General features: G+C 41.5%; 1 protein-coding gene and 3 long non-coding RNA genes across 9 annotated transcripts in view; 2 read left to right on the top strand and 2 right to left on the bottom strand.

Moving 5' to 3' along the window:
- The window catches only part of LOC147168910 (uncharacterized), a 31,291-nt gene extending 18,403 nt beyond the window's left edge, over positions 1-12,888 (top strand). For 2 of the 3 annotated variants that reach the window (XR_015096042.1, XR_015096044.1), the window contains 2 exons: positions 471-540; positions 10,454-11,016. This is a non-coding gene — a long non-coding RNA (uncharacterized LOC147168910). Of the gene's footprint in view, positions 1-470; positions 541-10,453; positions 11,017-12,541 lie in introns of those variants that run through there. The other variant, XR_015096043.1, reaches the window with a different exon arrangement.
- A 15,718-nt stretch (positions 12,889-28,606) lies between these two features.
- LOC147168909 (uncharacterized) lies at positions 28,607-55,132 on the bottom strand. Of its 2 annotated transcripts, none has more exons than XR_015096040.1 (6): positions 54,927-55,132; positions 51,541-51,731; positions 49,552-49,688; positions 49,347-49,465; positions 35,194-35,253; positions 28,607-28,836 (listed from the first exon to the last, which is right to left on the bottom strand). It is a non-coding gene; the product is annotated as an uncharacterized LOC147168909 (long non-coding RNA). The 2 variants fall into 2 exon arrangements; XR_015096041.1 differs by having other exon boundaries at positions 51,541-51,697.
- Positions 31,098-61,422, top strand: LOC147168908 (uncharacterized). Its single transcript, XR_015096045.1, has 4 exons — positions 31,098-31,365; positions 43,542-43,608; positions 50,349-50,436; positions 60,626-61,422. It is a non-coding gene; the product is annotated as an uncharacterized LOC147168908 (long non-coding RNA).
- A 3,520-nt stretch (positions 61,423-64,942) lies between these two features.
- Positions 64,943-72,089, bottom strand: part of zic6 (zic family member 6) — a 106,191-nt gene continuing 99,044 nt past the window's right edge. The window contains exons 3-4 of one of the 3 annotated variants that reach the window (XR_015096046.1): positions 67,060-67,384; positions 64,943-65,932 (exon numbers count right to left, since the gene is read on the bottom strand). The gene's annotated coding sequence lies outside the window, so the exon portion shown is untranslated. Of the gene's footprint in view, positions 65,933-67,059; positions 67,385-72,089 lie in introns of those variants that run through there. The other 2 variants (XR_015096048.1, XR_015096047.1) reach the window with 2 other exon arrangements.

The following is a 72,089-nucleotide window of genomic DNA, read 5'->3' as shown; positions in this document are numbered from 1 at the left end:
TTGGATAATGCAGAAAGTACATTTAATTTAAAAACAATTCAGTTTAAATTTTACATATGGTACATTTGCATTTAATCTTTTAAAACTGATAAAAAAAATTAAAAAAAGGTCATATTTAACGTAAAAAGTTTGAGAAGCAATAATCCCGCGTCTTCATGGCTGTGCGCACGATGGCCAACAGAGGGCAGCACAGAGCCTCTGTCAGCTTGTAAGTGCACAAGAGGCTTTTTTTCGTTGTGCAAGTAAAGCAGTGTGTGCGTGCTTAGTCTCTTCCAAGGTATCATTTGAGTGTGACGGCCGTGAGTCATTCCCATCTCACCTCACTTTGTTTGCTCAATGGGGAGATGCTTAAAAGGGGGGGGGGGCATAAGTGGTCATTTGGTGGTTTTTGCACCTAAAACTTGGGAGGCGAGCACAAACCAAGTGCGCTGAGCTTTTTGTTGTGCTAAACAATCGTTTTCTTTTTTTAGGGCTGTAATGAGCAAGAAGGAAAACTTGACGAAGGAGGAAGAATAAAGACACAATGAGATGACATTCAAGGTAAACCAGTGCCAGATTTTTACTTCCACGGGAGGAAAAAAAGAGGGAGCCAATCTTAACGCCCCCCCCCCCCCCCCAACGCCCAGTTGAAACAGATGCTGTTTTTAACCCCAACCCTTAATGGGAATCTCTCTGGCCTATGATCACGTTCCAGTCAGGCCACAGCGGCCAGCTTCTTTCCCTTTTCTTTTTTTTTCCTTTTCCACAGGAGTATATAAAAATTAAAAAAAAAAAAAGTGAAAAGCGACCGGCAGCTCCTCTGTGAAGTCCTCGATCGGGCCAATCAGACCTGCCGCTGTGTGCTCACTTCAAATAGCCCCCACCCCACCCACGCGCGCCCTCCTCCATATCTATAAGGAGCCCTCATCTTCCCTCTGACCGCACAGCAAACGCGCTTATTATTTTATGGACTGTCATCTTTGAACTCCCAACCAAAAGTGTGAATTTTGCGGGTCACGTGGGCGCCTTTCAAACGAGAACACGGGCAGCGAGGTTGCGAGCATGTGAGATCAGCCCCGATGCTTTGCATCAAACTAGTTTACCCCCCCCCCCCCCCCCCATGTGTATAAAAGCATTCCAACATATATTTTGCCTCATCCTGGCAAGGGAGCGAGATCAAAGTGCGAGCCGGCCACATCTCATCGCGGCGGAAATAACAGACCTTCTATTCCATTACTGAAATATAACGACACGTGATTAGTCATGTATGCGCTCCTTCCAGGCGCCAAATGATCTCGTATTTACTTTTGCCCACTGGTCATAGAGAGGTGGTGAAAGTTGTGGCAACAAAAAAAAAAAAAAAATGCACATGTGGCTTTTGCTAGTTGGAGCGCGTGCTGGAATATGTTTAAAATAAAAATACAAATTTGTTTTGGGGGGAAAAGAAAATGTGATCAAATAAAAAGGACAGATATTATTGTTATTTAAGGTCAAAATGAGAAAAAAAAGAAGGTTTTTTTTTATAAGTGCCCTTTGGGGTCAGATTAGAATTCATACAGACATAACACCCCTGTGGGGCGGAAAATGTTCATGTCCAAATATGGTAAAGTTTATATTTTTCCCGAATCGATGCTATTGTTCTGTCCCATTGTCTTTTTTTATTTTTATGCATTATAAACAAATTCAAAGAGCTTAACTCATTCACTCGCAGCCATTTCCACTGAAGCAACCCCCTTCGCTCCCGGCTGTTTTACTGGATTTTGACTGATTTTGCAAGGCCCACAGAATATTGCGTTGTTTTACTATAAAAACATGGAACCGACCAAAAGAAAGATTTGATAGTCTCTTCTTTCATCAGGATAAAAAAGTATATTTCTATCTGTTTCCGTTTGGCAGCAATTAGCATTAGAATATAGCTAAGTTTCATCCTTATTCACAAATCCGTTTAAAACAGTCGGGAAAGAAGCTTTTTTTTTGCAATATCGCCCTGGTTGATCTCTTATACTCTGCTGCCACCTGCTGGCCGTTTTTTGTAATAACTACCATTGCTTCAAGCATTCTTCAGTTCAGAGGCTGCATCAAAGCCTTCTGTACTCTGCTCTAGCATCAAACAACATAAAAAACGTATAAATAAATCTTTGGGACACATTTAATATTTAAAATAGAACATATTTATACGTTTTTGGGATCAAATGAGTTCAGAACAAATCTATTAACTTTCGAGTTGTCTGAAAAGTGTCGTAAAACTCGCTTTCCTCGCTCTGCGGGAGCCGTGCAGTATTCGGTCACCTCAAGATGGAAAGACAATAACGAGCGAACGTTGTTAGGCTGGACACGTTTGAGTAAACTTGTTAAAAATGGCTTTCTTTAATGCTTTGACGCAGAACCGCCTGGTCAGCCACAACGTTGTGTTTTGCTGCCAACGCTTAGTCAGCGCATCGTTTTATTTACGACACGATTCGCGTATCGAAGGCCTTTGTGACGAAAACGCGACCGCAGTCGTTGGCTTTTGCGAAGTATTTTTTTTTTCCGCTTGCTGGACGGACAATCGCTGTTCGCTCTTCAGTGTCGACACAAAAACACAAGTTTGCAATCTCCTCAGCGTTCCAATGAGATTTCGGGGGGGAATTCGTCAGTTGAAGGTCAAGACAGACAGAAGTTAAGATGGAGTTTGAGCGGTCGTCCTCGTCTCGCTCGGCGTAAATGCTGCGAACGGAGCCCGAGGGCACGTTCGCTTTGATTGAAAGCAAACATGAAGGAAACGATGGGAAAACTTTGTGATGAGCGAACGCTCCAATAAAGTTCATGGCGATGGACCGTGCGCCACTTATTCATCTGTCTTGGCGGGGATTTAAAATATTGGGTTTTGCTGTACACAGGTTACAAATTTATGAAGTTATAAGCCGTCTTTTTTTTTTTTTTTGCTTCGACTTGTGAGTAGCAGTTTTGCTGATAGTGAGCAATTCTTCAAAAAGAGGCTCCAAACTCTTTATTGGCGTTCCCAAATGAAATGATTTACGTCAAACGAAACCTAAAATAAGGGAAAGTACGAGTCAACAGTCTGAGGAAAAGCCTGCAAGCTTAATGCTAACGCTCAATGCAAAACGCCATTGACAAGCTAACGAAAGTAGCAAAATAAGAATCTTCACAGGCATTATATTCTTTATCTTCTTATATTGAGTCACTTTCTGCAGTTGAGTGAAATTCTTCTTTGTTTGTGTCAGCGTGACTGTATTGTACTGCCCCCCACTGGCCAAGTTTTGAACACCTAATTCTTTATATTTATTTAGAATTTTCACTATTTTAGTACAGGGGTTTGTTTCCTTTATAAGTGCAGTAGTAATGTTTCAATGGTTTACAATAATAATAATTTTATTTTTGATTGATTTATTATTTACTTATTTTGGTTGAATTTAAGTATTTTTTTCTAAGAGGCAAAGAATTTGTTGTTCACTGGATTCGCCTGCACGTGTACCTAATGAAGCGGCCGTTGATTCCGCACCATTGGAGCATCGTCGGGGAATTTCTGTCTTGCTGTAGTTAAAAAGATCCCCCAAATGTTTATTTCCATATTTTTGTGTGTTGGGCAGCAAAGTTCAGTCATCGCGACATCCTCCTCCATAGCGGACAAAATAATTGACTGTTTTCACCCGAGCATCCGACGGCGATCACACGCCGCCCGCACATCAAGTAGAAGCGGCCGACCGACACGTTGGACGCCCTCGTAAAGAAAATTGGCCCCATGAATATGGATTATCATCACCGGCCACTCTTTATGTTTTCTTCCCCAACTCGTCTTTTTTTTTTTTTTTTCTCTTCTTTTTTTTATAAAGAAACTCGTCTTTTTGATGTTTTCCACCTTCAAATGTGATCAGGACACGGGAAACAATTCTATTAATTGGACTTCCTTTAATTGTTGCCTCACCGGCGTCATCTTTAATGTAAACACGAAATTTGGACCCGAGCGCTTGATTCATACCGGAGGCCACGAAGGGAAGTGAATAGCCAAGCACAAGCTAGCTAGCGACGAGTGTGCGTGATTGACTTTTCTCATAAAGCCACAACGCGGACAAAGACTCAAAAGGGGGTCCGAGTGGAAAGAGGCTGAAAAAATGTGCCCAGCGAGCTCCTTGGCTATTTTGCAGCTGCCTTTTGTGGGCCGGGCCACATTTCTCGACTTGTCGCGGACTCTCCCGGCACCGTCTACGCACATCCGTCACGTGGGCTGTCTTATTTATTTTATCTGTTGTTCGCCCCCTCTCTCTCTTTGTTTTGTGTTTCCTTTCGCCCTGTCAGGTATTTAAGCGGCCTGCCGGTTTTATAGAGTCCCCTCAATGGTGTTGATGGACCCGCGGCTCAATGGGCAGCATGTGACCCATCTGACCCAAAGCGCCTTTTATGTAGCGCCGCTCTTTTGTTGTTTTTGTTTTTGTGTGTCTGGGAGGGAAGCGACGAAAAGGAGCACTTCATTGGGTAGGAGGTTACCGACTTGCTCTGTTGAGACGTTCAGGGCAGATTTCATCAGGCGGGAGTCGAAACACGGCAATAAATAATCACTCGTGACCCCCCCTCGCGACTGAAAAGTGGGACGGGTTCAAGTGTTGATCGGGAGAGCGTCGGCCGTCCAAACTTTGGCCCGGGGGCCGTTTGCGGTCTGGCCTGCGGCTTACATGAAAATTTGGCATTTGACATGGCCCAAGTCGTGCGTGTATTTTGCTACACATTTACTTTTGAAGAATTTTAATAGACATTTGTGGATTTTTATTTTTTTAACTCGTTCACTGACAGTCGTCATTAAAGCAAAATTGCTCAAATGAGCAATCACACAACAATAAGTGGGGTTTCCATCCACCCATTTTTATTCCAATTTTAAAGTCATGCAAAATAAAACTGAATGGAAACGCTAGAAATTCGAATAAAAATAAAAGAGCAATGATGATGACATTTCCGAATGAACAATACTGAGCTCTTAGAAAGAAAAAAAAAAGGAAATTCGAGAAATGGCTCAAAATTTGCACAAAAAAAAGGAGGGGGGGGGGGTTGAAAAAACAAAAATGCAAATTTTGGTTTTGTGAATAAACACTGACAAGACCGGATTCACGTCACACATGCGTTCTTTTTGTCACAAAGCAATGGCGGACGATAAAGCAAAGGTATGTTTGGGGGGGGTGCGATGACAGATAAATCTTTTGGGAATTAATTAACTCATTCACTGCCATAAATTCATAAAAAATATATATAAAAAATTAGGGGCAACGGGCAATTATTATTTTTTTTATTGTAATTAATCGTATGACTTCACTAGTTAACTCACGATTAATCGCAACTTTTATATCTGTTCTAAATGTACAATGACAACAATTCAAGGTTTTCATACTCTTTGTTAACAAAAGTGGGGAAAAAAATGTTAAACTAATAGAAATAGTTCAAATGAATTTTTGACGTTTTTAGCCGTCAATGGCAGTGAATGAGTTAAGGAAGTAAATATTGATGCAATTTTAGATGGAAAACAGCAAAAGAAACGCTACGGTTGATCAAGAATTACAAAAGCAAACTCATACGGTCTTCTTTTAAATGACTGGTGGGTCACATCTCTATGGCGTATAGCGCCACCTACAGCGGCGGAGTCGCCTCTCAATATTCGCAAAGAAGAAGAACCAGACGGAAACTGGCACAAGTCGCATGTCTGTTTTGCGCATTTTCAGTAAATTCGCTTAAAAAATGTAAAACAATTGGATGCAAACCCCACTAATGATGTTTGGCAGATTTTTCAAAGCAAATCCATCCGATAACGCCATTTTTCAATAGTGACCGCCCTATTTGCATGCTTTGCTTTTCTTTATGCATCCCTTGGAAGAAAAGTTAAGACACAACTTTTCCAGCGCTTGAAACGCAAAAGGTCAAACCTCGCCGTCCTTTTTACTTGAAATTCTGATTCTTGCAATGAAGAATGGACTTCTGTTTCAGTTCAAGCAAAACTCGACCCCTCACGAAATGTAGCAAGAAGCGCCACTTTCACGCTCGGTTGCACATGTTGGCTCGGGGCCGAAGACGCGCCCCCTCCAACGGGAAACGCCGCCCCGCTCGATCGGCGGTGCTTCCGAGCGGGGAGCGCCGTCAAAGAAGAGGTCCGACTCGGCGCGTTTTATTCACCGGTGACAAAAGAGCCCGTGTTTCGCCACCCCTGTGCGCGTGTTTACCTTAGAAAGACGACCGGCGCCGTTTGTCCTCTGGGACGAATCTTAACCTTACAGCAATGAGAAAAAAAAACTTAAAGGGATACTTGACTCATTGACCCATTTTCAGCAGTAAGTTCATATTTTGTATATAATGAACTCATTCACTCCCAGCCATTTTGACTTAAGCAATCCCCTTCGCTCCCGGCCGTTTTACTGGATTTTGACTGGTTTTGCAAGGCCCACAGAATATTCTATTTTATTTGGAGTCTCTTCTTTCATTAGAAAAAAAAAGTAGATTTGCATCTGTTTGCAGCAATTAGCATTTCATGGATATTCACATTCAAAAAGAGCTTGTTGCAACATGGCCCTGGCTGATCTCTTATACTCTGCTGCCACCTGCTGGCCGTTTTTTTGTAATAACTACCATTGCTTTTAAGCCTTCTGTATGTTCTTGAATACTATAATAAAAATGTGTAAATATGTTTTTGGGAGTAAAGGACAAAGTATTTAAAACGCGTTCACACATTTTTGGGTGTAATAACTTCATTAATACCTTTAAAAAGTAATTTCAACGCTTGCTGTCGACTGAAGATGACAACACACGTGCAGAGGATCGAAGTAGGTAACGGCCAATCAAGGCTCACCTGTTTGCTGGGTTTGGTCAGTAAACTGAGCCATGATTGGTCGTTACCTACTTCTTCAGCACAGGTCATCACCTGTCATCATCATCGTCATCATCGTCATCATCATCATCATCATCATCATCATCTTCATCATCATCATCATCATCATCTTCATTCGACAGCAAGTGGAACATTTTGTTTTTAAATTGTACATGAAAAATAATAAAGTTATCACTTTAATTCTGGACAAATTATTAACTTTTCACTATACGAGTCAAGTATCCTTTTAATGTTATTCTTCCTTTCTGAAATTTGACGACTTTTCCAAAAGTGACCCAGAATAAACAAATGTCAAAAAAAATTCTAAATGTCATTCAAAGATACCGAAAGAGTGACAACACGTCCGTGTATCAATCTGGGGGGGAAAAAATGGTTTCCCTCAAAATTGGCCTGGAACGTACTGTGAGCATGGAAAAAGAACAGTTTGCAAAGTTAAAGATTAAGTCGCAAGCGCACCCCCCCCCCCCCCCCCCCAGCCCCCGCAACACAGACATCTCATTGGCTCGTAAATTTGCGTGACCTGGCCAGGATGAGGATTTTGCTGAGTTGTCCCACAACAATAGCCCCTGGGAATTCTCTGTGCCCAACTGTATCCCAATCAACCCCCCCTCCCCGCCCCCCCCAATTCAGTCCCGGGCTCCCCTGCTACTCGGCACCACTTCCTGTAATCATCCCCACATGTGGTGGTGGCATTTAGCTCCTCTACCGTGGCACACATCATTAGGCTCAGCTTTAAGCATGTCTACCATGCTCCAGGCCAAAGTGGGTGGGTGGAGAGGAGGGGGGGGGCTTTCTCGATGGAGGTGGGCGGTTGTAGGTGGGCCTTTAATGAACCGGCGACTGAATCGTACCACCTAGAGAGGTTTTGACACGCTGAGGCGTCCGCGGCCGCCCGACGCGGCGGCGGCGGCCCCGACTCGGCAGCGCCTTGTCCGGCGTTCACATGGAGGGAGTGCCTGTAGGCGTGTCGGTTGGGGGGGGCGGGCGCCGGGGCAAGGGTCAATCCAGTGAAAGCTGTAAATCCCAGAAAAGGGGACCAGCCTAAAGGTCAGCCAGTCATGGTGATTAGAAGAGCCATCGACGAGGTGCGGGAGAGGCGGGAGTGGCACAAAAGAGTCCCCCATGCAAGCGGCGGCGGCCATTGTTTTGGGCAAATGCCACTTTTGACGACATGACTCGTATATTTGCACATAATGGAGAGAACTTCCGAGGAGGAGAAAAGGAGCATTTAAGCTAACGTAGGACAAACATGCAACACGGCGGCGGCTTGCCGATAAGAGCGACTGCGAGTGCTATTGTTATTCCAGCCGTCCGCTTTCTACGGAGCAGCGTCGGGTTCGTTTCGTCAACAAAAAACTCAATTCGACATCATTTCGTCAACACATTTTTCAGCGGACTAAAACTAGACGAGACTAAAACCCTCATTGATAAACAATAACTGGAACTAAATCGTAATATGCATTTTCGTCGACTAACGAAGACGAGGCGAAAATGTTCATGAACAAAAACGAGATGAAAATGATATCATTTTGTCAAATTATCATATTGATATTGAACTTTTTTTTTTTCATATAAAACAAGCAGACACAAAAAACAAGACCCGACCCTATCTTTGCTCTCTGGTCACCAGACATACCACCACCCCCCCCCCCCACTCTCCATTTCAGCAGTTTCATCAACATCGTCGTTTCTAAAAATCTTTTCAATTTTCTGCACCGAATGAATCTGAGAAATGACAAAACTCACTTAATTCATCCCAATATCATCATTTAATAACTCAGAAAGATAAAAACTAATCATATATTTGTTAAAAAAATTTTTTTTAATGATGAAGCATCATACACCCCCCCCCCATTCCTATAAAAGTACTAATCCAATTCCTTCATTTGAGTAAAATTAACAAAGTACAGCCTCATAAATGTTTTTTTTTTTTTTATATATACAATGTCCGTTTTGATAACTTGGTCAACAAAAAAGATTTCTCTGCACACAAGACTCGTTTAAAAAAAATAAAAAAAATAAAAATAAAAAATAAAAAAATTCGGTGGCGCTCGTACTGGGAAGAACAAAAAGCTACTTCAGTGCAGTAACCAAGTATTTGTACTTTGTTACTTCCCACCAGTGATTGGTGTCGTGAGTCAAAAGCTTTAAATGATGGTCCTAATATTGAGGTGCATGTCGAGGGGGGGGGGGGGGCGGTTGTCAGTGCATTGAATCGTATTTGCCATACGTTGGTGATTTCCGTTATTTTCCCCATCACGATGTGGAAAACGGGGTTGTTATTGATGAATGATTCATGCGTTGTGGCTGATTCATCACTAATTCCTTTTAATAAGGACGGCGCCACGCGCGCTATTCTTGCCATCAACACTGAAAGCGCGATCAATCGCGTTACCCTCAAAGGCCGACGCAAGCGTTCATTGCAAATGCGCTCATGTTGCATTTTTTTGCACTCAAATGAATCACCATTAAAGATGTGTGATAAATTGATTTTACGATGAAATAATTGCTGTGGGGTACTTAAAAAAGCATTTGGGGAGATTTTTCTGAAATTGATTGCGATTCGTGGCTCGTCTTTCATTCGACTCGATTCTCATGAGCGGGATTTCGTCGGGAAAGTTTTCAGTTGAAAACGTGCGGGAGCTGTGCAAAAAAGTTTGAAGTCACCTCAAGTTTTTTTTTTTTTTCACAGCAGTTGAGATTGAAATCGTTGTGTTATGAATGTGTTTTTGGATTGGGTCATATGTTGGGTTGAGTCATGTCGTTATGACGACGATGATGATGATGATGATGAAGTCCGTTGCTATGCAGTTGCTAGGGTTCTTGTATTAGCCACTCGCCATAAAGGCCTTTTTTTTTTTCCCGTCATATAGAATTTGGCCTTGCCCCATCTTGAGTGACTGAGTGACAATTTGTCAGCACGCCAAGGTTTCCTCCCCCTAAGAACACGCAAGGCGCGATTGAGGTGACTTCCATGTCGTGTTCATTTTGTCAGCTATTTTTTAAATATTGCCTCAGTTTGAGTCTCGTTAAAAATCACGCTTGTTAGTTTTTTTTATCATAGTTAGTCAACCTCATCCCGTTTTTTTATTCAGCCCATTGTTATATAAATCTCGCATTTTTGTGTCTCAGTCGAGGTTTTCTTGGAGCCCCCCCTCCTTGCAATAACTCATTCCAATGATGCTTTTAGACCCGAATTCCAACATGAAACCCGCCCCTGGTCAGTTTCCAGCGCGTGATTGCCGCGCTCGGCCACTTGGGGGACACGCGAGCGACGCGCCGCTTAAAAGGAGCCGGCGCAAAAAAACGGAGGCGTCGCCGTCACCTCCCCCGCGTTCACGTAACTCGCCGCAAATGAGGGCGAAGTCACTTTGCCTTCCTCGTCCTTTCCTCGATATTGCAGAGGAAGGCAGAAAAAGGCCAATTTGAACCCGGGCCTAAAGCCGAGGGAGGCCCTTCAAGTCGGTCGGCGTGTGCGTCGTGAACAACTTTTCACATTTGGTCAATTTGAGTCACCAGCGCTTAGAAAATTCGCATTGAAGATTTCTGGCGCGCAAATAAATGAATTGATGAAGACGATGAACAATTCTGGTTGTTTTTTTTTTATCTCAGGCAGGCAAGCGGAGAGACGGCGTCCATCTTTCATGCCGCGCTTGAAAAGCGACGCGATTGGAGGCGTCCACGGGGCTGAGAAGGACCGCCCCTGTTTGGTAATGGGTCCTCTCTCTCTTCTCTTTTCATATGAGCCGACCTTTCATTCCTTCCTTTCCAGCACAAAAGAAGAAGAAGAAAAAGTTTGTCGGTCCCCTGTTCCTTCCGTTGTGTGCTTTCTTCTCGGCGCTCTTTCGAGCCGCTGCCTAATCCCGGCCATGCATGAGCGATCCGTTGTGTCCTGTTGTTTCGCTGTTCTGCTCGTTTTCTATCAGTAGGGTTCCTCCTTTGTTCCTTTTCTATGCCAGACACAGAAAAGGTAAGGAGAGGAACGCGTAATGAAATCTCCTCCGCAGACTTCGGCCTTTTGTGTCCCCCTTCGTCGGGATTTTCAGATGTAACTTTGACTGTAATTAAGGCGGATTGTTGCCGCGATGCGCCCGGCGGCCGTCTTTCCTGTTTGCCCTCTTTGGAGACTTCCAGGAAGGCGGCATCAAAAAAAACTTGAAAACGGTTCCGCTATATCTGGAGCCCGGCGTTTGCGGAAGCTGCGCTTGTTTTCATGTCGGGGGGGGGGGGGGCGCCATAAAGCAGACGCAAAAAACGAGGCCTGACACGGGGCCGAGACGGCACAAAGTAGTTCCAGAGGTTGTGGGATGGGGCGTCGTCCGAAATCGCTGTCGGGCTTTTCTCGCACTTCAGACAAAACAGTGACATCGTTATGATAAGATACACGTTAGCATCACATTTGATCATAATATTATAATAATATTTAGTGCCATCAGCCCCAGGTTTGCCTTCCAACAGCTGATTTCATTTTTTTTTTTTATATGAACGGGCTGCTTTCTAAATAGCGCTTTTAACGACACCGTGTGGCGCCCAAAAGCGCTTTGCAATTTAAGCCTGACATTCACGCGCACACGCTCGTACCAGTGGTCGGCCGCTGGGAGCAAATCGGGGTTCCGGGTCTTGCTCAAGGACACTTCGGCATGGTCACCGGGGGGGTTGAGGATCAAACCCGCAACCTCGCGGATGGGAGACGGCCACTCAAACCACTGAGCCATGCCGCCCCGAACCTTAACCTTTTATCCAAGTGAAGCAATCGAGAGCAGATTCTCCGTTGGGTTTCCGTTCACCCATTTTTATTAGAATTTTCAAAAAATGTGAAAATAAAACTGAATGGAAACGCTAGAAATTCGAATAAAGGCCCAAAATTCGCAAAAAAAAGTGTTTACGCTTGAAGGGGGTGGATTTTGAAGAGTATCAAAAATAGGAAAATGCAAATTATGGCTTTGGAAACAGGTTTTGCGAATAAATGCTGACAAGACCGGATAAAAGTACGTTTGTAGTCACAAAGCAATGGCGGACGATAAAGTAAGGTATGCTTGGGGGGGGGGGATCGAAACAGAATATTTTGGGAATTAATTAAAGAAGCGAATATATTAATGCTATTTTAGAAGGAAAACAGCAAAAAGAAACACTACGGGTTATTATTAAAAAATTATAAAAGCAAACTCATACGACGTCGCTTCCTGGTCTTCTTCTTTTAAATGACGAGTGGATCACATCTCTATGGTGTATAGCGCCACCTACAGCGGCGGAGTCCCCTCTCAATATTCGGAAAAGAACAACAGATAGAAATGTCGCATGTCCGTTTTGCGCATTTGCAGCAAATTTGCTTAAACATTTTGAAACCATTGAATGGAAACCATTATCACATTTTATAGTGTAATGTAACTTTATAATGACATCATACCTTCCATTAGAATCATAGCGCATGTGAATAAAAGGTTCAAAACAAGCGCAGCTAGCTATTTTGTTGCTAACTAGTTGAGCTGGTATACAAAAAATAAATAAATAAATAATTATCTTCATGTGTTTATGCATTGTAATAAGTGAACATTTTCAATGACGTACGTTATGACCGAGCCGCCAGAAGGTGCGCGCTTACTTCCGCCGTAGGGACAAGTGAAGCCACAGGCAGCCATCTTATGTTGCCACTCACGAAGCGCGCCGAGCTTGAATGCGTCTTCTGTCTCTATGCCGCAGTGTGTTGACGTGCAGTCGCACCGATACGTTTGAGAAAAGCTCTGCCAAACGGTTCGAGGACGAAAATTGCTCTTAACACCAGAGGATCATCTTTTAGAGACATTCGGGCCTGAAAGTGGAAGTGGGGGAGAAACGCTCAAATTTGCCCAGAGATTTGGTACGTGTGGACCTCGCATGTACTGTATTTTGCTGCATCTTCTACTTTTTATTATTATTATTTTTATGCTCTTTGCTATCGGTGTGATACAGACCATTCCTCAGTACTGTAGATTTCCCAATGTTTTCTTGTTTCATGTTCAGATCCAACATTAAATAGTCAGAAAATAAAAATGAGGTCTGACCAAGCAGAGACAGAATTTTTTTTTTTTGACATCTCGGCACAAAGCAGCTCACAGAAGTTTGGACGCGGTATCGTCGTCAACAACTCGAGGCCAAGCATTCAAAAAAAAAAAAAAAAAAAATCCTTTATAGTCCTTAAGATGAAAAAATGAAACATAACAGTAACAGACTTGTGTTTTAGGGGTGTGGGAGGAGAGTTCGGGTCAGTGGCCTGCGAGATGACTCTTTCTTCAGATGGCTTTTATATTTAATACAGAGCATTTTTCAGTCCGATTTCGGCCCGACGCAAGTGATTTATGATAAATATTAAACAAAGTGTCATTATAATATAAGTATACATTCAAAGTCATGATTTCAGTGCGGTTTGCAGGTTGATGGAGCAGTTCTGAGAAAGTCCCGTGAACTTTCTCTGCCTAGCAACAAGTGGTAGGAGCAACATGATTGGACCACAGGGAGAGACCGAAATCTCGTCTCTGTAGGCCTACAGACTTTTTTTTTTTTCTTCCCCAGCCTTAAAGCAACACTAAGGAATTTTCAGTTTACGCGACACCATATGGACAAAAGCGGTATTGTTATGTCTGAAGGAAGACCACATTTCCTATGAGGACAAGAACATTGCGTCGTTTTTTTTTTTTTAGCTCACTCCAGCGAGTGAAATCCGGGCCAATGTTGATCCTCGACTGCCCTTTCATCCGGAATAGCTCTGCCATAAAGCAGTCAGCACATTTGTAGTTTTTTTGTGTGGCAGTGTTCCTACCATCCTCCTCAACGTTGCTTAGTGCCAGTAAAAATGATACAGACCCGCTCAGGCCGTGATTTATCATTCAACTCGTTGATGTTTCATCAGAAGAGTTATGGAAATGTTTAATAAGGTTGAAAAGTTCCTTAGTGCTACTTTAAAATACACATCTTGACTCCAGTCCAGAATAGTGCACATGGTAATATGGCAGTTCAGATTGGGCCCTATGAACTCTGCCTAGCAACAGGTGATGGGCACAAATAAAATGACCAATTAAAACCTGCGAAAATGTGGGATTTTTTTTAAAATGAGGAATTTCAAATTATTGCGTTACTGTATGGTTGAGTAATTTATTTGTTTCTTAAAACATTTTCTTTTTGTGTGTGTGTGTGTGTGTGTGTTGCCATCCATTAAGGGGCGTGTTGTGCTTGGGGGAGATGCTTATTAGCGTGATCACGGCACCAGTGCCACCATATGGGCTCAGTGGGGACAGCGGCCGAGGCGCGTTCAAAGGGACGCTTCATTGTCACAGGCTGATCTGTAATCTCTGTGGTTGTCCGTCCTAATTAAAAGTGTTTTGCGGGCGCGCGGGGGGCGGTCCGGGCCGCCGCTCGGCAGGAAATTATGATCGCAAACGTCTTCCTGTCGAGTCCCGCGCTCGGCACTACAAAGTGAGGCGGGCCGCCCGTTACCTGAATGGGCTGGAATCGGAGCAGACAGCCGCATCATCCCGGCTCTTAGTCTATCGGGGGCCGTGCACAAGTGGCCATTGTTGACGCCAAAAACAGGATTAAGGAGGGTCTTCAAGGGAATTGATTTTCATGCGGGAACAATGGCGGGGCCGCAGAACACTGGGGCCCGGGTCTGAATCACACGGCCAAAGAGCTTCATGAAAAGGGCTGCGCTGCGAGCACAGAGATTAAAGCAATCAGGTTCTTTACCCCCACTCTTTTTTTTAATTTTTTTTTTAGGGGTTACCCCCTCTCGCACCAACAACTCCCTCCACCCTTGTCCCACACAGTCATTTAAACCTACAGAATAAAGTGGGAGGAGGGTGGAAAAAGGCACAAGTTGTTTACTTTTCTTGCACTTAACAAAGGTTCAAGAGCAATCAGCGGCGTGATGTAGAACGTTGTGGACAGCCAAATGATCTCGCTGGGGGGGGGGGGGGGGGGCTTTTCGGGATGGGGAGGGGTAAGGACGCGCTTCTCGGGGGCGAACATGACGTGTCACCGCGAGGGGATCAAGGGTTAAGGATGAAAGGGGCGGCCGCCTTGTCCTCCGTCTTTGGCCGCCTGCGTGCAGCTGTGGGCGCCATTGTGGCCGCGCTCATTTGCATACGTTTGGCAGGAGCTCCGGAAGGCGGCGCAGGGGGCCGAGAATGAGCAGCCCGCTTTAGAAAATGGAAGCAAAAAAAGGGCGGGCAAGTAAACAACCAGCGCACGCAGATACATAGTCACGCATTATCTGCATTTACGACGCAGCAGTAAGCCGAGAGAGCAAACAAAACAAAACAAAAAAATATATATATATACTTTTTTTTAAGTGTTGGGATTGGAGGAAAGTGTAAATAATGATAAATATTAAACAGGCTCGTTTGTTCAGGCCTTGTTGGATTTTATTACCTTCCAGCTCGCTTGTGGCCAGACAGTAATTTTTGCATCTTTTACTGATGTAAACTTTGAACAGACATCCCATCCATTCTTGACATTCAAGTTTTTTTTTTTTAACCCTTCAAATTTTATTAGTTTTTTTGCCCAATGGGCTGCTTCAAATACAAACTCAAAAATTCATATTTTTTTCCTTTTTTTGATTTTTTTTTTATTAGTTTCCACATTAGTTTTAGTTTTTAAAATAGAGGTTATTTATCAGATGCAAGATGCAGATACAAGATTAGAAAAGGTCAAAATAAACATTGTTAAATTAAAAACGCAGCAAAAGATATAATTTTAAAAACATCCATTTACAAAAGTACAGGACATACAGTGATGCTGCTTCTCACGTATGCCTTAGTACATTTTGCTTTGTTTTTATATCTTTAACTAACATTTAATTCATTTTGTAAACGCCCAGCATTGCTTCAGCAAGTCAACAGATTTTTTGTTTCCATTTTTTTTTTCCCAATTTTTTTTTCCATTATTTTGTTTATTTTTGTTAACTAGAATAAACTTGGCAGGAATGCTTCTGTTTCTAAAATGAATGTGTAGCTAATTCTCCTCTATCGACACCTTCTCAAATCCAAATTGCATCATTCATTTGCTCCACTGGACTCAAGTGAGCCATTAAATGTCTTTTTTGGAAATTAAGTAGGAGCAAAGTTGCAATATTTTGCTTGTGCAAAAAAAAAAAAAGAAGCAATTTATAATGAACCGGTATATATCAAAGGGCAATACTGTAAGGCATGATCAAACAACAACATTCATATAGACAGGATAAAATAATAGAGACAATAACAATGATGACATGATTAACCCCCAAATTGTTTGATCAAATTTGTTATTCCAGAACTGATATCACTTTGCACTTTCAACACGTTGATCGCCACATTTTTGGCAGCCACAATTACATTAACCTGATAGTTGACAATGTTTATATCTATAATGTGGGTTCCGCTGCATGCCTGATCAAGAACTTTCTCAGCCAGCAGTCATCCAACCACCAGGGGGCGAACACACGGACAAGACTTCATAAAGCTGCCTCGATAGCAAGCAAGTGATGGGATCAAAATGTGTTGTCCGGACTTGCATGGGATTTTAGACGGTAATAAAATGTTGCATGGTGAATAATTGCAATTAATGATCGTGATTACAATTTTAATCAAACTAATTGTGATTATCATTGTTGCCCTAATCGTGCAGTCCTGAACCCTGGTCAAGAATGAGAACCGTTTTATCCAAAATGAATGGTTCAATCCACCAAATAACAAGGAATACTAAAAAAATTAAAATAAAATATAATTATGGATTTCAATAGGACAAAAGTGCCCGGACAGAGCCAAATTTATAAATCAAAATTAAATTAAAAAAATACATGGAATTTGAATTAATTAAATTACTTATTATAGTATTATTAATGAATAAAATGTAATTATAATTAATGAATAAATTAAATCAAAATTAAATTAAAAACCTGAATTTGGGAATGTCCAAATCAGACAAATTTACAAAATTACATTTGCGTTACTGCAGCTAAAATGCTCGCCGCCCCCCCCCCCCCCCCCAAAAAAAGGAGACAAGATGGACACAAATGGGCAGCAAACAAGGAATAATAATTTTTTTTTAAATAAAACATAATTATGGATTTCAATAGGACAAAAGTGCCCAGACAGAGCCAAATTTATAAATCAAAATTAAATTAAAAAAATACATGGAATTTGAATTAATTAAATTACTTATTATAGTATTATTAATGAATAAAATGTAATTATAATTAATGAATAAATTAAATCAAAATTAAATTAAAAATCTGAATTTGGGAATGTCCAAATCAGACAAATTTACAAAATTACATTTGCGTTACTGCAGCTAAAATGCTCGCCGCCCCCCCCCCCCCCAAAAAAAGGAGACAAGATGGACACAAATGGGCAGCAAACAAGGAATAATAATTTTTTTTTAAATAAAACATAATTATGGATTTCAATAGGACAAAAGTGCCCAGACAGAGCCAAATTTATAAATCAAAATTAAATTAAAAAAATACATGGAATTTGAATTAATTTAATTACTTATTATAGTATTATTAATGAATAAAATGTAATTATAATTAATGAATAAATTAAATCAAAATTAAATTAAAAACCTGAATTTGGGAATGTCCAAATCAGACAAATTTACAAAATTACATTTGCGTTACTGCAGCTAAAATGCTCGCCCCCCCCCCCCCCAAAAAAAAAGGAGACAAGATGGACACAAATGGGCAGCAAAGAGCGCAGACCGTTAAGGCCGCGTCAGCCTGATGTCATAATGACAGAGTGACGCGGCGAGGGCGGGGTCGGATGGGTGCGGGCGGCGGGGTTTCACCGCCACGGGCTCTTCGCCGGCTGCGTACGAGGGGCGTGTCCCTCCCAGACTAGAGACAGGTTTATTGGGCCTGATGAGTGTTAAGCTGCTGCGCCGAGCCACAATGGAGCCTGTGATCTCCCTTTGTGGCTCATTGGGAAGCGCTGGTGCGCTCGGCGGCTCCCGCTCTGTCATTAGACAGATTGTGAACAGGCTGCGCAAGGCCCGGCCAGGGATGATGGAGCCGCCAGGCACTTGATTAAGCGGCATTATGAGGAAATCCAGAATTCTCGCGTCTGTATCGCGGGGCCTTGCCAAACCCGGGCAGTCACCTGACATTTTTTCCGAAACGCAAACCGTCATTTGGCCAATTTTATTTTATTATATTTTTTTGCATTGACTTGCAATTGCAAACTTGAGATGCGCACTACGTGTATCGGGGCCAGAGAACTCAATTCAACTCACTGTACAATAAGTACCAGTTGTTGGTTAGCGTTTCATCCAAAAAAAGAATCTTTGAGTCGTTTACTGTCAAACTTAACCATAAAACAAAAGAGAATTGCACGTTTATTCAAAACAATGAAATGGCCTTGCCCGTCCCATCCTCGATATAAACTGACTAACATTACAGAAACTTACTGAGTAGTAATAGAAGAAGAAAAAGAAGTTGTCTTCTTGATTTGTGTCTGCACAACTACTGCCTCCTGGTGGCCAAGGAACACAAAGTAGAAGGAGCATCACACGTAATTGTATTGCAGCATTAAATATTGATGCATTAACGGTTTAATGTAAAGTTGTCATGGGATACATTTTTTTTTAATCAGATTAATCACATCGTAGAATTTTGATTAATCACGACTAATCGCTTGATTAAACAGGCTTTTTTTTATCAACATTTTTTGACCGCCAAATTTAAAGAGCATTTGTTACGTGTTAATTCTTTCAACATTGAATGTTATGAGGACGTTATTAAAATGTTTTGATCCACTGCACACGCTCATCCTCCTTTTTCTATTCAGTTAAGCCCAATATTTTGACTTGAACAAATATTCTGAATGTCATAAACATTTATTTAATGCTTTACTTCTTTAATGCATGTAGTTATGCTTATTGCTCAAATACAACCTAACGTAACTGCGCTCACAATTAATATTGTGATTAATCTGTATACATGATGAATGCGATTTTTTAAAATTTATTTCGTTAATGCCTTAACTTTGACAGCACTAGTTTAATACTTTAAATTATGTGTATGTTATTACTCAGTTTTTATGAAGTACGATTTCATAGAGTGCTTTTTTTTCATAAATAATAAACACAAATGCAAACATTTTATTTTTAGGCAAGGGCTGGAACGGATTAAAGGCATTTCCATTCATTTCAATGGGGAAAGGTGATTTCTGGAACGGATTAAAGGCATTTCCATTCATTTCAATGGGGAAAGGTGATTTCTGGAACGGATTAAAGGCATTTCCATTCATTTCAATGGGGAAAGGTTATTTCTGGAACGGATTAAAGGCATTTCCATTCATTTCAATGGGGAAAGGTGATTTCTGGAACGGATTAAAGGCATTTCCATTCATTCCGATGGGGAAAGGTGATTTAAACATCCGCTGTGTAATCCTCCTGGAGTGGCAGAAGGATGTGGCAAGCATGAATTGATTCCCTTCATATTCCTGCAAAATGAGAAGATATTGGATATTGGCTCATATGTGTTTTGACCCCTCCCCCTTTCTCTCTGTCGTCTTCATCCGAGCCCCATCTTTGATGTCCTCTTGTTATTTTAAGGCCCGTCCGTCTGTGCAGCCCTCCGCTCTCGGCGCTTTGATTCGCTCCGGCGGGGGGTTCGAGGGTTAGCGTCCAGAGGTCCGAGGGCCAGGCCATCGCCACTTGTGTCTCGGAGAGGGTCTGACCTCTGGACCCGAGGCTTGGTCAGGAGGAACTCCAACTCCCGCCCTCCCCCCTTTTGATGCGCCCCCCTTTTCAAAGCGGTTAATTAGCCGGGGTGGCTAAACGTTTAGCCCGGCCGTGAAAGAGTCTGGGTTAGCGTGTGTGTGGAAGACATTGCCCACTTTTTTTGTTGTGCGTTGTCACAAAGGTCTTTTGAAACAATGCGCCACTTGGACAACTTGTTTGCATAGGACGGCGAGTGAATGGCGCGGCCCATTCACGCCGGCTCATTCACCGGCAAGAGTTTGGAGGAGGCCATTCTGCTAATGAAGAGAAGTCCTTGACATGCGGCGCTTTCCGCTAATCAACTCTGTGATTTGCCTTCTCGCTCTCCCGGCTTTGTGTGTGATATGTTACAAGCGACTCCGGAGGGGGAAAGAGAAGAAGCTCTCATCTGACAGGCAGCGGTTCGGAGCCAGCGGATAACGCACGGCTCCTCGGCCACATTCGGCATCTTCCTCTAATCTTGCCGCCGTCTTTATCATGGGGGGGGGGGGGGGGGGGGGGGGGGGGGGCATTAATTCACATTTGCCAGAATGCGGCTTTTCATCACGTATCCAGCCAGTGGTCAGGGATTTCATCTGGGATCCAATTTTCTCCTCATTCTCCTGGAAAAAATCCGCTGGAAGTCATGATGAGCCTGACTGTTCGCCTCAGCTGCGTCGCGCCGGATTCATCAGCAGCTAAACATCACATCTCACGTCTGCCGTAATCACTTCGCGGCTCGTTCCCGCGGCAAAGTGCAAATAAAGCCTGTTTGCAGGATTTTTTTTTCTCTCTCTCTCTCTTCCTTTTCACAGAGGCATTAACGCCTTGGTTTGCGCGCTGCCTTCGAGCGCGCTGGAACGGCCGCGAAGTCGAGGCCGCCTGTCATTGGCCTCAATTAAGTTGCTGCAAGTCAGACAAAATGGGAAAAGCCGACCAAACGATTGCATCAAACCCTCGACTGCGGGGGGTTTTTAGCGCTTTTCTACTTTACGTACTCAAAGTGCTTTAACAGTTTTTTTTTCATTTCCCTACTGATGACTGATGTTTACTTTGCAGAAATGATCATTTAAATGATTACATTTCAAAACCACATCGCACACTACTATTAAAGGAAGTAATAATATGACATTATTTCAACACGATGCAGCATCAGGAGGTTTCAGCATCTTGCTCAAGGACATTTTGACGTAGCCGCAAGTGTTGGGGATCGAACCCACAACCTCTAGGTTGGGTGACAATCACTCTACCGCTGCACCATGCCATCCCCAGGTTGGCTTAAAAATAAATATTTTGTTTTATTTTTATTTTTTACGTGTAGCCAGAGAATGAAAACATTTTACTTGTATTTGCAGGTGGACTTTGACTTTTTTAAGATAAAAGCTCTGGAAAAACTTCCAAGAAAAAAAAGACACTACAAAAAGACACTTCACCTTTTAAACATTCATTTTGTGTGGACCATTTTCCATTTTCTGTAAATATTTAAATTTGGACTTTTGGAGCAGTTTATTACGGAAGAGGATTAGGGCCAGTGAAGAGAATTTGTTTTTGTCAGGATTCTGACTTTATTCTCACAATTCTGACTTTAAAGTGAGAATTCTCACTTAATTCTCAAAATCAGAATTCTCACTTTAAAGTCAGAATTGTGAGAATAAAGTCAGAATCCTGCCAACCTTTTTTTTCCCTCCAAAATTCTGACTTTAAAATGAGAATGCTAAGAATAAAGTCAGAATTCTCATTTTAAAATGAGAATGCTGAGAATAAAGTGAGAATTCCGAGAAAACATTTAAAATTCTCACTTGAAAGGCAAAATTCTGACTTTTCAATTGAGAATTCTCATTTAAAGTCAGAGAATAAAGTGAGAATCCTGCTCACCTTTTTTTTTTTCCTCTTCACTGGCCTTAATCCTCTTCCGTAGTTTGAGACTAAAACATCAATGTTCACTTTACTTCAAGATGACAAAATCCGTAAATAATTACGGACCTTGACTGTACTTACAGTCGACCGATTTCTTCCCTTCCTTCTTTCCTAAGTCAAAGTTTAAGTTTTGAAACACGACTATATCGCTGGTTACCCGAAGACTCTAAATTGTCCTCCAAGTTGCATATTGGCAAAAGTTTGAACCCTGAAACGGATTCATTCCATTCTTTTATTTCATGAGTACTTATTTGAAAGTGAATTCCAAATATGAACTCGTAAAAGGTGAAGTTGCGTTCCACTTCTCTTATTGATTTCATCATCTTGTATTTTATTTCCCGTCATCCTTTTGTGTTGAACATAAGTGAGTCCATGCCGGGTCCATTTGATATCAAATGGATATCGATCCGCTATTAGGCCCCCACCAGGAACACAAAATCATTATTTTTATTCAAAGCCGTATATGCGTTTTGTCTCACTCTCAACACTTTAAAGGGGGAAATTCCTTCTTTTATTCTTATAGCGTCTTCTTTTTTTTGCGCGCGCCTTGTTTTTGCACCGTCCCTTGATTCCAACATCACCTTAACGCAACGTTTCCAACAAGCGCCTTTTTGTCCTAACAAGCATGAAAGGATTTCAGGAGATTTACACTCTGCCTGTGATTTAAACATCAAGGCTTAACCTATTTCTTTCTAAAGAACGCCGAGCGCGGGAACGCTGGCTGGGGCTGCGCTTTGCCATAGAAAAAGTCATGATTCATTGCGTAGTGGATCAATGAGAAGAAATATCCTCCCCCCGTGTTTGTTATTTATCGCACTCATTTGATGACTTGTCAGCGCAAATTAAGCGACTTGGACCTGCTGAGAGAGGAATTTGACATTCCATTTCTATTTTTTTTAATCGCATCACATGGTACAGAAAGCTATTTTGATTGTAGCTCATGTTTTTTTTTTACGCTTGCATGATACTTTTTTTTTTTTTTTTTTTTCCTTCTTTTCTTTAAGAGCTCAGTATTGTTCATTCGGAAATGTCATCATCATTGCTCTTTTTTTTTTTTTTTTTTTTTAAATATATATATATATATATATACACATATATACACATACATATATATATATATATATATACATACATACATACATATATATATATATTTTTTTTTTGTGTGTGTGGGTGAGTATGTGTATGTGCGTGCGTGCGTGCGTGCGTGCGTGCATGATACTTTTCCATGTATGCGCCCGTGCCTGCATTTTTGCTCACCAGTCTTTCCAAACTGGGCCTCCTGCAGTCAGAGATCGATCCACTCTCCATCACCACCAGATTCCCCAATCCGGAGCCCCCGCTGCCCCCCCCCCCCCACCTGCCAACAAACCCCCATGCCCTTCTGGAGCCATCCCATCAGCGGATATATCAACAGGGGTCCGCATGCTTCTTAATTTCTGATGTTGGCGTGCTTACGTTAATTTGACGCTTCCTTCCAAACCGCACGGATGCCCCCGTGTCCGCAAATGGGACATCGGGATCTCCTCGTTTCAAAAAAAGAAAGAAATACAGTTCAGCACTACGACACGTGTGCAGCGGACGCTATTGGTAATTATCCTTAAAGTGGGCTTAGAAATTGGACTCAATTCAGTCAGTGAATGCTTAAAAAAAAAAAAAAAAAAAAAAAATGCAAACATATGCTGCAATTGTACAGAAGTTAAGTGGAAGGAAAAAAACTGACAATAGTGTTGTTTTTTGTTCTTCATATGAGGCATCATTCAGCTGTGTGTTTTTTTTTTTAAAGTTAAAATCCCATTTTAGTAAAAAGTGCTGACATTAAGCCATTTATTGCCCTCTCACTTTGCAACTTGTGCATTTTGGTGACCCCGTGGTCTCGCTATGATGCCAACGATGTAAAGTGACAGGCAGAATAATTAACTCGTTCACTCACAGCCGTGTTCACTGAAGCAACCCCCTTCGCTCCCAGCTGGTTTACTGGATTTTGACTTATTTTGCAATGCCCACAGAATATTCTGCTCTCTTGCTATACAAACAAAAGAAAGATTAAAGTCTCTTCTTTCATCAGGAAAAAAAAAAAGTTAATTTGCATTTGTTTCCGTTTTCAGCAATTAGCATTAGCATATAGCTAAGTTTCATCATTATTCAAAAACCTGTTGAAAACACTGGCAAAAAGAGCTTGTTGCAACATAGCCCTGGTTGATCTCTCATACTCTGCTGCCACCTGCTGGCCGTTTTTTTTTTGTAATAGCTACCATTGCTTTAGGCCACCTCTTCATGTCAGAAGCTGTATCAAAGCCTTCTGTATGCTCTAGCATAAAAAACATTTTTTTTTTTTTTTTTTTAAAGAAATACGTTTTTGGGAGTGCAGGACAAAGTATTAAAAATGTATTTTTTTTTTTTTTTTTTTTTTTTTTAAATGTATTTATACGTTTTGGGGTTTGAATGAGTTAAATGCTCTTCCACCAATGATAAATAAATTACAGTACATGGCCCGTTAATGAACTTGCATACATTTTGACTCCAAATATTTGAGGATGCCTGAAAGTCTTATTTTACTGCTTGAGCCTGCGTTGTCTACTCGTTTTTTTCCCTTCAATCTTCTTCAACCTGAGGGACAAGTGGCATTTATGTTGGCCTTTTTTTTTCCCTTTCTTTCTTTCTTTCTTTCTTCCAGCTTGTTGCTGCACACCCCCGAGGTGGTGAAATGTTCCATTATCGAGGACGCTCCCTTAATGATGAAAGTAAACAACACACAGGGCACTAATGTTACTATGTTTCCTGTTTCCTGGCCCACCCAAGGGTGCCAACGGCTTGTGGCATGTGGGGAATAACACATGCGTGTGCGGCTACAGTATACTGGGACGCCATTTGCCAAAGGTGAATGCATTTACAGTGCGAGTGTAAGAATGATCTACTTGCTGCCTCAGTCTTTTTTTTTTTTTTTTTCTCGTCCCCTCCCCAAGCGACCGGCCTCCGTGGTGATATGTGGAACATATGGGAAATGATTGTGGGGTTATAAAGGGCTGTTGCCTTCAGCAGGCATGCAATAAATTAAGCAGTTTGCGCAGGGGAGGAAAAAACGGCAGCTATTTAGAAACACTTAGTGCAGATTCCCTATAAAGAGCTGCTCTCTGCTGCCGTCGTGACACAAGCCACAACACAATCTTTGCCTGTTCTCCGCGTTGGTGGCAGCTCGGTGGGACGTAGACACACAAATCACACACATGAACCTTGCAACAACCAAAAATACAAATGTTTTGATAGTTTCTGATGCACAGCGAGCGTGTGTGGGGGCTGCTGAGCAGCAATGTTGGTCCAATTAAACGTATAAAGACAAAAAAGTGAACAAGGAAAGGAAAGGGGGGGGGGGGGTGACGGAGGCCCAAAACGGCTGTAAACAAGCCGAAAATAAAACGGCACATGACAAGTTGCTGTTTATGGATGGCGAAGGAAGAGGAGGGGCGAGCAGGAAAGGAAGGATGCGGCGGGCATGAGAGCAACTGTTCGCAGCGAATCAAAAGACACCAAAATGGGAGACGTGAGGCACTTCAAAGTCGCGGCGTGGTGAGCGCCGCAGCAAGGAGAGAGACAGGAAGCGTGTGCGTGTTTGAGAAAGACAGTGCAGGGCGATGTTAGCAAAAGAAAGCCGTGAATACGTTGAAGGGGCACGCGTCTTCAGGTTCGATAATGCCACGTCACACTCGACACACTCGGACATGAAAAACAACAACAAATCGTTTTTGAAAAATGTGTCACAAAATCAAGGCAAAATTGCACTACAACATGAAACAGCCAAATTGATGGAACTCATTCACTGGCAGACATTTTTTTTCTTATTATTTTTTTCTTAAGAAAGAAAAATAAGAAAAAACAAGAAAAGAAAAAAACACTGGCAGCCATTTTCACTGAAGCAACCCCCTTCGCTCCCAGCTGGTTTACTGGATTTTGATTTCTTTTGCAAAGCCCACAGAATATTCTGTTCCATTGCCATAAAAACATGGAACCTACCAAAAGAAAGATTAGAGTCTCTTCTTTCATCAGGAAAAAAAAAAAAAAAGTATATTTTTACGTTTTGCCGAAATTAGCATTAGAATATAGCTAAGTTTCATCATTATTCACAAATCTGTTTAAAACACTGTGGAAAGAGCTTGTTTGCAACATGGCCCTGGCTGATCTCTTATACTCTGCTGCCACCTGCTGGCCGTTTATTTTATAATAACTACCATTGCTTTAAGCGCCCTCTTCAGGTCAGAGGCTGCGTCAAAGCCTTCTGTACGCTCTAGCATAAAAAACAACAACATTTTTTAAAACGTATAAATACGTTTTGGGGATCATGGCAATATTTTAAATAGAAAGTTTTTATAAGTTTTCGAGCGCAAATGAGTTAATGAAAGTTGAAACGTTCAATTTAAATGTACTAAACAACCAAGTTACAATACTTAGTTTAGGGTGATCAGATGTCCCGTTTTGATGGGATGTAATGTCCCTAAGAACTTCAGCAAAATATAATAAAACGTGTTCATTTGAGGCGAGTGTCGGGTTTGAAATGTCACGTTGAGAAAAGTCAACCAAAAAAAAATCTTAGATGCGCACTCAAAACATTGACTGTTGACTTAAAGGACAATTTTAGCATGAAGATGTCATATACCTGGGACATTTAGGACATGTTTAAATAAATAAAAAATAATTATATTTATATGTACTGAATCGATTTGAGAATTGCACGCTGTATCGCAATATATTGCCGAATCGATTCTTTTGAACGCCCCTCATAAATAATAACAATAATGCCATTTCAGTGACTCCATCATGCTTGTGAAATTTCAAAACGTCACTGTCATTTGAAATATAAAAAAAAAAAAAACGATCATTGTTATCATCCAACTACCCAAAATCCAGCAATAAGAAAGAAAATCGGGGAAAGCGCGGTCGTCTTCTTCAAAGTTGTCGGAGCTGCCAAAAGCCGCTGAGCGGCGAAAACACTCAATTGGGCAAAATGGTTGAGTGGAAAGCGCTGCTGCTTTCCCTTCACTGTGGGCAACTCGGCTTCTGCCAACAGGCCCCAGGAAGTCGCAACACATCTACAATTATTCTCCAGACGGACTCATTGAGAAGAACACAGGGGTGTCCACACTGCGGCCTGCGGGCCATTTGCAGACCACCACCATCTTTTTTTTTGTTTGTTTTATATTTGTGCGGTCATCGACCGACGCACGAGCGCTCTTGATTTACCGTCTAATTTACCGTGTTTAGGAATTTGGCAGACCAGCTTGCGCAATGCTGGGGGTCACAGCCAGGTTGCGCAATGCTGGGGGTCACAGCGCCTGGTGGCAATTTGGTGACAGAAGGGAGACGAGACCTTAACAGCTGCACCATAAGAGAAAATATGCAGCATCCAATACTTTCACATTCATCTCATTCTTCCATTTTTTGGGTTTATTTTTATTTTTTGGTAAAAAAAATTCAGAGATCCATTTCCATATATTTTTTAGACTTTTCTTTCTGTCAAATTTCTGACATTTTTGCTAATTTATGAACATATTAGGGTAAATTTTCTGCCTCTCGTTCCCTTTTATGTTTTATTTTATGTCTATTTTTTGACATTTTTCTGCCTTTTTGTATACATTTACTGACATTTTTGACAATTTTGTGAACATTCTATAGTCATTTTTGGGATGTCTTATGTTTTTGGACATTTTAATTTTGAACATTTTCTTTTCTGCCTTTATTTTATAAAACACATTTTCTGACTTTTTTGGCAATTTAAAAAAATATATTTTAAGGTGATTTGATTTCCTCTTTTGTTTTGGGACATTACGTTACTTTTTAAACATTTTATTTTCTTCAATTTTTTGTGCATGTTATCATTTTCTGCCTTTAGTTTTTTGACATTTTATGGTTGTGTTTTCAACGTTTTTTAAATTAAATTCTCTGACATTTTTGGCAATTTCATGGACATTTTCTGGCAATTTTCAGCTTTTCCTCTTTCCTTTTGGACATTATGTGGCCACTTTTTGGATGTTTTTAGGTCATTTTAAAAACCTTTTTAAATACCTTTCATCTATTTGCTAACTTACAAATTTGGACTGTGACATTTTTGATGATTTAATTATTAATTTTTTCATCTAAATTATTTTGAAGAATATTTTATGTATATCTAAATATGTAAAAAAAAAAAAAAAAATTCTATACAGTTTTAACTTAACTTAACTTAAGAGCCACATGTTGAAGACCCCTGCCTTAGACCAACGAATAGCAAGTCTAAATTGTGGCGCAGGTGGTATAACACGATTTTGGATTTGATCGAAGTGCAACAGCATGAATCAAACCCTCTGATCAGAAATCAATTTATTAAATGCATTATTATTATTATTATCATGATCCTTAATATATACGTTTAAAAGCAGCCTCCTCATCATGACACAACTGGTGGGTGCGTGTGTGGAAATCTCCTGCATGAAATCCAGCGAGCGAGTCCGTTTATGCTTCCGCCATGCAGACTGCATGCCTCGCCTTTGTTAAATTTAAAGGCAATGAAAGGAGCGGCTTCGATTGGCCGGGAATCAAGTCGGCCGTGTTCACTCCCACAACGGTGCAAGTCATTCCAACCGGGCCCCGTCGACGAAAACATGGAAAGAATGAAAACGGTTAGGCTGCCCTTTGCGCTGGCGCCCCACAGGTCTCACTCGGGTCCTCACGGTTTCCCTCCTCCAACACACCTGAATCAAATGATGAGGGTTGCTGTCAGGTTTCTGCAGAGTTTGCCGACGAGTGCCTTGATTTGGGCTGAAATGTGAACGATTCCGTGGCTATGGTAACATGGCAACAGCCGCAGCCCACTTCCCAGCTGTTGGTGGGTTCTGCGCGTGTGCGTGTTGCTTGTGCGTGCACGCGTGCATTGATGCCGCCTCCGTGCTGTGCGCGGCCTTTCAGTCTTCAGAATAGCGTCTCGACTAATCCGTGAAAGTTGCGGCGCTCTGAACCGTCCGCCAAGCCTTTTCCCACTGAAGCGGCGGCCCGGGCTCGGCGTCCGGGCTTCACACTTGATTGGTCCCTCCCGTGGCAGGACTCCCCTCCCTGCTGGGCGTGGGCCCCGCCGCCCCCCCCCCCCCCCGAACCCTCCGCCTAATCAGCTTTCCCTTGCACCGTAATTACCAACGCTGACTGAGCCCGGCGAGTGCGAATCCCGGAAGCGGGCCCTCGCACAAGCGCCATGGCGGTGACGAGTACACCTGTGGACGTAAAGTCAACTGTTGCGCGGTCCCGCACCCGCCGGTAGGTGACGTGTTGATTTGGATGACGCCATGAGAAGAAGCTGTGAGTGGTAACTGTCTTCTTGTTGGACTTCAACACTCAAATCCACCCTGCAGGGACACAAGCCTTTGATATGTGACCATTTCAAACACACAATGAGACCAGTGTGTGTGTGTGTGTATATGTGTGTGTGTGTGTGTGTGTGTGTGTGTGGGCGGCTTTATGCTACAAAGCGGGGACATCATTCTGACTTTTCACAGACAAATGGGGACATTTCGGAGGTCCCCATTTTGCTCAGACATCTTTTTGAGGGTCAAGACTTGGTTTTAGAGTTTAGTTTGAATTGGTTTAAGGTTAAGGTTAGGGTAAGGAATGGGGGTAGGCGATCGTTTGTGACGGTTGGGGTTCGGGGGAGGGGCTCGGAAATGCATTATGTCAAGGAGATGTCATTATTTTTCCAAAACTGGACACAATATTAGGTACAGCAGAAGACTCTGAGATCCAACAGACAAGTTTTGTCTTGACAAAAAAGATGCACGAGATCGGATCCAACCGATTTTGACACGCATTAAAGTGCGAAACCTTATTTTGGAACCCTACTTTGAAACCTAACCCTAGTTTGAAATCCTACTTTAAAACCCGAACCCTCGTTTAAACCCCAATCATAGTTTGAACCCCAAACACTAGTTTGTAACCCCAAAGATGGTTTGAAAGCCTAACCATATTTTAAAACTTTAATCATAGTTTAAACTGGTCTCAGACATTTTGACAGTTGAATTTTTTTAACCATTAGTTTTACAGCCATTTGTTGTAAATTGACACTGAAACCCTACTTTGAAACCCTAACCCTAGTTTAAAACCCTAATATGAAATCCTGGCTATATATTAAACCCATAATATGAAACCCTATCCAAGGGTTTGAAACCCTACATTGCAAACTGAGCTCACACATTTTGAGAGTTGAACTTTTTAACCAGTTTAAAGTTTATAGTCACCTACTTTGAACCGTAGTTCAAAAAGCCTCATTTGATTGCTTCTGTCAAGATTTTTCAGAATTATGGTGGGAGCCAATCGCAATATAAAGGCAACGTTGGATCCCACACGTGTACCATTGGCTGACGTACATGAAGCAAAAGTCCCAAGGTCACCATCACCATAGCGACGCCATAACACACATGCCGTATTTTCATTAGAAAAGAAGAACTGCTTCAAAGGCCTGGCAATGACATGATCCTGACTCTATTAAATGGAAATGGAACACAAGCTAATGCTAACGCCTGTATATATATAGCCTACAGTGTGTGTGTGTGCGTGTGTGTGCGTGTGCGAGGCAGTCACTAAGATTGCTGTGAAAATGGTCATTAAAACAACAAAGCCGGCGGCGACTATTGCACTGTACTGTATGTTATCAGAAAAGCCAATCTAATAAAGCAATAACTGCATTGTGAGGAGGGTCCAGTGGGGGGGAAGTAAAGTCAAAACTTGAGTTTTTATTTCATTTGATTTTTTTAACTTTTTACATTTGAAAATCAATTCCACCCAGTAACAATCAAACCCAAAAATGGAAAAATCCAATAACGTTGTAGCCACCAGGCTGTGGAAATGCAACGCGGGCGGGGCGGGGCTCCGGGGCCCCTCGCGCCAGCGGTGAGGGAGCATATGGGGGAGCGTCCACGCAGGTGAAAGCCGCCGACCTGGCAAAGCGCTCCAAAGGCGGCGACACGTCGTCGGACCCTGGCACGGGCACCTTCCCAGATTTGGGATCAGACGGCCGGCCGCCACTCGTTAGCTTATTACTCTCTTATTAGGGCCGTTTTTTGCCTCGCGCGGTTTTGGCGGAGCACCCGCCAGCGAGCCTCTTCGCATGGCCCGGCCTCTGTCAGAGCTGATCAAAAGACATTTCTTCACATCTCCAAACGGCAGCGAAAGAAGAGAAGAAAAGAGCCGGAGAAGAAAAGAGCCAGAAGGGGGCATACTGCTCGCTCGCTCGCTCTTCTCGCTCTCTCTTTCTCTCTACCCCGGGTTCTTTTGGTGAATGACTACTTTTCACCATGCACCCCCCCCCCCTTCCCCCTTCATATTTTTCCATTCCTGGCACAAAAACAAAAAAGCATGACAGCACGTCCCTTCCGGTTTCGGCCATATCAAAAACAATTATCCTCAGGTGAAGAATGCGTCTGCAGAGTGACAACAATTCCGAGGGAAAGGCTGGCGGGTGGGGGAGTGGGGGGGCAGGCGGGGGGGGGGGGGGGTGTTGAGGTCCTCACAAATGGGACCAGCTTCCCAAAAGCAGGCAGGACCCCCTCGGTAGTGCTAATGAAAAGTGTAACTTTAGCCTCCCAGCTGTACGTCTCAATCCATAATCCTTCCCCAAAATCCCAGCCATGCCGCCTCCCGTTCCCATGGCGCTCCCCACCCTGAGCCGGGCCGGGCCGGGCCTGATTTAGTCCTGTGGCCACCTCGCAACCTGAGCACCGTCTCGGGCTCCTTTCCGTATTTGGGAAAGCGGCCCGGTTTTGTGGACCCCCAAATCCCCTCTGCGGCCGCCACAATGGCAGCGCTGCGGTGACCCCGCGTGACAGCGGACATTTTGGCCGAAGCTCGGGTTCGCTCTGTGGATGTGTCTCTGCAGTGTGGAGGTGAGTCTGGGGGCTCACACGTTCATGTGTGGAGGGGGAGTGAGGGCAAGGTGGGGGCAACAGGTTGGGTGCCTATGGCGGATTCAACATTATGCATATAAACATCTTTCTGACGACAGTTGTCATAATTACATTTGAATAGTCAAGTAAAAGGTAAAACGGAATCACGGTTATCTGCAATGTCATTTCAGGAGAGTAAATAGTGTCACTATTGCCATTCGTTTGTTTACAATTCACAATCTCAGGTATAAAAGGGAATTTCAGATACATTCAACTAGTGCTGTCACGATCGACTATTTTTTTTTTTTTTTTAGAATCGATGAATCTATCGATTATTCAATCGATTAATCGACTAACTGGATTAATTTGAATTTTGCATTAATTAATTAAAGTGTATTTTTTTTTTTAAATCCCCCAATTAATATTATTTAACCAGTGATTGTGTTTATTTCGTACCCGTATAGTGATTTCCCCCCTAAAAAAGGGGTGGGATTGATGTTGTCGGTCATTGTTTTCCAAAGTAAAAACAGATGTTTGCAAATGTTTTATTTTGATGAAACACAGTTTTCTTTCATGAAGGACTACAGAAATCAGTAAACAATTAACTGTTGATATGCTGAAATCAGAGGATTTGGACCATTTGAAATTAAAAAAGGGCTCCAAATGATTACTCGATTATTTAAATAGTTGTTGATTAATTTGATAATCGATTACTTGTCGATTAATTTTGACAGCTCAACATTCAACTGACTCCAGTTAAGAGATATCTACACTGACATAATTCCATTTACAAATTTCTATGATGTCATTTTGCCCAGTTCACATTTAGTTTAGAATATCTGACAAGGGGCATAGATAATTTTTTAACTTCATTTCAGTTGTAGATATCCACGACATTATTTCACCTATTTCTTACTTAATAACTTAATTTAAGATATCTGAGGGAGGAAAAAAAAAACTTACTTGTACTTGATATCTTGACATGAAGTGACTTTGGATGCAGATATCAATCACTTCATTTCACCTCGTTCTCCTCAAATGAGGTCAGAATCCAGTAAATATCTCAAAGTGAAGTTACACACATCTCTAAAGTTCATTGACAGATCTCTGTAATTCACATAGCTGCTTATCTACCACTGAATTGTAGATCAATTATGACAAAGTGATATCGTCAAACTGCCTCAGGTGAAACGACATTGCAGATTGCAGAAATGCACTTGTGGATATCTGTGATGTTCTGAGATGCTACTTTACAGAGAGTCAGAGAAAGAGAGCAGAAAAAAAAAGTAAGCTCCTACGCAAGCGCGGTTAAAAATGGATCGATTCCCAGTTAATTATTCCCGCCACGTGGAAAAGGGAGGCGCTAATTGGAGGAATTATAACTAATTGATGGCGTCAGAGTGAATTTAAACATTTCAAAGAGACGATTGAGCCGTCTCGGCCCGGGAGGCCCGTCGAGCGCGTGACGGGGAACCGGGAAGGCTCGCGGACGTTCCGCTGGAGTAAACGAGGCGAGGTGACCCGCGGCCGGCTGAGTTTCATCCGCGCTCGGCTATTTTTTGCTCTCAAGCGCCGACGGCGGCAGCAGCGGGTGGTTGACGGGTGCGCTGAGGAAGAGATCAGCCCATAATGTGAGTGCACCTCCCTTATAACGCTGGAGAGAGAAAAAAAAAGACATTGTCGCTTCGACGTAAAAGCTTGTGGGAAATACAAATAACCCCAAAACAGTGGCTGGAATCATACAAATGAAAAAAAAAAAAAAAAGTGCAACATTCAAAAAGGGCGCCTGATCTAAGAGCACAATTTGGACCAATGCAAATGCAGACAAAATGGCCGCTGTTGCTAAGCGAACAGGGAAGAAGATGGAGCTGATGCTCTTTGAAGAAAAGGGCGCCGCCCCCCTTGGCCTGTGCTGCAAATCAAATCAAATAATAATAATAAAAAATTGATCGAAGAAACAAACGAACACACACACACACACAATGTTTTTGCTAGATATTAAATGGTCTCAATTATGTCCACGGATTTTTAGTGACTACTCCGGCAGCGTAAATAAAATAAGAGAAACTTCTCTATTGGAATGAGTGATTACATAAATATTTGGAGGCAGGCAGAATGTGGAGTTTGGAGATGACTGTGATGTGACAGCTTCATCTGAAAGTCTGTTTGAGTGGTGGCAGTTAAAAGCGCTTGCTAGCATGACACAAGGAAAGTCTTCAAACGCCCCCCCCCCTCCCCCCTCCCTCCACCCCCCCCCCCCCCCCACGCGGAAGGTTAACTTTGAGTAATCATGTGAGAACCCGTTTTCTTTGGAAGCCTCATAGAAAGGCGAAGGACTGCTAACTTTCTTCCCTCACTATACTTAAACTTCTTCTTCTTTTTTTTTGCGCACATTTCAAGTGCGGATGGCGGTAAATAGATTTTTTTTAGAGAGGCTGCCTCGTTTGCTACAAAGAAACAAAAAAGACAAGAAAGATGTCACTTTTGTTTATTTGAGCCTTTGGAGATGATTCGAACACAAATGGATGACAGTAAATACCTGAAATTGCCATTACACAAATCTCTGTTAATTAAATCAGCAAAAAATGTTTGTCAATTTGTTGCACACTCAATATAGCGCAAATTAAAAAAGATGTTTTATGTTGAACAAATAAGAAGATGCTTGAATCAGTCAAACAGATGGCGCACGACTTTCATTGTTGCAAACTGAGACGAGTTTCACATAAGATCTGGTTTGATTCAATTGTTGTCTTTTTTTCATTATTATATATTTTTTTTTTTACTTTTGATCAGCAAACTGCAGCTTGCGTTTAATTTAAGCTTGCATACTAATAATTGTTAACGATGGAAGCGGGCAGACAAAAGTCTATTGAAGAAGCAAATGCGGGCCAGCTTCAACTACAATTTATTTGCTTTTGATACAAGCTTTACAAAAGCAAAAAAATAAATATACAATTTGAAAACAGATGGCATCTTTGACAAACTATAGTAAGTTGCATTGAAAAAATGTTTTTATGCAAAACTGGAGAAATGGTTCATTAATTCATACGCAACCCAAAAATGGTCAAAATAGGAAATAGATTTCAAATGTACACGTTTTTTAAATTTTATTTTACGTTACAGACTATTTGTTGATTCAAGTTCAAGTTCCCGCATTCTAAATTCAAAATGAAAAAAATTAATATTGTGATATTTACATCATGTTGCATGCTTGATCGGTTTTGTATTTATTCTACAAGATACCGATAAAATTGTCATAATAAATATGCAGTGTCTTTCTAATTAAAATAATGTATTTCATAATTTCACTGCAACAACATACCAGAAGTAGAAAACGTGCAAAATTCAAATATAAATATTTCTTTATTTTGCATTTTGTCAACATTTCTTTTGCTTGGCAAAAATGTGAAATTATCATTATTGCTATTACGTTTTGATAGCACAAAATGTGAGAATTTTGCATTATTATAAATGATATAAAATCCTTGCGCATAAGGAAAAATGTATTATTTATTTGCTCACCCGTTTAATTTGATCGTGTTCATAATTAGGAGAGCAATGAAATAGTAATTGAATATCTGACCAGGCTTTTTTAAATTATTTTTTTTTACCTGGTAATATTTTGGGGCTTTCTGTAGTTCTTATATTGAATTTAAAAGGCTTCTTTAAAATCTGAACAGTTGGAATATAATAATGGATGGGGGCGGAAATATGACAATTATCCTGATAGTGAATAAAGAAGAATGAGCAGAGAGAGAAAAAAAAATCACAGCCTTTTTTTTTGCAACAAAAGGGGCTCGACGTTGGTCCCGCATTTCACGGCCTCACCTGAAGGTTTTTCAAATTTCGCCTTAATGAGGCCCACCGCAGCTTGCGCTCGACTTTTTTCTGGCGGATAAAAAGAAAAGAAAAAGATTCGTGAGACAAATGTGACAAGAGGAAAAAAAAGCAAAGACGTCCCTTCTAAAGGTGCTCCAATTTCACACTGTCAAATGAAAGTCCCCTCGTATTTCAGGCCTAACCCGATGAAGGCTGCACTTTGGCTCTCCGGGCTACCTTTTGCATCACGCACACGCAATTTCGGTCATCTCTATTTGTCATTTCAATTTCATCAGGATCATGTGGAATTGGCAAATACAATTCTCGTCTTCATTTAGGACCCGTGCTGAAATGAGCGAGTGTGGGCCGCTTCCCATTTTATTGACTTTGCTTTTGTATGTTTATTAGCATGAGAAGGTGTTTGTCAAGTCGACGCTGAATGTCGAACACATCACAACACTTGTCTGAGCCGCGCTTGCTGTCACGCATCACATCACGCCGCTCGCTCCCGGAATGTCTGCCGCACGTCACTCAGCATTTGCTTGGCTGACAACAGGGCCGGGGCACGCACGCGCACGCGCGCGCACACACGCGCGCGCGTCCGTCCCTACCGCAGGTGCTCGCTTGATGGACTTTGACGTTGACGCACACGCACGAGGTTCAGACGCTTTTAGCCCAAAATAAGTTTGCAGAAAGAGCAAATTAGTTGTTCTGCGAAAATTACTTTGACAGTTGAGGTTCGGGATACTGGGAGTAATTTGTGCATCGTTAAGAAGGAAGTTTTGTGCAAAAGTCCAGTTAGAAGAACATAAACAAGGATTGAGAAAAAAATATATATCTTAAGTTTAAAACTTTGGCTTGGGATATGAACGGAATCCTGTTATAGTTTTTATTTGCTTACAGATTTGGCAAAAGATTTTTTCTGCTTCTTTAACATTTCTTTTTTTTTTTTTTTTTGTACGCTGTATGGCAACATCATGGCAAGGCATTCATACGACTGTGTAGTCTCAATTACTAATGTGGGAGTTGAAAAGGTGTAAGGAAAGCTAAACCTTCCCAAATAGAAGGCCTCAGTCATACTTGTGTTCATATTGTCATGAAAAGTGACACATTTATTATTTTCTCTCATTTTCCAATAGTGGGAGACGTACTGTGACTTGTAAGCTATGCTACATGTAAACGCTAACTGAGATTCATAGAAATAAAGGCTTATTCAATGTATTTATCTTTTTGCTAGCGCTAGCTTGTTATATCATTGTTGGTAATTATTGTGAGATATCATTAACGTGACCAGTGTCTTCATATAGAAAACATAATTTAAGGAAAATTGAGCAAAAGCGTGTGTATCGAACTGGTAGCTTTCACTTTCAAAAAGGTTCGTGACCTCTGTGCTATGCTAAGCTAGGCTATAGGCTAAGCTACGAGTAAATACATTTATGCGGGACTATTTCCCCCCCCAAAAAAATTGGCTACAAAAGGCCATTTAGTGTCACTTGGTTAATTTAGTCGGGAAGTTAATATTCCATGTCAAAGTTGTTAAACTTTTTACACCAAGTACCACCTAAAGAGAGGTTTGCTAGCTAAGTACAACCATTAAAATAAAGTTACTTTGAGGCACTGTTTCAATATTTATTCGGACTTAAATATAGGGTGAAAAAACTACTTAAATAATGATTCCATTAAAAATTATTGCATATTAAAAGTTCAGTGCAAAAGTGTAAAAGTGCTTGGGCAGTATTTCTTGCATGTAAATCAATTTTACATTTTAGAATAACTTTATTGACAGTTTTGCCTTTTATGGTCGCAACTTACTTATAGTCTGAAATCATACAAAATTTGGGGGCGTTTGCTCATAATCAAGTGAAACTCAATCATGTCTTCTTTGTTCGGGGTAATTAATGGCAGTAAGTACTTGCAGCCTTTTGTATGGAGGACAACGAGAGCAGAAAAATGTCCCAAAGTGAGCCGCGGAAGCCGGAGAGGAGGCCCAAACACAAAAACGTGTTCAGTGAAGGAGACCGGGTCGACTCGGGTCGTCAGGCGAGGTGCGAAACCTCACCCTGACTTTGTAACGCTTGCGAGTCCGCCACCGCTGCCAAGATAGGACCAAATCTCAAGTCAATCTGTCACCAAATGGAGTGAAAAAAGAAATGGCGTGCCAAGAGCGCCAGTCTGACGTCCCCGCTAACACACACACACACACACACACACACACACACACACACACACACACACACACACACACACACACACACACACACACACACACACACACACACACACACACACCTCCTTATCTCCATTTCATTACACTTACAAAATGGCTCATAAAAACGTGGATTCATGAAGTTCTCTTAACACATTAACAGAATGGCACTTTAAAAAAAAAAAAAAAGGTCAAATAAGCTCTTTAAAGCAAAGTCTGAGTGCTGTTCTGTTAACTGCTTTATTATTTTCCTACTTGGGAGAACTTTTATGAGGATTTGCACGGCGGCGGTTATTTGGACGGCTCCTTTTTGGCGAGCAGGGCCCGAGCCTCCGCTTCGCACGTCTGCCACCCTTTTGCGCCGATCTGACAGTGACGGTGACAGACCAGGCATCTCCGCCATGTCGCTTGACGTGTTGCTGACATGTCGCTGACATGTTGCTGACATGTTGCTAACATGCTGCATGGAGGGTTGCAGGAGGCGTGTGGCGCACAAAGTTAAGTTCAAGTTAAAGTATCGGCCGGGAAAGTACTTTCAGTGGAATTATTCATTTTTGTTTTCTTGAATTTTTTTAAAAAATAAAATACTCAAAATCGTTATTCTCATTCCAACAATTGCGCGCAAGGGTCAACACAAAAAAAGGTCAAAACGGTCATTTGACTTTGTGTGACGTGGAGAGTACAAAATAGAGATTCACAATGTTTCCATATCGATAATACCACCATAGACATCCTCTCAAATGTGAATTATTATTATAATAATAATCGATCAATAATAATAATAATTAGAATTATGTCAATTTTTAATTTTTAATTTTAATTTTTAAGTGATAATAAAGTTCTATTTTATAAGTGCAGCAATAAATTTGATGTAAATATTGTCCCAGAAGTCTTAATTCGGCACTTCAATTCAGAATCAATATTCTCCGCACTTGTACAAAATGATGTTTCCAACATGCGTTCAGTTTCTTTGACTCGTGCCAAAAGTGAATTCAACTTTTTATCAGATGCTAAAATTGCGAGTGCGCTTTTATCTCATCTCAGTCTCTTATTGTCATTTAGTTTTAAATATCCACACAAATAAACACGCCTTTGTAAAAGTTACCATCTTCGGATACAGAGATAAAGTAGCCTCATGTCGATAGATTGATTATTGCGTAATCAAGTTATGGATATGATGATGTTCATCTGTGGCAATAACGCACCTGTTATTAAAATGAATTTATGCGGCACATTAGCTCATGTCTTTAATCTTAACTTCATTTGTTGAATATCATCATGCACTATCTTTCCATGTAAAAAAATAATAATATATTTTTTTTAAATTGTGGAGCCTTTAACGCGGAATAATTTGTAAACTTAACACACAAACGTGGGCACAGACCAATAGAATGAATTTGTGGGGGAAAAAATTTGGACATAAAAGTTTCCCTCCACTTGTTGCAAATGTGTTCTTGTTAATCCTCCGTCCAATAAAATACAAATTCTCCTGCCACAACTGCAAGACTTGCATTCATATTTGAAATGGCGTAAACGTGGTGGATTTCATAGGACATCTGTGACAAACTACCTGCTGTGGCAGATAAAAGTAGCTAAAAAGGGGGGCGGTGGGGGAGGGGCGCTTTTGGGATCAAGAGGCAGGCTCCTCACTGGGATTCTCAACCCAGTTTAACACCATTTGGGGACATTTTAAACTGGTTGGCTCAAACTTTTACACTCTTGACATTTTCTTACCAAGTTCTCTTTTCTTTTTTTCTTTTTTTTATTATAGCCCTTGAAAGTATCACTGCATTTATTTGCTACGGAGATGTTGTGATTGAGTTATTTTGGTGATTTAGGAAAGTTTTGTAAATTTATTGCAGCGTAATAGTCGGAAACGGACATTATTTCAAGGGTTTCACAGCATAGTATCAAACATATGGCTCGTGGGCCAAAACGTGTTTATCATGGAGTCCGATCTGGCCCGTGAGGACAAAATACAAAACTGCAGTTTTTAACAATAAAAAAATATATAAATCACTATTCTTGCCTATTTTGCACACTGGTGTGCACATTGACGACAACTAAAAATGTAATTCTGAAATTTGTTGGTAACTCAGGATTTGATGCAAAAAACAAAAAATACATTCATTTTTGTTAAGAAAATTCTTCGGTGGAGGATTAGGGCCAGTGAAGAGGAAAAAAAAAGGTTGGCAGAATTCTGACTTTATTTTCACAATTCAGATTTTAAAGTGAGAATTCTCAATTTAAAGTCAGAATCCTGCCAACCTTTTTTTTTTTCTTCACTGGCCCTAATCCTCTAAATGTCAGATTATTCCGCAATAAAATCAGAATAAATGGGAATATTTTCAGAATGTAGGTGTAATTCTTTGCACAAGAGAAAGTAAATGTTTTTTTTTATTTTTTATCTGTGGTTCTTTATAGCTCATTAGGCCACAGCCCACTTTTTCAATCAAATTTGGGTGAAAGTTGCCCTTGAAATAAAATGACTTTGACACCTCTTTTCAGAGGGTGACTAGAAAACAACATGTCTTTTAATATTGTAGAAAATAATGTGATCTAACTCATACCAAGTAGTTACTCTAAAAATGGTCTTAGGGAAAATAAAAAATGGCACAGTAAGAGTGATGAGTTATGTGAACAGAACTCCGCTTATGAACACAAAACCGTTGCTAACCTTTCAAACGATTTGCTAACTCACTGCTATCAGTTGGTGTGCTGTGGAAATTCAACTTTTGCTCCGTTAAGTCTTTCTTCAGTCCTTTTGTGATGGCATAATTGAAGCTATCCCAGCACGGGGGTCAGTTGGTTTGACTTGACTTCTACAAAGGACGCAGGATTCCATTGACTTGCTTGGGGTTTGTTTAAATCAGCTCTTCTGCACGACAATGGGACGGACAAACCTGCGTCTATTCAGCCGCCTGAATCACCAGCGCCGACTTAAGCGGCAACCTGAGGCCGCGTTAAGGCGTAGCAAATAAATGCGTCTGCTTGTCTGTTCGGCTTGGAAGAGGAAGAATAATCTTTAGGGGGGGAAAAAGAAAAAAGAAAATAATTATCGGTGGCCAAAATGAAACTGGCAAAGAATGCGAGGAGTGCATGTGGCAGTGGGCTGCTCTATAAAGACATCTGCTGATTGCACAGTTTGGGGAGCGGACTGCTACAGAGACCAGGCTGGCAGACAAACGTGCAAAAGGGAGCCGGCAGGAACAAGAGACGCTCGCAGGCAGTCACCTTGAACATGAGGACGTATGTACACCCACTGGACGCAACATTAGGCACGCCTGCGCAATCCAACATTTTGCCTTGACAAGTATTGTGTTCTGTTTGGCTGAGAGGTCATATTTGTAGTTCGGGGCATCAGACTGGAAGCTAACAACACTTCTCAGGGTGGGTATGGCACTGGTATCGTTTGCCAAAATTGCCACGAAAAGCAACAACCTGGTGCCCGTGGGCAACTAATACGGATTTTTTTTTTTAGCCTATGCCGATTCCAAAATTTGGCAGAATAAATTTCCGATCAACAGAGCTGGGCGCGTGAATGAATTTTGAGCGTTCAGTCCAGACACCCTTTCGTCATTCCGTGAATGTTTCAAGCTAAAGCACAATATAGTCGCCAATCCATCGTTCGTCAGTCAAATGTGTCGGTCAATGTTTCCGTCATTCGTCAGCAAAATGGGAATTCCATCATTGACGGATTGACGATTACGTTGACGGATGAAAACACAATTCCGGCAAAGCTTTTAGTCTGTCAATAATTCCAAGTTTCCCGCCGTTTGTTCATTGTCAACAAAATAGGCATCCGTCATTGCCGGATTGACGGACTATCGGTCAATAGTGATGGAATGCCCGCTCTGATTAGAAAAATATCATGAATAAAAGTACTTCTCTTTTGCTCCCTTAACACAACAATGAAGATATGAAAAGCAAACAAAAATATTTAGACTATTTTACCATACTTTGTATTTGTTTCACTTTACAACAGAGAGGAAATTGGCCAATTTTTCCACCCACTTATTTTGTGGCGGGATGTTTGGTCATCGATATCTTTGTTGTTAATTTGTTCTTTTTCTTTTTTTTTCAATGGCTGATCTATTTACTTATTTTGCAGATTTGGGACTATTTTAAAATAGCTGATATTGGCCAATTAAGTCATTTGGGCCCCAATAATACCATCATTAGAGGTCATTTGAAAGAATTTGTTATTTCCAAAATGTGTGTCAATGTGGTAGTGCTTCAAATTCATCTGCACTCCGCTTCAAAAAACGTTGGTGACCCATGATAAAAGTATGGAATTATTATTTCTGGTCCCAAGAAAAACAAGTACAAGGCTTGGCAACTGCGATACATTCATATTTGAACGTGAATGTTTGTTGTGTTTTTTTCCCGTGTATTAGCGGTATAATGTTTGTGACCGTTTTTGACAACTGGTGGGTTGCAACGAGCATGTTTGCATGGCTGCATATAACACATATTTGAGTGTGTCTCTATATGAGAGTGGCCATACATGCCATCCTTGTTATGGCGAATAAAGAGTGTGACATTGCGGCAGCCACAGCCATGCGGAACTTCACATCGACAACACCCACACGCTTCTGCCACGCTCCTTATACATCCGTGCTGAACTGCACCCGTTGCCGCAACGGACCTCCAGAGTTCCAACAAACAAACATTTCCGATTTATTTTCATAGACACAAAGTAAATGGGTGGAGGAAGTTGCTGTATTCTCATTCAGGAAGTACACGCGTACATTCATGAATCCATTCTGGAAAAACTGCCAAACCTGTATCAAGATGAATATTGCATGATTTTATTTAATTTATGACTCATGATCAGAAAGGGGCAGAAAGTGTGGTGGATCATGTCATCTTATTTCATTCATAAATATGACAACGGCATGTGTCAGAACCTCGGAATCATTGTACAAACTAATTAATTGAACAAATTATTGTTACCATTTTAAAATTAAAATTAAAAGCAGCCCTGACCACGGCACAACGATGGGTGGGTGGTGGTGGTAATGGTGGGTTGTCACCAGGGTTATAATAGTAATAATAATAATAATAATAGTTAGTTTAGTTAGTTTTAGCAGTTTTCAGATCGGGTTTGTTAGTTTTTATTAGTTTCCGTTATTTCAATAATAATTAGTTGACTTTTTGTTAGTTTTAGTATTAGTTTTTTTTTTAAGTGTGTATTTATAGTGTGCAGGATTTTTTTTGAAACATCACGGTAAATATTATGTTGGTAAAACTCAACAAAAAAATTTTGGGAAGACAACTCCACCCAATGTCATAAGGTGGGTTTCCACCCACCCACTTTCATTAAAATTTTCAAGAAATGCGAAAATAAAACTGAAAGGAAACACTAGAAATTCGAAAAACGGCCCAAAATTCGCGAAAAAGTTTTTACGCTTGCAGAGGGTGGATTTTGAAGCGTATCGAAAGAAGGAAAATGCGAATTACAAAAGCAAATTTATACGACGTCATCGCACGGTGCAGTCGCTTCCTGTTTTTCTTCTTTTAAATTACTGGTGGATCACATCTCTTTGGTGTATAGCGCCACCTACAGCGGCGGAGTCCCCTCTCAATATTCGCAACAGAAGAACAGATGGAAACGGGCAGAAGTCGCATGTCTGTTTTGTGCATTTTCAGTAAATTCGCTTAAAAAAAAATCTAAACAATTGGATGGAAACCCCACTACAGGTTGACTGAAAATAGGTTCCTAAATGTTGATGAGATGTAGTCAAGTTGACTCGTTAACTAATTGTTACAAAAGCCATAAAGTATTCTCGTAAATCTTACACTGTTATCTTCCATCATCCTCCTCGAACCAGAAAGTGGCCTGCTACCTCATGGACAAACAAACGTTTGCGCTGGATTTCACAACGTACAGGAGTACCTAAAAGTTTGGACTTTAATATGCCAGCCAGCCAGCGGGTGCCTTGGCTGATCAACAGTATTTTTGCACCCGAGGTCGCATGTTGACAGATCTTATGAAGACATCTCAGGCATCTGGTTCCCCCTCGACCGAGCCACATGTGCTGCTCTGATCACGTCCACAGCCAGCGCGCCTCTTACGAGTGTTTTCCCCAAGTCTGCCCTCTCTCCAGTGACCTCTCACCCGGACGCTCTCCTCTGCTTTGTTGTGCAGGTCAAGAGTCCAAACAGACGCAGCCGGACGCATGGCCACAGTTTGGTATGCAGATTCAAAGAGGCAGGTAGGTCTGCTCAAGGTGCCCCCTACCAAACCCTCCCGCAGGGATCCCCCATCGCTCCACAGCTCTCGGGTCAGGGCCCAGGACCCAGTGGGCTCCGAGCGCAGGTCACGGAGGGCTCGGATGGGCCGGAGATGAGACGGCGGACTGGCATGAGGACGACTGTTTGATGTGGCGCCGGACTGGGATATGTTACCGCGTTGCTATGGATTTAATTAGCTCCTGCAGCTGCTACTTCCTGGTTGACAGGTCGTAGAAAACTGTGGCGCTGTAATCTCTTTCAGGCTGGGAATGTCTCATGATTGTTCATGATCTCTACTTAATTCAATAGAAGTACTTCATCACATAAAGACCCTATAAAGTGAATTCAGTATTTTTTGTCTTCGTACACTCAGAGGATCGGTCCATTTTTGAACCATAGTTGGGTTACTTTTGACCCAACTGTTTTTAAGAGTATTCTGTCGATTGAGAATGACGTCAAAGTCCTCTCGGGTTCGCATTGGGGACATTACCGCTCACCTGTTGACTGGGTTTGGTCATTTGTCCCTTGCCCCCCGATCCTTTACAGAACAAATCCACTCGCGAGGCCGTCATGATTCTTGGTGAGCATGAAAATGATTTGATTATGTATAATATTAAGCAAAAACGGTTTGAACAGGAAAAACATGATTTGATTTAATAGAATCGCTCCACTTTGAAATATATCGTACATTTTGTTGGAGAGATAAATCTCACTTTTACACTACCGACAAAAACGTCATTGCGTGCGATACCTTCTCGAACTGAACCGTATCGAATTTTAATCACACGAACCTAATCGAATCATCGTATCGAATCGTATTTTGAGGAGAGATGCAAGATGAGAATCATTTGTAGTAAACAATATTTGGACCAGTTAATTGTGCAATTTCCACTTGACAGCTCTCACGGCACCCGGTTCGGAAATCTACCGAGTGTTTAGTGCAGATGCTGTCGACGAGTTCTCCCTTCACAAAGACGTGTTAAGTAATCACTGGAAATCGCCCACTGAGGGATAGCGTCGAGAAATTGATCTCAGATTAGATGAGCGCGAGTCATCCACTCCCTTCCTTTGTCCCTGCCAAGTTGCTGGATCTCGACTTAGAACTCCTTAAAAGGGAGACTTCACAGCTGGCTGGAGCATACTAATACCCTGGACTCATTAAATTAATGGGAGCCTGATTCCCCTTCTACTCAATGTGCACCGTTGCCCTTTGAGTTTGCCGGGGCTAGAGGCTGCGCAGCACTTTGAAAGCCCTGACCGGCATATTGAGCGTGTTTTTTTTTTTATAGAAGCCTTTTGAGACTCCTGGTAAGATGCGCAGTAACTCTTTGCCTTCAAGTCCCCGCACCTCTCTGTGTGATCTCGTCACATCGCCGCTCGATACTTGGATCGAGGCCCGGAGACAGGAAAGGGACTGCGTGTGCTAAATGAGGCCAGAGGTGTCCATATGCGAGCAGAGGCTATTCTTTCATGAAGATGTGAATCTTAAAAGACATGCGCCTGAGCCCGCTTTGATGTCGAAAGGTGCTGGGCATGAGACGGACAAAAAGGGGCTTTACACATGGACGTTTGGTGCGGTCGCCTACGGGGACGAGAGTCCGGCTTCTCGTTGGAACGTCGTTCTTAATGCTGCCGACTTAATTACTCCGCTCGGACACGGTGTATAAGCGCTGTGAAATAAATGGGAGTCCCTCGTAGCGTCATTATGAAAGTCACCGTCCGCCTAATGGGAAGACATGCTGGGAATCGTTCCATAATGCAGACGAAGACCCGAAGAGTCATCGCCAAAGGTAGCAAAAGCGGAATTCCGAGGTGTGAAGGGCAAAGTGTTTTTTTTTTTTTTTAAATAGCTATTTATATAACGGGAAGAAAAGAATATCAATATGACTTTTGCATATTTGCCCGACAGCTGTAAGATGGTAAGACAAGAAAGCTCGGGAAGCCACATTAACATAACAAAAAAAACAAGCATGAATTTATCAGCCTGATCGTTATCTAACCCAACATTGTTAAGATAAACATAATTATCCCAAAATTAAGTTGTTAGGACAATTATATCTTGCATTTGAATAACTGTTAATAAAAGACAAATCATGTTACTTTACACTCACAGACAACAATATTATGCACACTGGCACATCTCTTTTTTTTTTTTTTTAATAAATAATAAATAAATAATAAATAAATAATAAATAAATAATAAATAAATAATAAATAAATAATAAATAAATAATAAATAAATAATAAATAAATAATAAATAAATAATAAATAAATAAAGTCAACTTGAAATCTGGAATCTGTCAAAACCGAAGGGAATCTACGGCCTTCTCTGAACAACACATTTTGGCTTTTCAGATAAAAGCATTTGCACTCTTCGTTGGACAATGACGCAATCAACGCAAACTACAATAATCAACATCCATTCATACAATATACCACGTGTCCTCATTTGAGTCACCCAGGACCGGCCGCCAGTCAATCGCAGGTCACATGTAGACAACCGTTCACACTCATGTTCACAGCTACCAAAAGTCTTTGCTGATTGGGCTTAATGAAAATGAAGATGATTTTTTTTATTGGTGACTTTTATTAACAAGCGTTTAACATTGCGATAGCAGTAGTCGCTAATTGTTAGAAACAGAAATTAGAAACAGCTCTTAGTAGGATGCAATGCTCTTCTACGCCACTGAAAAGCACAACCTCAATAAGAAGCCAGGGTTACATTCAAATCTTTTAACAGCTTAACATATGGAGTGTTTGTTGAGTGTAAAATTCATAAATAAAAGGTCACTAAGTATCCTGTGATATAGTAAACTACAATTCTAAAACAACTATTCGTCCTTCCTTATTTTGTACGGGCAATACCGAAATAAATACATTTAAAATGAACCCCAAAACCTCATTAACTGACAAAGATGAAAACTGCGTGTGTTTTAGTTAGTTTTATTAACGTGAGATGTAGGCTCAGTTAGTTGTATTTTTTTTTTTTACATTTTATTTTTATTTTAACAAAAACATTTTTTTTTGTTTATTCAATTTTTGTTTAACTTCTTTTGTTACTTAATAACTTTGGTAAACATAGCATTTTGTCAGCCAATCATCAGCATGTATCTTGTGAATGGTCACATGGGTTACCTGGCCAATCAGGTGACTGCAGACTGCAAGAAGGAAGAGAAGACAACACTTGTAGAAGCCGTGCTGAGCAACGTGCCTACATATAAAAAGCACCCCCCCCCCCTCTTCTTGCCCCCTCCTCACCATTGCCAGGTTAGCCTTTAAACAGCATCACTGAAAATTGATCATAATATATTGAGTGTTGTTTCTGAGCGCTTGACCAAAAGACGAGAACATTGCTAACGTTGCTCATGTGAATAAACAGAAATACGGGCAAAAAAAGGCTGAGTCAGCCACTCCACATTGCATCACGCAAACGCTTGCTTATCCTTTCCGTATGACAAACGTCAACAATATACCCTACAGTAGCGCCGTGCGGCACTGATTGGATTTCTGACAGCAACGATTCCTCCCTGCCTTTGATCGCAGCCAGATATGTTGCCGCCGCGTATACGGCTCCTCGCCGATGGTAACAAGCGGCCGGCCGTGCTTACATTCATCCCACTTCCGCAGCGACGTAATTTATTCTCATCGCTCGGAATGCAACTCGCAGCGACGTGCGTGGAGATCCATGGGTTGTCGTGGTACCTGGCAACAATGCAGGAGGCCTGGCGGGCGGGCGGGCGGGCGGGAGGATTTGATGCAATCAAAAGGGGAAGGGCACGGTTACCAGGCAGGTTTGGAGCCACGTGGGCTCCCACTGTGACACGGCACTCGTCTTCACAACACTGAAGCGAAAAGCGGGGAAGCGCGCTGAGATCTTATCCCACGGAAGCCAATTTCCTGCACCAAAGTTCTTCTTCTCAGAATGTGGCTCAAGCACTTCAAAGTGGAGAGCCATATTAGAGAGCACGATTCATTTGGCAGCTCATGTTGTCCGCCTTGAAAAAAGCCAAAGCTCGCCGCTAGACGCTCGGCAGGGCTGATTCCCCGGCTTCAGAGAGGGGAAAGAATTTGGCGGCTGCGGCGGCAGCGGCTTAGGGCGCCCATCCCCAGCCAGAGGTGGGCTCTTTTTCATCTCGGCGCGGCTTTAGCGACCGGGTTTGGTGACAAGGCGCTTCACAGGTGGGAGTCGGCCCGGGTCAAAGAAGCGCGCTCACTAAGGACGGGATTTGCCGCTGTTATTTTTCTATTAGGGCAGAATTATGCTAAGCCTTCAGAGGCCATCTTTGTGTTGCTATGGCAGCCCATATTTCCTACCGGGTTGTGACCTTGAATGACTACAGTGCAAAGCCAAGTCGCCCCCGCACCCTTTGAGGATTAGAAGCGGGGTCTCTTAGTTATGCAAAACACCTCTGATATGATTGAGCCTTGAATGCTTGAATGACAAACTTTATTGAGATTGCCTCTCTTTTCATCTGATTATTGTCACTCGATTATTTCCAATCACTTGGCACGGCTTCAAACGGCGCTTTGTTAAGGACCACGCCGAGCTTTTCTTTTTTCCCGCACCGCCTCAAAGCTCGTATCACTGGCCGTTTGCGGGACAAAATGCGCTTGAGGCGCCGGCCCGAGACAACATTTCTCAAACACAGACCAGGCAAAAATGGATCACTTTGGAGGGTAAAAAAAATAGCCAGCAGCTTAAAAAATAAAAATAAAAATAAAAAGCCATGATGATAACACATAAGAGAAAAGTCATAAACATTTTTGCTTCTATGAGTTATTAGCCTTTAGTTTGTAATCTTCGGGGGGCTTTTTGTACTGCTTCCATCCAAGGGTGACAACTTGACTTCTTATATGAATCCTCATGTTGTTACTTTCCTTAATAGTTTCTTTATTTAGTTGCATAAGTCCATATCACTATATCGAGAAGCGTTGGACTGCCAGCAAGGCAGTTACTGTTTGGTTGAATTTGATTTTGACACTACTAGTCAAAAGTTTCAGAACTCCCCAATTTTTCCCATTCTTTGTTTTATTGAAAGTCAAGCAATTCAAGTCAAATGAACTCATTCACTCCCAGCCATTTTCACTGAAGCAACCCCCAAAATCGGACTCAAAAGAATAGTTACTAGTATCATTTGAAAGTACGTAGTTAACCGGTGTAGCCTATAGCAACAACTGTTATATATGCAATAATTATGCGTTACATGTATTTGCTAATTTGTAGTTACTTTCACCAAATCAACTCCAGAATTGACCAGAATAAATAACGATTAGATCATTTTAAAATAAGCACATTTCTGCAATACATTGTGGGCCTTTGACATAAAATCAAACTCCTATGACACAAAAATGTTTTTATAAAATTAGAGATTAAAAATAAGTAATTTTCAGTCTCACTTTTAGGTTTTGTCATGGCCGTCTTCACTAAATGAACAAACCCTTTTCGGTTGTAAAGTTATGTGCTGAACATGCACAAACTGAGTGACATCTGACCAATCAATGCTTTGGAGCTTACCATACAATGATTGCAAGAAGTGGAATAATATCAACTTTTAATTTGGAAGGAATTAAATGACTGCGTTACAGAAGTAAGTTCTACTTTACTGCAAAATCTTTTCCATCGTCTAAAAAAAAGCAATTAGCATACATTGCAAAGCAAACTGCTCATGCAAAAGTGGATTTGTGTGTTGTGGGGTCAAGTGTGGCTTTTCTACTCACGGACTTCGAGATCCTATCGCCACTTTTCATGACACGTAACTCGGGCCTGAGGTCAAGACGGCGTCATTTAGAGAAGAGCTTCACTTCACAAGCACTCGCAAACTGATGATGATTTCAAGCTGTTTCAACCAGAGAGAGAAAAAAAAAAATCACATTCCAGTCAAGCAAATTCCTGTGTGCAAAATTCAGAGGCGGCCACCTCCACCTAATTTGCATGCCACCTTCAGCCTGAGCCACTGATATCGCTCGCTCGTTTGAGCTCGGCAGCAACGCATTTTAACTGCAATTGCAGTGTTGCGCCATTGTGGAGGCGCTATATCAACAGCAGTGCACCGGAAAGACCTGAAGCAACAACCGAAGAAGAAACAGCTTTATTTTTATTTGTTGTTTTTTTTTTTTTACTTACATTTACCGAAGAAGAAACAGATCATGGAGCAACCGTTGCACACGCCCATTTCCTGGTTGCGAAGCAATGGTGGCGCGCTCCAGCCATCGCCAAAGTCATAAAAATAAAAATAAAAATAAAAACACAGTATATACAATAAACATAATAGTGTTTTATAATAACGCTGAACTATATTTACAATTTAATATGTACTAGTGGAGGAATTTTTAATGATTGTAGTTTTAAAAAATGCCCAAAATGAATGGCAACTTTGTATTCATATCATTTCTTATTTCTAGTCCCTGGTTGTAAAATGGCTGCAGGAGAGCGGCCGATAACGGTTTAGGTCACTGCCGCGTTTTTGTTGTAATCTTTAAACAAAGCTGTCTTTTCTTTATATGTTTACAATTAAAACAAAAAGCTTCAAAGTGTTGAAAACGTGAAAAGTTGTTTGGACAAACATGCTTAATGGAATTTCAATGGATGAGCTTAAATGTGCACTTTGCGGCCAGGTTAAGTTTCAGGCGTACCCAAAATCAATACAAATGATTTGTCTTCATGAGTATTTTATTTTGTGTGCGTGTGTGTGTGTGTGTGTGTGTTGACAATCCATCCAGCTGTTTCGAGAGCTGCCATCAAAGCTGCAAGAGGGAGATGCGGGCGAGGCAGCCACTCGGAGCTGCAAACGGAGATGACGCTTTGAAGGTACGAGATTGACACTATTGTGATCACAACGCACAACAGGAGGCGACTTTGAAGGGGAAAAGTGCGGAGAGTGTCGCCTTTCGCATTACAAACGGAAAAACACGCGCGGAATGTACGTTCAACAACACAGCAACATATGTCCAAACTCCAGCTGGCCAAAAATATCAATAGGTATACGTTCCGCTATCTCTTGTGATATGTTGGACGATCAATACACTGGCTGTGAATATCAATACTTTTTATTGACCATACAAGAGCTCAAAAGGAATTCCAGCAGTAGGATTATCTCAAGGGGTCATGGCTCTTCCAGATGGTGCTATTTTAATTAAAGATGGAAATGTGGAGTGCACACATGCAATTCATGTGTGCAATCATTTAAGCAGCTATTATACATTTGTTTATTTTCATATATTTAAGTGCAATGTTAATGTTCAAACCGGCATAATACAACAGTGTGTGTGTGTGTGTGTGTGTGTGCGCGTGTGAACTATTCAGACATTAGAGGTTGAGCGAGTTCTGGTGTACAATTTTTTCACCCGTTTACATGAATAGTGATGTTTTTTATACAAAAATTAAAACACATTGTGTCCGACGTTTATTTTTATATAGCTACGGTCCTTTCCTCAGTCAAAGTGCTTCTTTAATTAGCTACATTCTGTCCATGTTACATTTGATGGAGTCATGGCTTTCCCCACACATTTGGTAGAATTTGGTCATAAATATTTAATGTGTTTTAATATTTAATCTATTTCCCAATATTAACTCAAATATTTGTCCCATTTCCGATGCTATTAACCAGAAAAATTCACTCATAACACACCACTGACCAATCCTATAAAGCCGTGCGTGTGTCGTAGGAGCTAGCTAGTGCTAAGCTAACCTAGCAGGGTTTGTCTGTCCGGGTCCAGCGTCCAAGTTTGCACCATTAGTGCTAGGATGGCATCAGAGGTCGGGTGAAAAGATTTTAAAAACTGGGATGCTACAATTTAGACAAAAATCAAATATACAATACATTCTTACCAAACGTAATCGCTAAATTTGTTGACGGGAGCTTTAGTGAATGCTAAATGCTATCTTGTTTGACAGCGCAATTAAAGCACTCACCATTATCCAACCTTTTCGCGCATTCTCGGCAGCCAATGTGAGCTGGCTGTGTAGTTCACCTGCCGCCGGTCCCGCATTGGAAACATGCCGCCAGAAAACTGCGTTTGGGTTGGCTCTGACCAGCGACCGTAGCAGTAGGACTACATTTCCCATGATTCTTAAGACACAGAAGCAGGAAGTAGTTATCGTTCCTGTAGGACGAAAACACATCTACCGATGAGACGCGCATGCAAATGAGGACGCAAACAAGAATTTGAAAGGAAATAGGAAGAATTTAACGGTTAAATTCCTTTTTAACTTGTGTGCTCCCAAAAATGTATAAATAATTATTTATAATAATAATAATTTAAATAATTAAGTTAAATTAAGTGTCCCAAAGACGCATTTATACATTTTTATGTTTTTTTTTTATGCTAGAGCATACAGAAGGTAGTAATTACAAAGATGGCCAACAGGTGGCATCAGAGTATAAGAGATCAACCAGGGCCATGTTGCAAAAAAGGTCATTTACCCACAGTTTTAAACAGACTTGTGAATAATGATGAAACATAGCTATATTCTAATGCTAATTGTTGCGAAACGGAAACAGATAGAAATATACTTCTTTTCCTGATGAAAGAAGAGACTCTAATCTTTCTTTTGGTAGCTTCCATGTTTTTATAGCCATAGAACACAATATTCTGTGGGCTTTGCGAAATCAGTCAAAATTAAGTAAAACAGCCGGGAGCGAAGGGGGTTGCTTCAGTGAAAATGGCTGCGAGTGAATGAGTTAATTAAGTTTATCGTATGAATCGCTATGACAACTGCGCGACCGACATACACGAGGCAAAAAAAAAAACAGGACGCCGGGATGGGATGTGCGTAATATTGGGACAAAACATGCCGTTGGTGAAATCAGCAGGGACGCAGGACCCATGGTTCAAAAACGGGTCTGTCCCACTCAAAACCCGACGTCTGGTCACCCGAGTCAGAGGCCAACAGCAAAGTAACGACAAATGCATTGAAGTTGTGTGAGTATGTCACCCGCGCTGACATTCCTGTGACACTCGTATGCACAACAGGTTTTAACAGCCAACTTTTACGTCAGTTCGAGTCGCCTCCAATTTGTGCACAGCCCTACTAACCGCCATCTTGATATGCCACACCTGTGAGGTGGATGGATTATCTCGGCAAAGGAGAAGTGCTCACTGATAAAATTTCAAACAGATTAGTGAACAATATTTGAGAGCAGTTGGGGGGGGCGGGGGAGGGGGGGGGTGTCCTCGTTAGACGTTTGAGTTCAGCTCATAAAAATTAGAGCAATTCTTTATCTGGACTTTTCTGCACTGCTTCTTGTACGCTGTCGCTACGAAGTCTTGTCATGCAAATTACATGACAAACCCAAGCGAGCAGAACTTTTGTTTTGTACCCAAACGCAAAGAGTGAAGCAGTGCCGCCGCCGCCGCATGAGAATCTGGTTGTCAGTTTGGGAATTGATCAGTCCCAGTCCCGTGCCGCATCCCCGCGTCAGATTATGTGACAGTGACAGTGCTCCAGAGAAGTCCCCATGCAGCGCCACCAAAGTGCTGTCGATCATCTTCTTTTTTGACAAACTCCTCGCGCGTGTCTCTCAATCTAATCGGACTTTGAGGCTCCTGTAAGACAAAGACGGCTCCTCCTCGTCTTCGCCGTGTGTGTGTGTGTGTGCGTGTATCTGCTCACCACCCAATAGTTCTTTTGAGTCAATTGTGCAGCCAAGTTTGAAAAACATGACAGTCACATTTTAGCGGCTCTGATGTCACCGCGTATTTTTATTCCGAGCTTGAAAGTTCAATCAATATGAGTTTTGCTTGCGCTTTGATGTGAGGTCTCCAGTGAAGTGATTTTTAGCATGCTACCTGCCTCCGCTCTTGCCTGTCACGCACCCACCGCATACCTGCAATAGAGATTGAAGACGCAAGGAGCTGCCAGAGCCTCAATTTTTTTTTGGAAAGACGCAAGGCCACCGGATTCACGCGGCGATGTGACAAGACCAACGCAGAAAGCGAAGGATTCATTAAGTCGTCGAGTAATTGAACATGATTGTGACCTAGAATTGAAAAAAAAAAAATGGCGGTGTGGAGATTTCTATACCAAAGGCGGACAGGAGGAGCTTTAAAGTTAAAGTTAGAGTACCTCTGATTGTCACACCCGCCTAAGTGGGGCGAAATTCTTTCTCCGCATTTGACCCATCCCCAAGTGGGAGCGGTGAGCAGCAGCAGGAGCCGCGCTCGGGAATCATTTGGTGATCTAACCCCCCCAATTCCAGCCCTTAATGCTGAGTGTCCAGCAGGAAAGCAAATGGGTCCCTTTTTTATAGTCTTTGGTATGACCCGGTCGGGGATTGAACCCGCAACCTCTTAGTCTCAGGGCGGACACCCTACCACTAGGCCGCTGAGCAGGTTTATATGGCCATCCATAAAAATAAAAATGATTCCTGTGTTTTTACTGATTTTATTGACAAACAGAAAGATATATCCCACTCAATTTGCTTTTGAAACTAAATTAATTTGACTGATTATTTTGAATTATTGCTTAATTGTACCAAAGCTCCTCAACAGAACTGAAAGTAGCATATTTACAATTCCGAACATCCGGCCTTTTCTGACATTTCCACAACATAACGCAATGCAATTGCTGCCTTGATACGGTGAAAACAAACACGGCATATTGTATTGCTAGCATACAAACCAGGCAGAACGCTCCAAAGTCCAATGCGTCTCAATGGACGGAAACGGTCATTTCACCGAGTAAGACCGCCATTTTGACTAGAATGAGCAAATACAACAATGGATCCATTTGACAGTCTGGCCCAGCAAAAATTAGCAAATAATTGACAGTCTATATAATTTAGGGTGACCATATTCCAATTTCCAAAAACAAGAGGAAACTTGCCCCGGCCTTGAAATTGCGGTACCAGTTGCAGTTACACAGTGTACTTCACGTCCTATTAGTCACGCAATGCCAACCGGACATTTTCATTCGCCCGAACAGGACGTAACAAAATGGTCGGTCCTCCCAAAAGAGGTCGTTCGGTCACTATAATAATTGCCATGGCTACCCCTCCCCGCAGACCCCCCCCCCCCCCCCAATGCAATTAAGTGGGGAATTGGGTCCAAACCTGCAAATAAATGGAGATAAAGAGATAGTTTCCCCTGCAGATATTAAGTCTGCAAATGCTAAAACGCAAAATACAGGGGGTCGACATGGTATTTATGCTAATAGCATTTTGACACCTTATACAGCAGTGACAAGAAGAACTGATTTTTTTAAATAAACAAGAGTAATTAGTTAACAGGACTGGCATTTGAACCCTTGCAAGGTATAGTTGTAATAAACAAAAATAATAACGCTAACAGTGGACTTACTTTTTCGTTCTCGTGGTCTGCGGTGGATTTGAATGATGCAACTACTGGGCGGTGCGTCACGTGACTTGTGGAATATTCCAAATTTTCCAGAGGGGGTGAACTGAGCGAAACACGACTCAAGTGTGAAATACACTAAATTGTTGTTGTTGTTGTCGATTTTTGTTGTTGTTTTAAAACAAAGTAAGTATAGTAGACTCAAGACAACAAAACATTTATTTCCAGAAATCTACCTTTTTTTACCCCTCTAGCCCCTCCCCTCCAAAAGTAGACCATGCATGTACTGTCTCGTCTTTTTATTTTTTTTTATTTACTTTATTTTATTTATTTATTTTTACCGTTTCTGCCATAAAAGTCTGATCAACGTCGATCAACATCGAATAATCTTGATGTAGAGCTCAACCCGCCACGGCGTCAGAGAGCTCGGATTTAAGGAGGATTAAATATTAGATTTCAATTTACCTGCCTGCGATAAAGTAATTACCTCAGCCGCCCCCCTTTGGGAGGCAAAAAAAATGCAATTATGGAGAGAGCTTGCACACATTCCGAAGGGGATGAAGTCAAATGCTCGATGGCAAATAAAACGCAAATGTGGAACCTTAATGAAAGTCATTATTAGGAGGTGGAGATGGAGGGGGGGGGGGGGGGGGTAGGGGGTGTGGGGGGTTGGCGTCGCAGATTACAGATTTCGCATCCTGGAAAATCAACCTGAAGCTTATTTGAAAAAGATATCAAATACTGTCATTTTTTTCCCCCTGCCGTCACATATGCAAACACAATAAGCTCGTCAAATTGCTAATGAGGCAATCAAATTAAAGTAATTCCTGTTAAGAAAATTATTTTAAAACAAATGGTATATAGATTTAGAGCAGTGCCTGTTGCTGTTAATTAAAATCACAATATTAAAATACTGAAACAAGCTATTTTTAATATCTGTGAAGCATTTTCTGTTGCTGTAGTTACGTATTTTTTAGTGCAGTCATGACGGAAGCAAAAATTTGATTATTATTAATATTATTATTATTATATTTTTTAAACATACGTTGCCCATTTTTGTGATTATTCTTCTCATTTAAATAAATTCGCTCTTCATCTCTTTTTGAGCCCAAACATGTTTTAATTAATGTCCTGGAAACGATAGCATTTGAGATCATCATAAAAAAGATCAATATCCTATATTTGCATAACTTCATGAACAATCCGGAAACTTTTGTAAAAGAGCGAGATGGCTGTTGCGTTCAAAGGAATTGGGGAAAATCTAAATGCGGTGGTCAGGGCCCGGACCAGGTGTACTTTTGGTGAATGAGCCCCTCACGCTGCTTTTTGTTGTGTGCACACTGGCACTGATTCAGGTTGGGGGGGGGGGGGGGGGGCAACTTGAGACCAGTTGACTGGTCGCGAGCTGATTGGAGGCCCGTGAATGCATCAAGTCAAGAGCAATCCGATTGGACTTCACACGTTGCAGAAAGATTCCGAACCAACTCCAGCAATTAAATACGCTTGACTCGGAGCATTTTGGGGCTCCGGTATTTAAAAACTCGACCTATAGGCAATGTTTGAGGCGCAGCGTTAAATTTCTCCGCCATTTTCTGCCACCTCCTCTCGGTTTTTTTTTTCTTCCAAGAAAAATAAGTTCACTTGAACACCTCACACCTGCACAATTAATTGTCAAGAAAGTTCAACAAATGTATACATAAATCAATGGAAGTATCGAGATTAGATGTGTGAAATGATAAATGAGGCAAATACGCACGTGCATGCGACGCTCTTGTCTAACTAAAGTCCAATTTAATTTGACTTTTTTATATATATATATATATATATATATACAGTCAAACATTATTTCACTCAAGTTTCCTCTTTATTTCATTTCCCACCACACAATTAAAAGCATCAATCAATCTTAATCACAAAATAATTATCACAGTTTTTTTTTTAAGATCAACGTAAGGGTATATTTTATTCTTAGTCAGTATATTCGTTTGGATTTTTTTTTTTTTTTTTTTTTTTTGCTTAAAATCCGGATAGTGCAGAAATAGACTGACTGGAATGAAAGGTCCGTCATCTGACACTTTATTAGGCACACCCGCAGCACGAGTTATTTAGATCCCATTCAAAAGCTGTGCTAAGAAAATGATGCTTTTTTTTACAAAGACCATATAACCTCCTCAGTGTTGACACTCCTATTCAGATGAGCCAAATATTGCGAATAGACTATATTTCAGTATAATGCAGTTATGTAACAGTTGTGAATAGCAATCAATCAAAAGTGAGCATTTAGCACAATGTCATGTCATCATAAAATTCTATGAGAAATATGTGCACTTATTAATTCGTTCAATTTTCGCCTGTATTATTACAAAACTGGATGTTATTTATTCTTATCACCCCCAGTCTAAATTGTTAATTTTCATAATTAACATTCAGGTGACAAGTTGTTTCGCTCTATTAAGACTTGAATAAAAACGTCGAATTGTTATCTTCATTGAAACGTTTGCGTGAATTGCACATTAATAAAAGCCCCGCAGGCTGGTCCACGCAAGTTTAATTATGATAATAATAAAAAAAATAAACACGCGGCACCATTCAACCTTGGAAGGGGTCCCAAACTTCGCTTTTTTGTTTTGTTTTGTTTTTTTAAACAATTCCGCATTATCTCCTGACTTTGATTGTGCCTTGCAAAATCAGTGTTGGAGACTTTGAAAGAATCATTTCAACACGCGGGGATAATCTCTTCAAACAGGAGAAGATGTCACCCGGTCATCATCGCACCTTCTCGTTTCCCATTAAGAGTTTGTTTGCCACAAGATAGACACATGAAAAAAAAAAAAAAAAAATCACATCAGGCTTGCTCTCACCTCAGCGGGTCACAAACTGGGCCGGGGGGCTAATTGTCTCTAATGGGGAAGCTCCGCCATGAGCCAACGGAGGAAAAATAAGAAAATAAAACATCACACTATAAGCGCACAAGTTTGTTTTGTCTTTGTCAAAGTGTGAAACGAAGAAACAGGAAATTCGCTTGTTAACAGCCATCCTCCGTGCAAGTGTTACTGAATGTGTGCAGCAGACTAGTTTCAGATTTCATACGCACAGATGGGTTCAAAAAAAAAAATGCTGTCTTTGTATAGGCCTATCCTAAAAAGCTTGAATTGTGAAAAAAATCCCCCCCCCCCCCCCCCCCCCCCCGGGTGCTTTTTCTACCTGTCCTCCGAGATGAGCTTCTCTCCTCCTGTCCAAAAAAATACAGGAAGAATCCAAATCATTCCTAAACTACTTCAAAGTGCGCAAAAGCCTCCTGAGTCAACCGGGCGAGTAAATAAATAAAAACACATAACTAATTGCATTTTTCAAAGCCAAATCTTAATTTATTGAGGGGTAAAAGAGAGATAACACATGCGGGGTGTGTTTTTGGGCTTCATCGGGCTCCAGTTTGGATTTGGAATTCACTTCATTGAACTTCCAACAAAGATGATGCGAAGCGACAGAATGACGACATTAATGACGTCCTCGTTTCTGTATCGTGTTTAAAAGCGGAGCTCGCGATAATGATAAATAAAACAAACTTTTTTTTTCTCTTTGTATATTTGCTAAAACTGAAAAATGATCTGTGAAAATCAGCGGTTCCATGAACGTCTAATTCGATTTTTAAGAAACCACCATGCCCAAGAAAAACAACCAATCAGAGACAGAGGACAAGCAGCCTGCTCAACAGCAAATTGCAATCAAAGATGGCCTTTTGTGTTTATAAAAAATGTTTGTGCTGATTTTAAAAATGTCAACAAAAAAATCGAGCACATCATAATTTTTTAGATATTGTCTTTTTTTTAAGGATTGAAGTTTGAAGGTTTGTGCAATACGGATTTTACGATGCATTGTAATGTGTTTCAGGTTTAAAAAAAACAAACAAATAAAACACCTGGCTTCGGAAGATTTGCTGAAACTATGGTGGAATAGCCACCTCCGCAGATTTTTATTTTATTAATTTTTTTATAAAAATAATGCCCCATACTTTATTTGCTAACCACTGGGCGTAAAACTAGCAAACCACAGTAAAAATTGATTATTATTATTTTTGTGCTGAACTCAAAATATCGAGGCAACAAACTACGATAACATTTCAAGTAGCGCAATGAAACTAAATATTCGCAATAAAGAAATACGAATTTACATAAACTGTTGTTGCTCTATTGTTGTTCTAACTCAATTTAATGTTTCAGCCCCCAAAAATGCAAGTTCATCATTTTCATTTTTTCATTCCAAAAATTCAAACTTCAAAATGAGTCCTTGGCCTCTATTTTCCTGACAGACGGATCTGCAAAAGGGAGAGTGCACCGCTGCGGGAGTGGCCAAAGCTAGCTCCTTTTATCCCCTTTAAATGTGGCGCGCCAATCGTGTACTTAAGAGACTGCCCCCACCTCCGATCACAGCTCACCTGTTTTCTGAAGCTGAGCTGTGATTGATTGTTACCTGAGACTGAGCAACTGTGATGTCATCTTTAGTCAGCAACTGGCAAAATTGCTGCCTGACATTGATTAAAAACGGCTTAACTCATATTCCACAATAACACAATATTAACCAGAATACTGTATTTAGACTAGCGGGACTACATATGACAACATATTATTGTCGAGATTTTTTGGGGGTGGGGGGGGGGGTGGTTGACTTCCCCTTTAAAAGGGAAATCAACCCCAAAAACGTATTTTCAATAATATGTTCTATTTAGCTTCACTCGTCCAAAATGGCGTTTGTGGAATATCAACAAAGCAGCAAAATCCACCCGTTTTAATCCATCTCGGCGGCGGCCATTTTTGCCACATTCTGTCGACTGAAAATTACATCACAGTTACTCAGGATTCAGGTGACGACCAATCACGGCTCAGTTTAGGAATGTCATAAGACCAAACTTAACAAAAAGACAAATAAAATAAAAAAAACAGTTGAGCCGCGATTGGTCGCTTCCAAAGCCCTGAGCAACTGTGACGTCATTTCCAGTCAACAGCAAGTGGCAAAATGGCCTCCTCCTGAGAGGGTGGATTTGCTGGGTGGGGAATGACAATTAGATTATATTTTTTAAATGATTCAGCCGCAAGACAGGCACATTTAAAAGCTTTTAAAGGAATATGAGAGAAATGTAAGAAAAGTTTTTGAAGTTGAAGAAAGGTCGTCCTTTTATTATTTATTTCCTTTTTCTGCCGAGCAAGTCTCGGAAAGTCGTCCAATTGCATCAGCGCGCGATGAATTCTTCATTTCAAGTGCAAGACCGGGTCATTAAAAGCAGACGATGCTGAATAGTCATTTGGACACGTCTCATTTCAACTCCAGTTGTGTCTGGATTGATTTGTGTGCGTGCGCGCGTGTGCGTGTGTGTGTGTGTGTGTTTGGGAATGTTGTGCCTTTTGTGGCCTCGCAAGTGTGTTTGCTCGTATACGCGCCGGCGCGTGTGTCCAATGCGTGTGCGGCCTATTACTACAGTTGAACCCCCGTGTTGCCCCTGAACGCAGCATTCTTCCCGCAGCATCCTCCCCTGAACAACCCCCACCCCTTCACTTTTTGTCCTAAGAGGGCAATTAAGGAAACAAACGTTTTCCCCAAGATAAGCTGACTGCCAAGCTTTGCATACTAATGCAATGCCAAGTGGTTACAAATAATACGTGCTCTAATTACCAGCACTGTTTTCAATCAGAAATTGCTCAATTTCCCAGGATGAGGTCTCTGGGCTGGATATAAAAAATGAAGAGAGAAAAAAAAAAGAAGCAACCTGACAGAGACAGGAGACAATCATCTCCATGTGCGACCTTCCTGATTGGGCGTGTTCGTGTGGGAACAAACAAACAATCATCTTATGGACCCTGCGTGGCGCGACCCTCTCCATGGCGGACGTCCCCCAACGAGCCCGCCAGTGAAGTGAGAGTTCCTGTCAAGGATGACAATTATCGCCCTTTTCCGCGTTATTGTGCGACGAGCACGATGTGGCGCTTCATCCCCAAGGTGAGCAATTTTCATGCAATTGTCATCATCAGCGCGTGCTCGTTTATTAAGCAATTTGCTTGCAAGGAAGGAAGCGGGATGGGGACGCTAATATCTCAACAACAACAACAAAAAAAAAGCAACAGCAATTATAACAGGCGTGACACTAAAAATAGGTTTGACGTATCGAGAAGGGAGACGAATCGAAGGCAAGAGGCCAAGAGTTTCAAAAGAGGAAGTGGGGGGCCGTTCGCAGACCAACGGGATCATTTGAATGATGGTGAACGCACGGGAAGGGAATCCAGCAATTCAGCAAAGGTCCACCTCCACTACAATGATGTAGCATTTAACTCTTTTACTGCCGAATGTATATAAACATGGTGGATAGCACATGAAAGATCACATTCCATTCTTTCATTTGAAAAAAAAAAGTATGATTCTACCTCATTCGCGAACATGGAAAAATATGGAGAAAACGAGCTTTTTGCGAAAAGATACATTTTCTGCTCAACAGTGACTTTGACACGAATATTTTTTTTGTCGAGTGACGCTCTGTGAATTAGATTGAATGTGACAAAGGCTTTGACCATTCGCGCCACCCTCACCTTCTACTTCCTAAGATCCGCCATGTTTTCTTATAATTTGATACTACCGGTAGCCCATTGAAAAGAGATACAATGCTGCCATCTGCCGGCCATAATTAGTGGCTGTTTTGTGATTTTTACACCCATTCACAAAAGGAGCGCTGCACAAGACGTCGCACTGCCCATTGAGGAAAAAAAAACGTAGTTGACGTCAATTGACTTTTCTGGCGGTAAAATAGTTCATCAGGGGTCAAACCGATGAATCGACAGGAGAGGAAAGCAATGCACCATTAACACTGTGTATAGTGGAGATGGCGTGCTGCTGACCTTGACTCGGGACGTCGTGAGTCGATGGGGAGAATACTTCGAAGACCGCCTCGATTCCACCGACACGTCTTCCTTTGAGGAAGCAGGTTCTGGGGACTCTGAGGTGGGCTCCCCTATCTCTGGGGTCAAAGTCACTGGCAAGGCCCCGGAGGTGGGTGAGATCCGCCCAGAGTTCCGAAAGGCCATCGCGTCGGGGGGCAGTGCCTCTGGATTGGCAGACCGGGGTGGTGGTCCCCCTTTTTACGGAGGGGGACCGGAGGGCGTGTTCCATCTATGGAGGAATCACACTCCTCAGCCTTCCTGGTAAGGTTTATTCAGGGGTGCTGGAGAGGAGGGGGGTCCGTCGGGAAGTCGAATCTCGGATTCAGGAGGAGCGGTGTGGTTTTTAGTCCCAGCCGAGGAACAGTGGACCGGCTCTACACCCTCGGCAGGATCCGCCCCACCTATTCCACATGCGCTTTGTGGACTTGGAGAAGGCGTTTGACCGTGTCCCTCGGGGAGTCCTGTGGGGGGGGGGGTGCTTCGGGAGTACGGGGTACCGAGTCCCCTGATACGGGCTGTTCGGTCCATGTACGACCGATGTGAGAGTTTGGTCCGCATTGCCGGCAGTAAGTCAAATTCAATTCCAGTGAGGGCTGGACTCCGCCCAGGTTGCCCTTTTGTCACCGATTCTGTTCATAACTTTTATGGACAGAATTTCTAGGCGCAGCCGAGGCGTTGAGGGGGTCCGGTTTTGGCGGCCTCAACATTGCATCTCTGCTTTTTGCAGATGATGTGGCGCTGTTGGCTTCTTCAAGCCGAGATCTTCAACTCTCACAGAAGGCATTGTTGACATTATATTATTGACGTGACAGAAATGATTGACATCTGTTTCCACCACTCATGCAACTGAACAATAGCAAAGTCTTCAACTCAACAGGCCCACATTTCCAAGTGAATTCAGATAACGTGATCTTGTGCGGCGTGAGATTTTTTTCTAATGTAAAGTACGCGCCTTGCCTCAATAAAAGTTGACAAAGCCTCATCATATCTCCGTAACAGCCCTCATTCTCTTTACAGGATGAGCAAACCAGATCGCCCCGAGCCGACCTTTAACTTTGGCGGCGGCCGACGGCGCCCCTGGCGCCCGATCAATGAACCGAGCGAGCGGCCTGCCCCGTTGACTCGCTCGGGCCAGGAAGGTGCGGACGCTGCCAGAAGCCTCGACGCCAAGCCGGGCAATCCAAATTGACTCTCGTCCGTCCCGCACGGGACGCCGCGCCGCCCTGCCACGTAGGAAAGGACGGCCAGAACTGTGGATCGTACTCTGTGGCTAATGAAGTACTTGTCAATGTCAGAAGAGAACCGAGCAAGTCGGGTAAGAGATGAACTATTTGGAAGAAAAAAAAAGTCACATATTTTTCTCTCAATGCGAATTAATATGCGATTATGTTTTCCTCTTACCATTTTTTTAAAAAAAACATTTAACAAGCAAAAAATTCATCTGTACAATAAGAAAGGAGATTCAATTCATTATAAATATAGATCAGGGACTAGTATTAAGCATTTTTGCTTAATATCCAGTTTGAACCGGCACTGGCCTTGATTTAAAACAATACTTAACAAAATGTATTATTATATATCAGGGGTGTCAGGCGATTACATTTTTAATTGTAATTAATCGCATGACTTCAAGAGTTAACTCACAGTTAATCGCACATTTTATATCTGTTCTAAATGTACAATAAAAGGTACAATAAAATATATTTTTTTAAGGTCTTAAAAGTGGACATTTTTTTAAAACTATAAGTCAGTGATACAGTAATTTCATAATAAATCATAATAATTCATAAAAATGAGTTAAAATTAAAAATATGTACTGTACTGTAAAAAAACAAGTGTGATATTAATTTGTGTTGAGGTCATTTTTCCTGCCACCAGATGGCATAATTGCATTTTTAAGAAAAATGACCCCAGTCTCCACAAGTATATGCATGATTATTAAATTGATTACTGCTACATTTTGGCGTGGACGTGCTGCAATTGTGACTGGAATACCCTCAAAGTAAGGAGCGATCATTAATCGCGCGTAAAAAAAACATTAGTGGTGTTAAAGGAACTTTAAATCACCTCAAAATTAACACACTAATTTTGACACCCCTATTAATATATATATATATATATATATATATATATATATATATATATATATATATATATGTAATCGAATATCGTTTTTCTTTTTTTCAAACTCGTTCCTGATCCTGATCGTGTAACGTTGAGTGGTTCTCAAACTGGGACCGATCGAACCCCAGCGGTTCGGCGGAGGTCAAGAATAGTCAATTTATGAATGTTGTGATGGTACGTCGTGTGATTTCTTCAATACTGTAATACCTTCATGCTAACTACATCAAGAACAAAAAAAAAAAAGTGGTCGGACAAATATGATATATATAACAGGACGTATGGTGTTCCACAGGGTTCAATTCTGGGCCCTCTCCTGTTTGTATTGTATCTGCTGCTCCTGGGTTCCATCTTAAGAAAACAGCGGTGGTTGTTGAAAGCGCTCGATATAAAAAGAGTTGACTTGAGTGATGGGAATCAGCGTCATAACTGTAACACAGGTCAATCTTATACCAATGTCAATTTGAACGTATTATTTTATTTTTCCATAAAGAAGGGTTCTGTGAATGTGCATAGAAAGCTGGTGGGCTCCAGTACCTCCAACAAGGTTAAGAACCACTGGCCCAGCTTCTAAATAAGCGTATGAGGCCATTACTCACCTTGACGGCTATTAAAGATGCTGAAATATCAATAGAACTGCAACGTCTTCTCATATGACGCCTGTCAACATGTCACCAAACTTCCATGGATGTTCTTGCCATGCACTTTAAAACGTTACCAGGGGGTACGTCCTCTGTATGTTTGTTGCATTGCGTTCTCCCACATGCCTGATGTGATGCTCGGTGGGGTACTTTGCTACCCAGATGGCGCTCTGCTGTAAACCTTTCATCACAGCAGCCTTTTCACACAAAAAGAAGGAAAAAAAAAAGAAATCATATTTATGGTGCATTTTAATTGCGTCAACATCAATTCGGATAAAAATATTCCTTCCATATGTGGAGTGAAGTGGGAAAGACAAAAAAGATACCATCCCAAAGCTTTAGCACAGATTGTTCTTTTTATTATCATTAGCAGTAATGTGATGCTGAGGCCCCATGTGACCTCCTCACAGCGGCACCTCATTTCCAAAGTCATTCATTAGAACAAACAGAAGGCGGGCAGCGGAAAGACGGCGTGGGGAGTGAGACGGAGGAAGGGAGAGAGGGAGAGACGCGAGGATAAAACAAATGAGATTGTTCTTATTGGAGGAAGCACTTTCAGATCGTAAAAAAAAAAAAATAAACAAAATGAGAGGAGGAAAAAAAAAAACGAGTGTGATATTTGGAGATGTCACGCCGAGCTCGTGATCCAGTTGTTGGTTTTGTGCTATGAAGTGTAATCACAGTTACACTTACTGTCCACTTTGGATTTCAAGGCCCACGGGGAGTCTTGGAAAATGGCTCTGGTTTGTTACGATTGAGATTGTCCAAGCAAAAAAAAAAAAAAAAAAAGAAAGAAAGAAAAAAGCTTTTCATGCCTTCCTTCCTTGGACTGATAAACACGGAATTGTCCCCTCCATGATTCGTCCCAGTTTTTGCTAAATGCTGAAGGTCAACGCGCTCAACTGAGCTTCCACTTTTCTCATTCGGGGGTTAACGTGAGTCTCTGCAGATCTCCAACCCCTGCTGGATCCCATCTTTATAACGTGGTAATGTACACACACACACACACACACACACACACACACACACACACACACACACACACACACACACACACACACACACACACACACACACACACACACATAAGTCGGGGTAAAATAGTGGGTGGGGAATGGGGGGGGGGCACCCTGGATCCATCGGAGTGGTGTGACAGACTCCCCAGCCTCCTGGTCGGATTTGTTGGAATGTGAGAGAGGAGGATTTTAGCACCAGGCGAGCCACGCCAGAGTGCCGCAGACTTCATGCCATCTGTCTCAGCCTCCATCCCATCCTTGCCAAGACTCGTCAGACCTTTATTTCCTCTCCCTCCAGCTCCTTCTCATCCCTGTTCACAAGAGGGGTGGACATACTGAGATCTGCTAATATACCGGATGTGGGGATTGGGGGGGGGGGGGGGGGGTTGCGGGGGGTTTGTCTGGGCTTAGTAAACACTTTTTTTTTTTTAACTGCAATTGATTAATATGTACTTTATCTTTCTCAGTCCATAACAGCTTTCAAAATGTGCATCGTGCCATTAGAGAGAGAGAGAGAGAGATGCCGTTTTATGCACCCACAGGACACTTCATTAGGTACACACAGCCGATCGAATCAGAAATTCTGCCAAATGTGAAAGATGATAATCAGAGGTGGGTAAACTAAATAAAAATGAAATCAAATTTTTACTCATGTACACTGTTAGCTTAGAGTGATATGACTCAAGTAAAGTAGAAAGTAGTCCTCCAAAAACTTTAAGTACTCAAGTACTGAGCAACGACTGAGCTACTTACTAGCAGTCCACAGGCTCCCTCTAGTGGTATTTGAAAGTATTGCTTAATAAAGTGCAGATAAACCTTTAAACAAACATTTTCGAATGAAGACTTTTTTTTTTTTTTTTTATCCAGTTCAGTTCTTGAAGCACAATACATGAATATTTCATCTTTAACCGTTTTACCTTTGAACTTTGATGTTCAATATGTTTTCATTGAATCATTTCAGTTGTTTTTAATTTAAGCGCACTGTTAATGTTCTAGACTGGTACAGTGTCTTACAATAATATATATTTTTTAAATACATTACTGTATTTTAATGTTGGTCATGATGACGGTACTTTTTTTTTTTAGAGTGAACAAGGTGATCAGAACGAACGACTTAGACAATTATACTATTAGGCTAACAAATGTTGTCATATTCTTATTGAATAACATGATTTGATGATCTAGCTCTTGGATTCAATCAGCTTGGAACATTTATTATCCAGTTAGTTAGTTTGTATTTGAATTTAAACCCTTCTAAACTAGAAATGCGTAAATACCGCTACTGGGTTATCAGGCCAATACTGACCGATAAGTCCTCCTTGCCAGCAGTCGGCGCTACACAATTATTGTGTCCATTAACATTTTTCATGGCGCCAGCGTCGGTTTCAGTGAGTACTGGTATCGAACCTCCCTCGCAAAAGTCTTCGATGTGTCTCACCTGCGGGATTTGATTTGAAGAACCGGATGTTGACGCGTCTGCGTTTTAACGCAATAGGTCGATCCAAAGCCGATTTTCACATCAAATGCTTGCATCGGCGATGCCTTCTCCCGGTGTGGGAGTCTGTGGAGGACACTCGGGGAGATCACACGGCCAGGAGCTCCACTCACTCAGTGTCCTTAACCTGCCGCTGCAAGGGCAACAGGAGGCGGAGTTGGAGGAGGAGGAGGCGGCGGCGGCGGAAGGCAAACGTCCAAGGAAGCGGAACTGCCAGGAAGTGGGCAGGAGGCCCTTTGAAGCCAAAACCTTCCAACCTCGGACGGATCTGTAGAGGGGAGGAGCCAGAAAAGTGAAATACTGTAATGGTCTTGCATTCAGAGATGTGTAAAAAAAAAAAAAACGAAAGAAAAAAACACCAGCCTTCTCACAGAATAGAGCACATTTTGAGAGGAAATAGCGCATGAACATTTTCTTTTCCGGCCCGAAATGCAACCACAGATTGCAAGTGAATGACTTGAGAAAATGTTTTGCAGAAATCATCACAAGTGAAAGTGAGCTTGACACTCCTACATGGCAGAGGGAGAGAAAAGAACAACTCCTAAATAGTCACAATATCAAACATCAGAGCAAATATTATGCATCCATTGTGTGTTTTTTTTGTTTTTTTTTGTTTTGTGCAAACATTGAGAAACGAGATAGATTTTTCGCTCCCCTTTCCAGGAAATAAAAGTCAGTGAGGACTGCTGCTGAGGAGATGAAGATGTGTCTGATCTCCACGGCAACCAATAGTGAGGCAGCACTCGCCTCTCGCCGCCCTCTGATTCGCCTTTGCCACCCTCTCTCCCCCCACAGGAGACCCCCCCTTCCCCCCTCCTTTCTGCTCTTATCTATAATAATCCCCCCTCCCACAGACAACAACAGGCCAATCCCAAGAGCCGCCTCACAGGCCGGGGCGGGATTACGGAAGCAGGGAGCCAGTTCCGGAAAATGAAAAAAAAAAAAAAAAAAGGAGCAGCAGAATCAGATGCGGTGATGTTAGGAAAGTCGGGTGTGGCGTTATAAATAAAGCATTAAAAAAAAAAAAAAAAAGAAGTGAGGACATCAAAGCAGACGGGGCCACGCTATCACACATGAAAGTGGCGTACTATGGCTTAATGTTTCCTAAGGCGTGTTATAGTGACGCCGCTTTGATTTGAAATGTGTTGTGTGGAAAATGGATTTGCGGCAGTGAGGAGAGGGAAGCTCGCCGCCATTTCCAACCTGACCTCATGGGCTCTTCAAAGTCTCCACCTGAGCCGTAAATGCGGCAAAGCGGACGTTTCCAACTACGGGGCCGTGAAAGATGATCAGATGCGATGTGGAAATGGCTGCAATTTCACGTAATTGGGACAAAAAATGATTCAATTATTGCAAGTGATGCGTCTGTTTGCTATTTATGCATGCGACATAAAATAAATAAATAAATAAAAGCACTACAATTTACGTTCAATTGAATACAGTAAAAATACATGATTTATTGCTCAAATTGATCAACATTATTGGGTGTTTTTTTTTTGTTGCAAACATTCACTCATTTGGAATATGATGCCTGCAACACATTCCAAAAACAATTGTGACAGGCGCATGTTTACCACTTTGTGACATCATCTTTCCATTTAATGCAATTTAGTTTTTGCAAAATTGAGGATACAAATTGGTGAAGCTTTTTCCCATGATGATGAACAACTTTGCTTCATAATGTGCCAAACTTTTTTAATAAGTGACAGGTCTGGACTGCTGGCAGGCCAGTCTAGTACTTGCTCTCTAATAATATGAAGCCACACTATTGTAATTGTAATTGGCTTAGCACTGTCTTGCTGAAAGAAGCACAGTTGTGCCTGAAAAATAAATCACACTCCGGGGAAGAAAAAAAAACATAAAAAAATGTTGGGGGGGGGGGGGCACGAAAAAGAAAATTATATAAATTTAAAATTCATTAAAAATTTTATAAATGTAATTTTGTTTAAATTTATATATTGGAATTTTTATTTTTTTACCCGAAAAATTTATTGAGTATATAATTTTGTATTTTGATACATTTAAAAAATAATGTTTAAAAATGTATTAGAATTTTTGGGGGGGAAAAAACGCAAAAAATCTAATGAGTATATATATTTTGTATTTTTATACATTAAAAATATTTATGTTTAAAAATATATTGAAAACATTTTGAAAAAAAAAACACGAAAAAATTTAAGGAGTATATATTTTGCATGTTTATCCATTTTTACACATATATACACACACACATATATTATGCATATGGAGTATTTTCAATTTACTGGTATGTGTGCAAATGTTTGGCCACTACTAACAAGACCTGAGAGTCTCTTTTTCCTGCTACATTTTCACGAGTGATTGTGACGAGGACACCAAAGGCGCTTTTTATTGTTCCAGATGGTCCAAGTTACATAATCAACCTGATTGTCCACTTTTTGTGGCGTTTTTGTTTGGTGGCGTTCCCTGAGACTTTTTGTCTCATGTAAAATGTGCCTTGGCTCCATAAAGGCTGGGAAACACTGCAACAATTATGCAGATTATATTAAACATGTTAAGTGTCACTATAAGGCAATTTCTAGCAATGCTAATTTATTTAGGCTTAAAGCACAGATCACTTAATAACGATGTATGGAGGTCAATTTCAATGCTGCCATAATGTTCCCCCCCCCCATGAAGTGAGTGCAATTTGTGAAATTTGACTTCAACGTCATCAACCCACGGGAAAGCTCAGCAACTTTCTCATGTTGCCGTCATCGGCAGGTAATTACCCGAAAGTAACCTTCCTCCGGCGTGTGCCCGACCACCTCCCCGCTTTCATTATCGGCGGCGGGGCTCGCTAATGGCTCGGCGGCGTCCCCGCCCAGGCTTCTGGCAAGCATGCACGCACCGGGAAGAATCCAAAAAGAGGAAGAGCCAAGGAGGAAAGAGAAGAACATCGACTTCCGATACGGACGCCGGAGAAGTTTCAAAAGTTAGAGTCATGTTGACAAGCAACACGTTTAACATTTCAACATTCAAACGTTTCAAGATGAATATTCATGACCAGTTTTCGTAGGAAAAAAAACTCAAATTGTGTTCAATTAATTGCATTGACAACAATTTTTCAATGTTGCAAACTTATTATTTGTTTATGATTTTATGACACCACACATTGCGAATTATTATTATCGATGACATGTATTTTGTAATGAATGACTTTTTTGAGTCTCATTTTGAAGCTACTACAAAATTTTATGAAAACAGACATGACCGTATGTGTTGATACGAACGTTATTAAATCAAATAATGTTATATACAGTAAATCACTATGATTACAGCAGTTTTATCAAATACAAGTTGGCATGAGTACCAGTTTCGGTCGAAGAAAGTTTGTTTGAAATTACGTATTTCTGTCAAGGTGCTAGTAATAGTTTCTTCATTTCCTTCTCATGTTTGTTTTGAAATAATAACTTCTTATTTTTTTTGCGCAATGGAATTACATCTCTCAATTGTACTGGCCAAACATTAGTTCTCCCAGCTGGTATTGGTCAAATCTCCATTATTAAATCAATTTTATCGGAAAAAGTTCTTCAACTTTTCTCTTGTTGACGATATCAATAAAAAAAAAAAAAAAAGTGAAATTACGAGTGCAGCATCTTGGGACTGACAAGTTCTTAGAGCGATAATTCATTTCTATTTCAGAATTTATTTTCCAAGAAATAAAAGGACCATTTTGATAAATATCACACGCTTTAATGATACTTTCGTTGAAAGAACTTGTTTTCATTCAAACTGCCGGAAGGAGGGACTGGAAAAAGCCAACAAACGGCGATTCACACCGTTAATTGCAAAACTCTGGTATGGAAAAGCAAGAAAGTTAACTGGGTTTCTGCACGCGTGTGAGCCTCGCACACACACACGCGCGCGCGCACGCACACACACGCACACACACACACACGCGCGCACCTTGCCTGTTTACAGCAATAACCTCACAAGATACAGACGGACTGGGGGTGGGCATCCACTTTCACTTCGTCTTTTTTTTCCCCCTGACAAATGACACCCTGACAGTTGGAAAAGAAATGTTAGGGCCCCTGAACAGATTTCTCAGTTACAGAAATAAAACGTGTCGAATGAGAGACAAAGACGAGCTTACTTTTGAACCTCGATGAGAGCACTGACAAATGACGCCCCGTCACCCCACCCCCTCTCCGTCTGTATATCATGACTGTTGGGAGAGTTTTTTTTGTCGGGCCTCTCTGCAGAAATGTCAGATAGTTAAGAGGTGAGAAATCTATACGGCACAAACACAGATTGAGACGCCTCACTCAAAATAGCCAAAACGAGCTTTGGGGGGCGCCGCAGCGATATGAAGAGTTCAAATGCAAAAGGCATTCTTTGAAAATGCCGTATTTTTCATCCTTGTTGTTATTTATGGTTCCGAGGAGAAGCTAATCATTTGCATTTAAGCGCATATCGCTGGCATCATTTTCAGGAAACCCCAAAAAGGCCATCTTTGTTCAACCATTAATTAGCTCCCATCGCATCGTCAAAAAGGCTATTTTCTTTTACTTTACTGAGTGAGTCATCTGTAAAAATAACACACATGTAGCGGCTGACCGAAAGTACAGATGCGCTTGAAAGTTGACATAAGCCAAGTGTACGTACACTTATCAGCACCGCCGAAAAATGTACAAAAGCTAAACGCCGCTTCGTGATACTAAAGTGCAATCAATCGTCATCAAAACTCTACTCGTGTCAACTTTAACCTCTGAAAATATCAAAACAATTGCCACTGTATCAGGGATTTTATGGGCATTTTTTTCACTAGACAACGCGCTCAAAAGTTTACTTTCAAGTGCAACTGTACATATTTGTGGGGGGAAAAAATATATACAATCAGAGGTGGCAAATCCAGGTCCAGAAAGTAAAAACCTGCCACAGTTTGGCTTTAGCCTCAGATGCTAGCTAGCTAGCTCCCTAGCAGGTAAATGAACACCATGGGAGCTAGC

Source organism: Leptonotus elevatus, chromosome 9, assembly GCF_054856555.1.
Source record: "Leptonotus elevatus isolate MCC_2025b chromosome 9, RoL_Lele_1.0, whole genome shotgun sequence".
NCBI classification, from domain to species: Eukaryota; Metazoa; Chordata; class Actinopteri; order Syngnathiformes; family Syngnathidae; genus Leptonotus; species Leptonotus elevatus.
The sequence above is the reverse complement of the archived record's forward strand: the minus strand, read 5'-3'. Positions and strand labels throughout refer to the sequence as shown.